The sequence below is a fragment of the Oncorhynchus keta genome, chromosome 9 (assembly GCF_023373465.1).
Source record: "Oncorhynchus keta strain PuntledgeMale-10-30-2019 chromosome 9, Oket_V2, whole genome shotgun sequence".
In the NCBI taxonomy this organism is placed as follows: domain Eukaryota; kingdom Metazoa; phylum Chordata; class Actinopteri; order Salmoniformes; family Salmonidae; genus Oncorhynchus; species Oncorhynchus keta.
The window spans coordinates 43,620,405-43,686,454 of record NC_068429.1 but is presented as its reverse complement, the minus strand read 5'-3'; the positions used below and the strand labels follow the sequence as shown (position 1 = coordinate 43,686,454).

The 66,050-nt window shown below is 42.3% G+C and overlaps 2 protein-coding genes across 3 annotated transcripts in view; one reads left to right on the top strand and one right to left on the bottom strand.

Annotated features, from left to right (window-relative positions):
- Positions 1 to 29,128: 29,128 nt before the first annotated feature.
- On the bottom strand, positions 29,129 to 34,916 carry snx18b (sorting nexin 18b). Its single transcript, XM_035776721.2, has 2 exons — positions 33,013 to 34,916; positions 29,129 to 31,137 (listed from the first exon to the last, which is right to left on the bottom strand). Exons 1-2 carry the CDS (start codon positions 34,490 to 34,492, stop codon positions 30,899 to 30,901), a joined length of 1,719 nt encoding a protein of 572 aa, XP_035632614.1. The 5' UTR covers positions 34,493 to 34,916; the 3' UTR covers positions 29,129 to 30,898.
- Positions 34,917 to 38,041: 3,125 nt separating this feature from the next.
- arl15b (ADP-ribosylation factor-like 15b) overlaps positions 38,042 to 66,050 on the top strand; it is a 72,056-nt gene continuing 44,047 nt past the window's right edge. Inside the window, exons 1-2 of one of the 2 annotated variants that reach the window (XM_035776722.2) lie at positions 38,042 to 38,417; positions 50,990 to 51,244. In XM_035776722.2, coding sequence (XP_035632615.1) covers positions 51,191 to 51,244 — 54 coding nt within the window. In that variant the 5' untranslated portion in view covers positions 38,042 to 38,417; positions 50,990 to 51,190. The remainder of the gene's footprint in view (positions 38,418 to 50,989; positions 51,245 to 66,050) is intronic. The other variant, XM_035776723.2, reaches the window with a different exon arrangement.

Genomic DNA, 66,050 nt, shown 5'->3' with positions numbered 1-66,050 from the left:
GGGGCCTCCGGGGCTTTGATTACTAATCCCTCCTGATCAGAGGTCCACACTCACTCAACGCACTAACTTAACCTGCTCCAGAGCTGCAGGCAGGCAGTTAGGCAGACTGGCAGAAAGAGCAGAAAGGCAGGCAGTCAGAGAGAGCATTGCTGAGAGAACAGGCAGGCAGGCAGTCAGAGAGAGCATTGCTGAGAGAACAGGCAGGCAGACAGTCAGAGAGAGCATTGCTGAGAGAACAGGCAGGCAGGCAGGCAGTCAGAGAGCATTGCTGAGAGAACAGGCAGGCAGGCAGTCAGAGCAGGGTGGGCAAGCAGGCAGGCAGTCAGAGCAGGGTGGGCAAGCAGGCAGGCAGTCAGAGCAGGGTGGGCAAGCAGGGATTTATAGAGCGCCATGCATTTGTGTGATCTGGTCGAGTGAGAGACAACACACAGCGGGGAGAGAATCAGCTCGGCTCATCGGCTCACGCCAGATGAAGCACCAAGCAGCCCCCTCTCTCCACCCACCTTCCATCTCCTAACTCTCTTTATTCTAGTGTAAGACAAAGCAGTTGTGACTCAGACCCATTGCAAACAAAGTTTAAGTTAGTTAGACTAGAGAGATCTAATAACTAGAGACGTCCTCTATAAAGGGTGCCAGCTGGTCTCAGCATCACATAGCGTGAAGGGAGGAGGGTAGACGAAAGGGGAGATCAAATGTCAAAAGAATTCCAATGAGCACCCGGAATCTTCGAGTAGGGCTTCTCGGCTCGCTGTTCCCATTGAGAGATTTCCAGATCTCTACGGGAAGCTCTTACATTACAACAACTCAAGCACTGCATAAAGTACAGACCCAAAAAATTGGTCATTTGAAACTATTTCAACAGAAGAGTACCAGAACTCAAATATAGCATTGCAACAAAGTGCAGGCCAGACGGTCGTCTGTAAAGACAGAAAGATTGCTGTTCTTAAACAACTTTGAGCTGCATTTAAATGTCTTCGTTTTTTCCTCTGCTCCTCCAGAGTTGCGTAATCACAGTCCTTTAAAGGCCTCTCATCCACCACACATTCTTTGTGGTATAAAATGCTGCCTGCAGGCTGGAAAACCCCCAGACTGAGTGATTCTGTGGCACTGTAGCACTTAGCTCTGGCCTCAGCTCAGTGCAACAGCCAGGGGTGTCTTATGCAATCGCTTAGCCTACGCGAACGGCCACAAATAGTGTCTGCTATGCACTCACAGCCGTATGATTTCCCCACATTTACATAGACATTTGCATTGCATCGATCTGGAGAGGCTTTAGTTTCAGTTGATAGATTATGAACTTTCATTCATCCACACACACCCATGAATAGAGCTGTTACTGTATCGGAGGTTGAATGTAGGTCATTGTGTAGGATAACTTTCCTTTTTCATAAAGCCACTTGGCTACATCCGTTCCAATACAATACATCTTAATTAATTTGAATGTAAAGTCTTTATGTTGCGCTGCCACAGTACAGTACCCAACCTGACAGTTGGCTCTCACCCAGCCAAATTACATTAGCTTACTGGCTAACTGCATCCATGTTGATGTTCAACTTCACCAACATTCCTCTCTCTCCTGCCACAACTAAAGGACTAATACGGTGTTGACTGTGGAGGGAACACTTGGTCTATAACGGACACACACCGGGCTCTCTCTCTATCACAGGATACAGCTGAGGCCTGCCTTACGTTGTGTTAAGTTTGAATAAGTCAACGGTCGTGCTGGTCTTAACCTCCTGTGCAGTGGCCTGTTTAAGCTGTTCTCTCCCACGCTCTCGTTTTGAAATGTACCAGGCTACTTTGAGTCAACACAAATTAAAATGCCCCTCTTTTACAAAACACAAACATGTTTAAAACTAGATTATGGGATTAAAATAGATTTTCTCCCCAAATCTACTGTTGTTTTGTATGTCCCTAAATTGTATAATACCTCAAAACATCAAATACCTGTTATATTTTTCAAATATAAAGTGTTTCACCTGCTGTCGAAGACTTAATATTGCATATTACAGTATATCCAGTTGTCTTGTACAGTGTAACATACGTGAATGACCATGGAGTTAATGATTGAACAGCACTCTCTGATGGCCATATGTGGAATTGTCAGAGCAATTGTTATTTCTTGAACTACACAGATGTCGGATCTTAATTTAAACTCTCTCGTCGAAGGAGGAAAATAATCCTGCAGCAAGATGATTTGAATATCGAAACATATTTTTTAAATCTCTGCCAAGGGCCAGCTGGAAGCGGCGTTCGTAGGCTACATTCAGGCTACAGGGCATCTTGTGTGAATTCATATTTGCAGGTGGTAGATGTATTTTTGGGCACAGGCACTATGGCGTTAGGGCGGTATTGTGCTGTTAGTGCTATACTATTAGTCTTAGTCCTGTATTTGATGCGTTGCCTGTTTGATTTTATTTTATTTTATTAGGATCTCTTTTAGTCCCCATTTGGACTAATCTTCCAAGAGTCCTTAACATTAAAATACAATTTATAATACAAACACACTTTCACATATAACACACTATTACAAACATACATAATACACAAGCATAATGTTTGATGGTTCGTCGGAGGGCATAGTGGGATTTCTTATAAGCTTCCGGGTTAGAGTCCCGCTCCTTCAAAGCAGCAGCTCTAGCTTTTAGCTCAGTAGGGATGCTGCCTGTAATGCATGGCTTCTGGTTGGGGTATGTACGTACGGTCACGGTGGGAACGACGTCATTGATGTACTTATTGATGAAGCCAATGACAGATGTGGTGTACTCCTCAATGCCATTGGAATCCCAGAACATATTCCAGTCTGTGCTAGCAAAACAGTCCTGTAGCTTAGCATCTGCTTCATCTGACCACTTTTTTATTGATATAGTCACGGGTGCTTCCTGATTTACTTTTTGCTTGTAAGCAGGAATCAGGAGGATGGAATTATGGGCAGATTTGCCAAATGGAGGGCGAGGGAGAGCTTTGTATGCATCTCTGTGTGAGGAGTATAGGTGGTCCAGAGTTCTTTTCCCTCTGGTTGCAAATTTAACATGCTGATAGAAATTTGGTAAAACTGCATTACAGTCCCCGGCTACGAGGAGCGCCGCCTCTGGGTGAGCGCTTTCTTGTTTGCTTATGGTGGAATACAGCTCATTCAATGCTATCTTGGTGCCAGCCTCTGACTGTGATGGTATGTAAACAGCGACAAAGAGTATAGATGAAAACTCTCTCGGTAGGTAATGTGGTCTACAGCTTATCATGAGAAACCTCAGGCGAGCAATAGCTCGAGACTTCCTTAGATATTGTGCACCGGCATGTTGATATTGTCGTCGTTCAGCCACGACTCTGTGAAGCATAAGATGTTTCAGTTTTGAATGTCTCGTTGGTAGTTTAATCTTCCCAGTAACTCATCCATTTTATTGTCCAAAGATTGCATGTTTGCTAGCAGAATTGAGGGGAGTGGGGTTTTATTCAATTGCCTCAGACTCCTCAGAAGGCAGCCTGTCTCTCTTTCTCCGCCTCCTTTTCACACAGATCACTGGGGGTCGGGGCCTGTTCCCGAGGGAGCCGTATATCCTCCGCCTCGTCAGAGTTGTGAAAGAAGAAAAAGGATTATGTTAGTCCGTGGTGAGTAATCGCAGTCCTGATGTCTAGAAGTTATTTTCCGTCATAAGAGATGGTAGCGGCAACATTATGTACACAAATAAGATTACAAACAACGCAGATAAATGAACACAATCGGTTTGGGGGAATGTAAAACGTCTGCCTTCTGCTTCGGTGCCATCTTACTATTAATGATGACGGTTGTTGATGCCTATCTACTGTACATAAAATGACGGTTGTTGATGTCTATGGCTGCATTTCAGATACATTTTTGTACATTTGAATGTTGCAGTAATAGGACCTAGGCCTAGCTTTTGAGCAAGTGAGCAAGAGAAAATTATTTTGATTGCAAGCCATTATCCCTACGACTCGACTGCCCCCGCTTGGAGAGAAAAATAACTGTTAATGTTCAGGGACTAATAAGGCTTATTTGAATTTCCTGATGCAGCAGGAAAATTCTCAGTGACAAAAGAGCGATCAAGTTAAGATTTGACACCTGTAGTAGGCTGACGTACACCACTGTGTCTTTTACCACAATAATGTTCATGGCTGAGTGATTATGCAGTATATGTCACTGGTGAAAACTGAATAGCAGTAGGCTAATTTGCATGTCTACCGGTATGTAATAACAAAATCAATGTGTTTCAAGGGCGGGATTTTTCAAATGAGGTTTTGGAAGAAAAAATGTATTTAATGCAATAATGTTGTCCATGTATCAGTGGACAGCACTACACCAGTGCCTAGCAATTTATATTTACTGTCTATGGTCTAGCCCTAGGTGAAGCATAGTCTATGTCCCTCCCCCGACGTTGTTTTGCATGATAGACGCACAGGTAAGCTACACAGTGCATTCTTCCATTAAAAGTTGTGAATGAGGGGATGAATTATAGTGCCACTTTGTGAAAACAATGGAGTTTTATCAAGTATCCAGAATCGTCTTTTAACAGAAAATAATGAAAGAATAAACTATTGGGACCTTCCTAATTTTATTGAACAAGCTATTTATTATCAAGCTTTTTATTCTGTTTCTCTCTTTTTTGCCTTATCAAAACGTTATCTCGAATTTTCCATGACTATTATTATGGTATGATAATGTGATTTGAATCTATCTATTTCATTGTTGACTCACTTGTATGTTGCAATGTAGGCCAACTGTAGAAGCAATATAATCTTTGTTTGCATGCGATAGCTTGCATTTAGGAATGTTTAGATCAAACCACATTCATTTGTTAGATTGTAATAATACATTGCATGATCCGTTATTGTTATGCTGCTGTTATAACAGTAGGAGAATATGCTTATAATTCAAGTCAATATGGGGCAGTGTTAAAGTAGACAGATTAGAACTTTTTAGGGATCAGGCCCCTTTTTTCTCAAAGTAAACTGCCTGTTGCTCAGGCCCTGAAGCCAGCATATGCATATAATAATTGTTACCATTGGAAAGAAAACACTTAGAAGTTTGTAGAAATGTTAAAATAATGTAGGAGAATATAACACAATAGATATGGTAGGAGAAAATCCTAAGAAAAACCAACTGGAATTGTCTTTTTCTGAGAGACCATCCAAGAGAATGCTTGCATTTAGTAAAATATGGTGCAATTCCTATGGCTTCCACTGGGTGTCAGCAGTCTATGTTCAAGGATTCAGGTTTGTATCTTCAAAAACGAATAAGAAATAACAGTTTTTGTGAGGACACCGTCTTGGAAATCCGTTTCATGGCGTGCCAGGATGAAGTTGCGCACCAGCTAAAATCGGTTTCCTATTGAACATACTTCTTTCCGAAATAAATATTCTAGTTTGATTAATTTTTAGGGTGTCTGAGGAGTAGATACAAACGTATTTTGACTTGTTGAAACAAAGTTTAGGGGTAGATTTTCGGATTTCTTTCTTTGCAATTTGAATGAGTGGATTACTCAAATCGATGGTGTCAACTAAACTGACTTTTTGGGATATAAAAACATTATTTTATCTAACAAAACGACACTACATGTCATTGCTGGGACCCTCTGGATGACAAATCAGAGGAAGATGTGAATGTATAAAAATTGTGCCGGCGGAAAAATACTTTGATGTGGGGCGCAGTCCTCAAACAATCGCACGACATGTTTTTCTCTCTCGCTGTGATAGCTACTGTAAATCGGACAGTGCAGTTAGATTAACAAGAATTTGCGCTTTCAGCCGATATAAGACTGGATTTAGGTACCTATAAGTATATGTTCCTAAATGTTTAACCGCTATAATAACTATTAGAATTTATTTGAATTATGTGCCCTCCAGTTTCAACAGTCGTTGCCCCGCTTTCGGGACACCGATCCTTATATGAATCCAATTAATTAGGATCAATAGACAAGGTAGGAGGACAACTCTGACACCGACCCTGTCAAGAGCATGTCATATTATTTCTGTATGCATAAGTCTCAAACATTCTCTAAAAACATTGTATGAATTTGATGCCCCAAACTGGACAGATGGTAACTAATAATAAACAGTTTATAAACTAATGTAAAGTGTGATCCTTGTAACGTTCTGCTGTTTCCATAATAACAGATGTAGGCTATAGTGCCAGTGAGTTGCAACTGTCTGATAGTGTTTCCCCAAATAGACCTAGAATAGTCAATAAAATGGGTGCTTTTTTTTGTGATGCTAATGTGATGCCAATGACTAACTGGTGAAAAACATGCAGTTCTGACTTAGACTACATGTTTTAGGTCAGCGTTTGCAAAGTTGTACTGTCTGACCTTATTAAATGGCACATTTCCACTATTCAGTGTGCAATCATCAAATACCAGTTGTCACCATGGGGACTGGGTGGGGAGCATACTGTAGGTCGTCCACAAATGTTCTGTACACACTCTCACTTTGGTTCAATCCCCAGGTGTTATTGTTTATGTCTCAGTTTCCTGTCTGTGCGTTGTTCATGTTTCTTGTTTTGTTCATTTGTTTATTAAATGATACACTCCTTGAACTTGCTTCCTGACTCCCAGCTCACTCGTTACACTTCAATTCTTCCATCCATTGGCCTACTGCTCCAGATATTCAGATTCTGAATGATGTCTGGTCAGCACAAGATGTCAAGTTTTCCAGTTAGGCCCCAGTTAGAATAACACTCAGGGCACGAGAGCTTACATTCATTTAATTCAGATACAGGCGACAAAGGTCACATGCACAACAGTAGCGAGCACTTAGTCCTTCTAGCAAAGAGATCAATACTGTTAAATGCAACCTGGTATCAGAGCATTTCGTATCATTCTGTACGTAAACCAAGACACTCCATTTCGTGTGGTATGTGTAGGCCGTCATTGGAAATAAGAATTTTTCATATCTGACTTGCCTAGTTAAATAAAGGTTAAATAAAAACATGTTACGTTTCATATTAATTTATATTTATATTATACATATTAAAATGTTGGCTCTAGTCTATGAGACCAGGCTGTTAAATGGGATGCTGCAGAAGAGCATAACTAATTTTGCTGTCTGCAGTAAGCTAAATGTTTGTTGTTAGCATTCACATGTGCTTTAACAAAGGGAAAAATAAACGTGGACTAAATTGCTACACTTGCATACAGTGTTTTATGCAAGTTAACTAATTATGAATATCTAGATATGATTTTTTACCCCTTTTTCTCCCCAATTGGTAGTTACAGTCCTGTCCCATTGCTGACACTACTGACTATGATGCCACCTCAGTGATTCCATGTATAAAGGAGCATATTTCATCACTGATGGTATTCTTTAAAAAGTACTTCCCTGAAAACAGTTCCCAATATGACTGGGTGAGAGATCTGTTCAATGCAACTGGTTTCAGCTCTGCAGAGGAGGACCAGTTCATTGATATGACGTCTGACTCCACATTGAGACTGAGGTTCACATCACAGACACTGAATGAATTCTGAGTGCCATGGGCATTCTTCTTCCTTTTGCAACATCTTTGTGAGACTGGCTTCTCTGCTGTTGCTGCACTGAAGACCAAGTACAGGTCCCAGCTAAACATTGAGCAGGAGCTGAGAGTTGCAGTATCATGCTTCAAACCCCGCTTCGAAAAGCTGTGCTCTGCAAAACGTGCTCATTGTAGCCATTAATCATTTTGATTTGAAAAAATCAACACAAATTGTTTTATTCATTTTTGTTTTATAGGTCAAAGTGTTTCATATATTGTGCTCCTGAGTTAATGTTGCTGATCAATTTGAATGTATTATTATTTATTGATGATATTTTATTGCATTTTTCAGTATCAAATGGTCCATTTTTATTTACAGTTTAAATACATTTCAGGCAAATTGATGCACTTTAAGTCTTTTCTGTTACAGACTAAAAAACAATATTAATAAAGTTGTTCTTTGTTGTAAGTTGATCTATTCTTCTTTCTTTTTCTTTTTTTTTGTTTTCTTTAATGTTAATAAGGATACAATGTTATGCAGAGGTGTACATATAACAATTTTATAGACAAATGATACTAATTACAAATCCTATACTATTTACAAGTCTCGTCTGATGGCCATCCTGACAGTAGTGGACCGGTTTTCCAAAGCCGCCCACGTCATTCCTCTCCCCAAGATACCCTCTGCCAAAGAGACGGTGCAGCACGTATTCCGGATCCATGGACTCCCAGTGGACATGTTCTCCGACCGGGGTCCTCAGTTCTCAGTCCAACGGCCAGTTGGAGCGAGTCAACCAAGACCTGGAGACGACTCTTCACTGCCTGGTCTCCGCCAACCCCACCACCTGGAGCCAGCAACTAGTGTGGGTCGAATATGCCCCCAACACCCTTCCATGCTCTGCCACGGGTCTCTCGCCCTTTGAGTGTTTCCTGGGTTATCAGCCCCCACTCTTCCTGGAGCAAGAGGTCGGCATACACTTGACCCAGACCTGGAAGAGAGCTCCGTCGGGTCTTCTCAAGACCACCTACAGGTATCGACGACAAGCAGACCGCCAACGGACCCCGGCTCCCGGGTATCGTCTCAGGCAGAGGATATGGCTGTCCACCCGAGATCTGCCCCTCCGGGTGGAGTCCCGCTGACCTTCCCCCTGGTTTAATCGGCCCTTTCACCATCTCCAAGATCCTTATCCCCTCTGCTGTTCGTCTTCTGTTGCCCCGTACCCTCCGTATACATCCCACTTTTCATGTGTCTAGGATCAAACCCATGTCTCACAGCCCTTTGTCTCCTGTTTACAGTTCATTTTGTTTGTCAAGCCTACCAGCGTTTTCCCCTTGCTCCTGTCTTATTCTAGTTTTAAACATTCTGACTGCCCTGATCCTGAGCCTGCCTGCCGTTCTGTACCATGTCAAACAACCCTGGATTATTGACCTCTGCCTGCCCTGACCCCGAGACTGCCTGCTGTTCTCTAATAAACTTTTTTTACTTCGACACTGTCTGCATTTGAGTCTTCTTCTGAAACGTTATAAACTCTATATCTGACATGGTAGAGGTGTCTTCTTCTTTTTAAGCCCATAACCATGTGTGTGAGGTGTATACTTTTGTTCCAAAGTAGATTTGTTTAATACTACCAAGAATCACTTGGTGTGACCCTGATTTAACCTACTGCAGTAAAAGGAAAACAGGAAAACAGATCATGTCTTGCAGAGGAGAGCTAGTTAGAACTCTTCTGTGTGGAAGATATAGTAGGTGAGAATGGTCAGAGGGCACGCACATTTTTAGTATGAGGGGAGAGGCTCTCTCATTCGCCACTCGACCTGTCTGTCTCCAACAGATGTGTATGATTGGTTCGTAGAGCTATTTAGATAATCTAGTGAATCCCACTGGTGAGATGTCTAAACTAATAACTGAAAGATACTACTTTTTGCTATTGTAAAACGCCAAACTTCCCAAATACCACCAAATAACTGAAGTAATCTCACGTCTTTCATCTCACGTCTTTTTTTCCCCCAGGTAACCCATAAGGACAGCCTCCCGTCTGAGATAGTGTTCACGGTGAAGATGGCTCCATTCCATGGTTTCCTGCATAGAGTTTCTCCCAAGAGCATGTCAACACTGGCCACATCCAGCACCTCCAGGTAATGGATTATATGACCAATGAGGACTACTCTGGAAAGTGTTTTCATGTAACTCTTTATATTCTGTTATTCAAATGAACATCTTGTCATGCAACGTTCTATTTGCAATTCAAAAGGAAATTAAATTCCAATTGATTTTATTTAAATGTCATTAAATTCAGGTGGATCCGGACCAGAGTCACGGCACTTTCCTCCTGGACAAACGCCAACGGCATCACAGAGGTCCATGACATCAGGGTCTCTGTGGATATCATCCCGCTCCATGTCTTTAGAGTGACCCTGGAGGAAGGGTCATCAGAGGCCCTGACCAAGGAGGTCATACAGGTCAACAACAGACACTTATCTCAGCTTGAAGGTCATCTACTGTAAATTCTTATCTTCTTCAGGAGGATATGATTGATGTAGAACCTGTTCTACCAGTAGGGTTTTGAGAGTAGTGTCTCCACTGGGCAGATAGATTTCCTAACTTCTGGGTCATTTCTGTGGTTTCAGGTGGATTCAGGACATATTTATTATGTCCATGATGGAAGTGATACACTGGCAGATAACTTCAACATCATGGCCAAGGACACCGACATCCGGACGCACAGCTAGCCCTACACGATGTTTGTCCATGTGACGCCTGTCAACATTGAGGCCCCAGTCATAACAGCAAACGGGATATTAAGGTTGAGTGTTTTAGTGTGTTTAAAACACATACGTGTAATAACAGAGATGGAAGAACTGAAATACGCATTAGAAGGAACTTGAGAAACTGTCCCAAAACAGAGTGGAGAATGTATTACCTAAAAGTTGCTTTAGTCTCATGGTTTTTGTGGATGCGATTTATGAGGAACATGTGCCATTGGATTATATCTTTAGGTGAGTTGAGGAAACTGTGTCACCGGGTACTTAGCAACATCTTTTACTTTTCTTCTGTCATGGAAAACCATTGTGTAAGTGCAGAGTGTTAGAGTTTAAAGTTTGCCCTAATTGATCAAATACTTCACATTCTCACAGCTACCCAACATCTCTTTAGAGTAGCTTTAGAGTATGATAATAAGAAAATGAATGACCTATGGAGTATAGCGATCTGGGAAAGGAGATAATCCTAGATTTTTTGTTCACATTTCTGAGCCACCATCCAACAGTTCAATCTGTGTTAATGAAGTGCCCAAAATGTCCACCAGGAGGCGCACATGAGCAGCATTTATTTCCACCTACAGATCATTCAAGGGCATGATAGCACGCTACCCACACAGATATAATTGTGTCACCATTACTTCCAGGTGTGTGTTATGTTATGCCATGTTTTGTCAGGGTTTGGGTAATGCTTTAACCCTCTGTCCTTTACTGTATCTTTCACTGGGCACTGAAGAGCTCCCCCTCCAGGCACATCCTGAACTTCACCCAGAAACTCATCCTTTGGGGACAGCTGGTGTTTGCGCACAGTGGTGAGAATGCTACAGTAGATACATATCATTAAGGGTGTAGCTTTTCCCTGAGACATGCCTGTATGGCATGGTATTCTCGGGGTGATGAGAGGTATTGGGTTTGCGCCAGACATAGCATTTTCCTTGATGGCCTAAAAGCTACATTTGAATCTCATCTGACCAGAGTACCTTCTTCCATATGTTTGGGGAGTTGCCCACATGCCTTTTTCTGGACACTCTTCTGTAAAGCCTAGCTCTGTGGAGTACAGCTTAAAGTGGTCCTATGGACAGATACTCCAGTCTCCGATGTGGAGCTTTGCAGCCCCTTCAGGGTTATCTTTTGTCTTTTTGTTGCCTATCTGATTAATTCCCTCCTTGCCTGGTCCATGAGATTTGGTGGGCGGCCTTCTCTTGGCAGGTTTGTTGTGGTGACATATTCTTTCCATTTTTTAATGATAGATTTAACGGTGCTCCGTGGGATGTTCAAAGTTTAGGAATTTTTTTATAACCCAACCCTGATCTGTACTTCTCCACAACTTTGTCCCTGACCTGTTTGGAGAGCTCCTTGGTCTTCATGGTGTCGTTTGCTTGGTGGTGCCCCTTGCTTAGTGGTGTTGCAGATTCTGGGGCCTTTCAGAGCATGTGTAAATGTACTGAGATCATGTGACAGATCATGTGACACTTAGATTGCTCACAGCTGGACTTTATTTAACTAATTATGTGACTACTGAAGTTAATTGGTTGCACCAGATCTTATTTTGGGGCTTCATAGCATGCACCACTTTTCAGTTTTTTATTTTAGATAATATTTTGAAACAAGTTATTTTTTTTCATTTCATTTCACTAATTTGGTCTATTTTGTGTATGTCCATTACATGAAACCCAAAGAAAAATCCATTCAAATTACATAGGAAAAACGCCAAGGGGGATGAATACTTTGCAGGGCACTGTATGTTTGATAGTGAAATATATCACACCTGAGAAGACTTACAATGGTTTGGGATTGTTTCACCATAAATGAATAAAGATTGATTATTAATGAGGTCCCCTGTCAGGAGGATTCCACTTCCAGGTCAATGATAGGGTGAACTTTACCCGCGTCAGATCTTCAGTGGTTCTCAGCCTGGAGAGTAACCACGCCCTCACGGTGTTCCCAGGTAACACAACAGGAAATGGATAAATAGACCTTGAACCAGACACTTACGGTATTCCCAGGTAACATAATAGGAAATAGAACTAAAGCCTCATTCTCTAGCCTGGTCCCAGATCTGTTTGTGCTGTCTTGTCAACTCGTGTGACAGTGACCATAGGTGTTGGCAAGACAGCACGTACAGATCTGGGACCAGGTTAGTAAAGCCTTAGTCTTTCTGCTGCATAATAGAGTCATTCTCAGCCTGTACTGAGTCAAATGATCATAGTGCAAGCGGCCAGCCTGTACCAGCTGGTAATGTGGTAGACTACAAAGTAACTTAATCATAATCATACTTAATGTTTCAGTAACTACGGCTACTGGTCAGAGTCCTAGTTTATTAAGGTAAGACGATAAAGAAGGGGGCATAGTCCGACATTATACAGTAAAGCAGTCCAATCACCCTTGAAACCATTCTAATAGTGACACAGTATGTGATGCTTCCTGTTATCTATGCATACTTCAACAACAAAGCTTATCACATGATATTCTCAGTTTGTCTGCCTCCTGTTTATGTTTTCAATAGTGTAATCTTCCTAGATATCCTGCCTTGCAGATGAGGCTTGTGGGAGGAGCGATACAGTGAGGGAAAAAAGTATTTGATCCCCTGCTGATTTTGTACGTTTGCCCACTGACAAAAATGATCAGTCTGTAATTTTAATGGTGGGTTTATTTGAACAGTGAGAGAAAAGAATAACAACAACAAAAATACAGAAAAACGCATGTCAAAAATGTTAGAAATTGATTAGCATTTTAACGAGGAAAATAAGTATTTGACCCCTCTGCAAAACATGACTTAGTACTTGGTGGCAAAACCCTTGTTGGCAATCACAGAGGTCAGACGATTCTTGTAGTTGGCCACCAGGTTTGCACACATCTCAGGAGGGATTTTGTCCCACTCCTCTTTGCAGATCTTCTCCAAGTCATTAAGGTTTTGAGGCTGATGTTTGGCAACTCAAACCTTCAGCTCCCTCCACAGATTTTCTATGAGATTAAGGTCTGCAGACTGGCTAGGCCACTCCAGGACCTTAATGTGCTTCTTCTTGAGCCACTCCTTTGTTGCCTTGGCCGTGTGTTTTGGGTCATTGTCATGCTGGAATACCCATCCACGACCCATTTTCAATGCCCTGGCTGAGGGAAGGAGGTTCTCACCCAAGATTTGACGATACATGGCCCAGTCCATTGTCCCTTTGATACGGTGAAGTTGTCCTATCCCCTTTGCAGAAAAACACCCCCAAAGAATAATGTTTCCACCTCCGTGTTTGACGGTGGGGATGGTGTTCTTGGGATCATAGGCAGAATTCCTCCTCCAAACACGGTGAGTTGAGTTGATGCCAAAGAGCTCCATTTTGGTCTCATCTGACCACAACACTTTCACCCAGTTGTCCTCTGAATCATTCAGATGTTCATTGGCAAACTTCAGACGGGCATGTATAAGTGCTTTCTTGAGCAGGGCGACCTTGCGGGCGCTGCAGGACTTCAGTCCTTCACGACGTAGTGTGTTACCAATTGTTTTCTTGGTGACTATGGTCCCAGCTGCCTTGAGATCATTGACAAGATCCTCCTGTGTAGTTCTGGGCTGATTCCTCACCGTTCTCATGATCATTGCAACTCCACGAGTTGAGATCTTGCATGGAGCCTCAGGCCGAGGGAGATTGACAGTTATTTTGTGTTTCTTCCATTTGCGAATAATCACACCAACTGTTGTCACCTTCTCACCAAGCTGCTTGGTGATGGTCTTATAGCCCATTCCAGCCTTGTGTAGGTCTACAATCTTGTCCCTGACATCCTTGGAGAGCTCTTGGCCATGGTGGAGAGTTTGGAATCTGATTGATTGCTTCTGTGGATAGGTGTCTTTTATACAGGTAACAAAATGAGATTAGGAGCACTCCCTTTAAGAGTGTGCTCCTAATCTCAGCTCGTTACCTGTATGTAAAGACACCTGGGAGCCAGAAATCTTTCTGATTGAGAGGGGATCAAATACTTATTTCCCTCATTAAAATGCAAATCAATTTCTAACATTTTTGACATGCGTTTTTCTGGATTTTTTTGTTGTTATTCTGTCCCTCACTGTTCAAATAGACCTACCATTAAAATTATTGACTGATCATTTCTTTGTCATTGGGCAAACGTACAAAATCAGCAGGGGATCAAATACTTTTTTCCCTCACTGTAGGTGGACGGGCTCATTGTATGGACTGGAATGGGATAAATGGAACAGTATCAAACATATGTAAACCAAGTTTGACACCTTTCCATTTATTAAATTGCAGCCATTACAATGAGCCTGTCCTCTCATAGCTCCTCCCACCAGCTTCCACTGCTACCTAGATAGCTGTACCTGAAAAAAATAATAACATGAAATTGCTACTTAGACTGCCTGTCTGTGTTCTAATGTTATTCTAGTAACGTTACAACAGACAAAGAATTTTGTACAACGCTGGTCATGTTGTTTATAGTTATAGCAGAATGAACTTCTGGTGGTTACCAATAACAACGGTGAGAAAGGAGGTGACCACTCGATTCTTTACAATGTTACCAGTCCTCCAAAGCTGGGGAGACTGGGTCAGAAAACCGACAGGCAGAGATCTCCTCCTTCACACAAAACATGGTATGTGTATGTATAGTGGAGTTAGTGGTGTCTAAATAAGGGGCAGTGGTGTCTAAATGTGATTTGTCTGTGTTTTACATACAGTACCAGTCAAATGTTTGGACACACCTACTCATTCAAGGGTTTTTCTTGATTTGTACTATTTTCTACATTGTAGAATAATAGTGAAAACATCAAAATGATTAAATAATACATATGGATTCATGTAGTAACCAAAAAAGTGTTAGCATTCTCTCAACCATCTTCACCTGGAATGCTTCTCCAACAGTCTTGAAGGAGTTCCCACATATACTGAGCACTTGTTGGCTGCTTTTCCTTCACTCTGCAGTCCAACTCATGCCAAACCATCTCAGTAGGGTTGAGGTCGGGTGATTGTGGAGGCCAGGTCATCTGATGCCTCACTCCATCACTCTCCTTCTTGGTCAAGTAGCCCTTTCATAGCCCGGAGGTGTGTTGGGTCATTGTCCTGTTGAAAAACAAATTATAGTTCCACTAAGAGCAAACCAGATGGGATGGCGTATCGCTGCAGAATGCTGTGGTAGCCATGCGGGTTAAGTGTGCCTTGAATTCTAAATAAATCACAGACAGTGTCACCAGCAAAACACCCCCACACCTCCTCCTCCATCATCCGTTCACCAACACTGCATCTCACAAAGACATGGTGGTTGGAACCAAAAATCAATTTTGGACTCATCAGACCAAAGGACAGAGTTCCACCGGTCTAATGTCCATTGCTTGTGTTTCTTAGCCCAAACAAGTCTCTTCTTCTTATTGGTGTCCTTTAGTAGTGGTTTCTTTGCAGTGGAGTTTTGGCCTGGCTGGTGACATCAGTTAATAGACCGATAACAAAGAGTTTCAAACCTCTCTGCCAATAACATCACTCTTCTATTTAGGCCCCTCACTCAGACCACTTCTATACAGTCCTTCCAACATTATTGCTTGAGAAATTGCTTTTTGCTAAGATGCTATATGTTTAATTTCAACCATTTTAATTTTAAAAAATCAGACTAAGATACTTAACTGTTACCCAAAATGATTTAATATTGAGATAAAGAAAGCTGCATTGGACCTTTAAGAGAGAGAGAAACCACTGTATTTATGCCTGGAATGGGTATGTTTTCTTTATAATATTTAGTCATGTTGATTACAGTGACTATAATAGCCACTTGGGTGCATCTACAGGTAAAATGTACATGATGCATTTATAGTGTACTTGTAACTGCCCCTTGCATTTTGAAGTTACAATATCCTTCTCTTTCTCTGTTCTATTGTTATTTAAGTGAATGAGGGACTGATTAGTTATGAGCAGACCCATCCTGAATCGGTGGGATGGACTACTACAGACTCCTCCACATTCACAGTGTGGTCACCACCTGCCCCTCTTCAACCCCACATCTTCAGCATCCATGTTTCCTATGAACCCTCTCCAGCAGAGCGCAACACCATCCTCGCTGCTAACACTGGCGAGTTCTGTATTCTGTGCGGTCAGACAGAAGGTTTGTTATAATGGAGAATTCCTGTAGGGGAAACGTCCATATTAAGCTCTTAATAGCAGAATTCCTCCTTTGCGGAATTCTATTGCATGTGCATCCATTGTCCAAATCCATGTAACGCTATTGTTTATTTATTATTGTTTATGTAACCATTTATTTCCCACATTTAAAAAATAAAATCTGATTAGCAATAACAAATCGCATGTTGATGGATGTTCAAATAAAGCTGTGTGTGCTATTCTGTCTCGCCAGGTGCAGTGGTGACTGAGGGTGGATGCGTTGTGATAGACCAGATGAAGCAGCATTCCCCAAGAGAGGATGGCTTTCACTTCAGCAGTGAAGTCATAAACTACTTTGAGGAAAAGCTCATGATCATTGGAAAGCAAATTTTGGACTCTCTCTTTCAATCTGCGTATTCCTCCAAAGCTTAGCTGAGTCTGCACAACTCTGCCAGGACCTAGGATCAAGGCAGACACTCAAGTTTTTTAATACTATAATACTATATCGCTTGACACATTGATGAAAATAGTCATGCCTCTAAACCTTCAAGCTGCATACTGGACCCTATTCCAACTAAGCTACTGAAAGAATTGCTTCCTGTGCTTGGCCCTCTTATGTTGAACATAATAAACGGCTCTCTATCCACCGGATGTGTACCAAACTCACTAAAAGTGGCAGTAATAAAGCCTCTCTTGAAAAAGCCCAGCCTTGACCCAGAAAATATAAACTATCGGCCAATATCGATTCTCCCATTCCTCTCAAAAGTTAGAAAAGGCGTCTGCGTAGCAACTCACTGCCTTCCTGAAGACTAACAATGTATATGAAACGCTTCAGTCTGGCTTTAGACCCCATCATAGCACTGAGACTGCACTTGTGAAGGTGGTAAATTACCCTTTAATGGCGACAGACCGAGGCTCTGCATCTGTCCTTGTGCTCCTAGACCTTAGTGCTGATTTTGATACCATCGATCACCACATTCTTTTGGAGAGATTGGAAAACCAAATTGGTTTTCCAATCGGACAAGTTCTGGATTGCTTTAGATATTATCTGTCGGAAAGATATCAGTTTGTCTCTGTGGATTGTTTGTCCTCTGACAAATCAAATGTACATTTTGGTGTTCCTCAAGGTTCCGTTTTAGGACCACTATTGTTTTCACTATATATTTTAACACTTGGTGATGTCATTCGGAAACATAATGTTAACTTTCCCTGCTATGCGGATGACTCACAGCTGTACAATTCGATGAAACATGGTGAAGCCCCAAAATTGCCCTCCCTGGAAGCCTGTTTCAGACATAAGGAAGTGGATGGCTGCAAATGTTCTACTTTTAAACTCAAACAAAAAAAGAGATGCTTGTTCTAGGTCCCAAGAAACAAAGAGATCTTATGTTGAATCTGACAATTAATCTTGATGATTGTACAGTTGTCTCAAATAAAACTGTGTAGGACCTTGGCGTTACTCTGGACCCTGATCTTTCTATTGTCTAACATATCAAGACTGTTTCAAGGACAGCTTTTTTTCCATCTACATAACATTGCAAAAATCAAAAACTTTCTGTCCAAAAATGATGCAGAAAAATTTGAGGTTAGACTTCTGCAATGCTCTACTTTCTGGCTACCCGGATAAAGCACCAAATAAACTTCAGTTAGTGCTAAACACGGCTGCTAGAATCTTGACTAGAACCAAAAAATGTGTTCATACTACTCCAGTGCTAGCCTCTCTACACTGGCTTCCTGTTAAGGCAAGGGCTGATTTCAAGATTTTACTGCTAACCTACAAAGCATTACATGGGCTTGCTCCTACCTATCTTTCCGATTTGGTCCTGCCATACATACCTACACGTACCCTATGGTCACAAGACGCAGGCCTCCTTACTGTCCCTATAATTTCTAAGCAAACAGCTGGAGGCAGGGCTTTCTCATATAGAGCAACATTTTTAAGGAATGGTCTGCCTACCCATATGAGAGACGCAGACTCGGTCTCAACCTTTAAGTCTTTATTGAATTAAGTCTTTATTGAATCTCTTCAGTAGGTCCTATGATTGAGCGTAGTCTGGCCCAGGAGTGTGAAGGTGAATGGAAAGGCCCCGGAGCAACAACCCACCCTTGTTGTCTTTGCCTGGCCGGTTCCCCTCTCTCCACTGGGATTCTCTGCCTCTAACCCTATTACAGGGGCTGAGTCACTGGCTTACTGGTGCTCTTCCTTGCCGTCCCTAGGAGGGGTGCATCACTTGAGTTGGTTGAGTCACTGATGTGATCTACCTGTCTGGGTTGGTGCCCCCCCTTGGGTAGTGCCGTGGCGGAGATCTTTGTGGGCTATACTCGGCCTTGTCTCAGGATGGTAGGTTGGTGGTTGAAGATATCCCTCTAGTGGTGTGGGGGCGGTGCTTTGGCAAAGTGGGTGGGGTTATATCCTGCCTGTTTGGCCCTGTCCAGGGGTATCGTCGGATGGGGACACAGTGTCTCCCGACCCCTTCTGTCTCAGACTCCAGTATTTATGTTGCAGTAGTTTATGTGTTGGGGGGCTAGGGTCAGTCTGTTATCTGGAGTATTTATCCTGTCTTATCTGGTGTCCTGTGTGAATTTAAGTACAGTGGGGAGAACAAGTATTTGGTACACTGCCGATTTTGCAGGTTTTCCTACTTACAAAGCATGTAGAGGTCTGTAATTTTTATCATAGGTACACTTCAACTGTGAGAGACGAAATTTAAAACAACAATCCAGAAAATCACATTTGCATGATTTTTAAGTAATTCTGAGCCCTAGGGGGGACCTGAGCCCTAGGACCATGCCTCAGGACTACCTGGCCTGATGACTCCTTGCTGTCCCCAGTCCACCTGGCTGTGCTGCTGCTCCATTTTCAACTGTTCTGCCTGCGGCAATGGAACCCTGACCTGTTCACCGGACGTGCTACCTGTCCCAGACCTGCTGTTTTCAACTCTCTGGAGACAGCAGGAGCGGTAGAGATACTCTGAATGATCGGCTATGAAAAGCCAACTTCCATTTACTCCTGAGGTGCTGACCTATTGCACCCTCGACAACCACTGTGATTATTATTATTTGACCCTGCTGGTCATCTATGAACATTTGAACATCTTGGCCATGTTCTGTTATAATTTCCACCCGGCACAGCCAGAAGAGGACTGGCCACCCCAGCCTGGTTCCTCTCTAGGTTTCTTCCTAGGTTCCGGCCTTTCTAGGGAGTTTTTCCTAGCCACTGTGCTTCTAAACCTCACAAACCTAAACCTCACAAATAATATATAAATCTAAACCTGCAAACCTGCATTGCTTGCTGTTTGTGGTTTTAGGCTGGGTTTCTGTACAGCACTTTGAGATATTAGCTGATGTAAGAAGGGCTTTATAAATAAATTTGATTGATTCCTCTAACTTGCTGGATTAGCTATTGGAACCCCAGCGACATTCTTATGAGGTCTGGTCACCTCTCTACCCCAGCACGGAGTCATCATTGTGGGGGTAACAACCTGACCAGCAGTTCGGCATTGCATACCAGCTCCGAGACGATCCAAGACGTGTTCACCTTCGATGCTTGACTGAACCGCATAGGCCGTCCTCCCCAGGGACTCTCAGACCACAGCCTGATAGTGACAGAGTCCTTTGACCTCACGGTGACCCCCGTCAATGACCAGCCACCCCTGCTCGAGACCAAAGCCCCCAGTCTGAGGTTGGTGCAGGGGGACACACGGTGGTCTTCAGCCCGGAGAACCTCCAGGTGGAGGATCTGGATGCCCCTCCAGAGGAGATCCACTTCAAAGGTCTATACTCGTTTTTATTTTCCCTTCTTTCTTTTCCGTCATATGCTTTGTGCCTTGCTTTACACCCGCCCTCGTTGTTTATACCCTACTTATTATTGTTGTCATTATTACAGTGATTTTATTTTCACCTGTGTCGTTTACACTATCAATGTTTCTGATCGAATCAACTGAAGCTAGTTCAGGGTCAGACCATCGCTACCTTGACAGCAGAACATGTGGCTGTAGAGACCAATGGGAGACAGTGTGACCATCCACTACACAGTGACCACACTGCCACACCATGGCTGTCTCCTCATGTCTGACCTGCCAGTCAGTGAGTTTAACCAGGATCTCCACTCAGGCAGATTGTCCTACCATATGACAGACCTCACTTCCTCCTCTGATAGCTTTGAGTTCACGGTCTCAACCCCGGAAAGTAACCTAACTGCTGTGACGGCTGTCACGGTTCGACCGCTCATCCATCTCAGCAAAGCGCCTCCTGATCCCCAGCTGCATCGCCGTAAAGCTGAGGAAAGACGCTATGGACACCACAGAGCTTGCCACACTCAGCGGCAGCGACCCTGTCTTCCACAACTTGCCACCTCCCAAACACGGCAAGCTGGTCAAGGTGACCTTTGACCTCTTGGATGGTTCCAATTTCTCTGTGGAGAGCTTTACCTTCCGGGACATGGTCCAGGGCAGGGTGGCCATGGAGGAGGCCCTGGTACATCAAGGACACAACAACAACACTGCCAATCAATCAACATCTTTACTTTACCAATTGGGATATTTTGCCGACCACAACACAACAGAGGTCCATGTGTCCATGCTCAATGACTCATTCACATACCTTCTGAGGGCAGATAATGTCCAGCCATCTGTGGGAGAGTTTCTGTTTAGCATCGTGCCATTTGACGAGAGTTTAAACCTCACCACACACAATCAAACCACAGGCGACACAGGGACTAAAATGCACTCTGCTACCCACCCTCACAACACGAACCACAAAACCCACAACAAAAATACCCTAGAGAAGCAGTTCAAAGGAAACCAGACAGAGGTTGAACCTCAGCTTGTTCCCAATGTGACTATTGACACATTCCACATTTGTGACCCGTTTCAGGAAACTAGGTGTATGTGTTAAGTCACGACTTCACAGGAGAGCCATTTTAAAATGTTTCTTCTTTTATCAAAATGCGTTTTTTGGCAGAAATACCTTCTGGAACATGTGAACTTTCATGTGCTTTAATAACAAACTTGTATGACATCTGTAAATATGAATAAAATTGTTAAATTACGACAGCAACTTTCCCACTAGCAATGATTGGCTGAGATAATGAGTGGGCTGGACATGTCGACAGAGGAGTTTGGATTGGTCTGCCATATAGAGGGCTTCTGTCTATTTGACCTGGTCAGTCTGTGTTGGTGATCCTGTTGAACACAGCTTTTTTTATGTAGGAAATGTGTCTTGTAGTGGAGCTGCATAAGTGTAGCTCTCCACTTTCTGGAGGATCAAGTCAGTGGACTTAGAGTATGATAGCTAAAGAGGTGGAGAAAACACCTGCCTCCGGATTACATCTTCAAACTAAGGGCTAGTGTTAGCTGGCTGGCTCCCTAGTCGTATCCCAGAGTTGCTTGCTTTGCTAGTTAGAGCTTAATGTTAGCTAGCTAACATTGAACCTGGTTGATTAGCTCCCAGCATATTCATGCAGTGTAGTAACGACATGATGTGGCACTATGTTCATTGTAGTTTAACTAGCTAACATTAGTTGAATGGCTCGTTAGCTAACATTATATGACATGTGTGTGATCTTACATGTTGTTTACCTAGCTATGTTCATTGTTTACCTAGCTAGATAGCTACATGTCTTGAGCTAAAGTGTACTGTTAGCTAGCTAGTTAACGTTAGCTGGCTGTGCTCCCTAGCTGACATTATTATTCATAACCCAGAGCTGTTTGCTTTGAAGGTTAGAGCCTAATGTTAGCTAGCTAACATTGAACCTGGTTGGTTAGCTCCCAGCATATTCATGCAGTGTAGTCCCAAATCATGTTGTTACTATGTTCATCATTGTTTAACTAGCTAACGTTAGCTGGCTGGCTCGTTAGCTAACGTTACATAACATGTGTGATCTTACATATTGTTTACCTAGCTAGGTTAATTGTTAACCACCTAGCTAGCTAGCTAGCTAGCTACATGTCTGAAGCTAAAGTGTACATCACCCATTGAATATGGCCAGTGTCAGTAAACATCAGCAAAAAAGCAGAATCAAGTTGTTGCAGAGCTGGTTAGGCTGTTTTCATGTTATCCACAGGTAAACAATTCATCGGCCAGGGTGTCAAGTGTGGGCTCTGAATGCTCCGAGAGCAAAACGAGATGGGTGGGGGCTAAAGCTTAAGAGGGTGTCAACGATGTTGAATGGGTGTAGACTAGATACCAAAACATTCAAAGGCCATTTTCTCAGTTTATCAACTTAAAGTTGATCAACATTCAAAGCAGAATTACTTTCCCATTGTTCCTCAAAAATGCAGTGTATGATATACCATTTTGTATTTCTGAGTCTTCACTTATATCCAATGTAAAAAACACAATTTCAGATGTTGCTACATAAGACCTAATCCAGGTGGTGAGTCACATTTTGACATTTTCAATGTTGCTGCTGCCTGCTGTTAGCTGGCAGCAGGGCTCTTGTTCCCAAGGTGTTGTTGTTAAACCTGCTTCAATGACCTATTTTGTGTGAATAGGGCAATTTCTTATATGGAAAGTTCTAAGTTGGTTCTACTATTCGCCCTTTGTTACAATGTTTTACTTATGGTCGGACTTAGGCTAGATTGCCAACAATAACGAGACGGCCTACAGGGAGGAGGTAAGGGCTCTGGGAGTGTGGTGCCAGAAAAATGACCTCTCACTCAACGTCAACAAAACAAAGGAGCTGATCGTGGACATCAGCAAACAGCAGAGGGAGCACCTCCCTATCCACATCGACATGACCGCAGTGGAGAAGGTGGAAAGCTTCAAGTTTCTCTGCGTACACATCACTGACAAACTGAAATGGTCCACCCACACAGAGGAAGGCGCAACAGTGCCTCTTCAACCACAGGATGCTCAAGAAATTTGGTTGTCACCAAAAACACAACATTTTATAGATGCACAATCGAGAGCATCCTGGCGGTATCACCCCCTGGTACGGCAACTGCTCCGCCCACAAACGTACGGCTCTCCAGAAGGTAGTGATGTCTGCACAATGCATCACCGGGGGAAAACTACCTGCCCTCCAGGACACCTACACCACGCAAAGTCACAGGAAAGCCAAAAAGATCATCAAGGACAACAACCACCCGAGCCACTGCCTGTTCACCCCGCTATCATCCAGAAGGCGAGCTCAGTACAGGCGCATCAAAGCAGGGACCGAGAGACTGAAAAACAGCTTCTATCTCAAGGCCATCACACTGTTAAACAACCATCACTAACATTGAGTGGCTGCTGCCAACATACTGACTCATCTCTAGCCACTTTAATAGTGGAAAAATTGATGTAATAAATCTATCACTAGCCCCTTTAAACAATGTCACTTTATATCATGTTTACATGTTTTATTTTTTATTTCACCTTTATTTAACCAGGTAGGCTAGTTGAGAACAAAGTTCTCATTTGCAACTGCGACCTGGCCAAGATAAAGCATAACAGTGTGAACAGACAACACAGAGTTACACATGGAGTAAACAATTAACAAGTCAATAACACAGTAGAAAAAAAGGGGAGTCTATATACATTGTGTGCAAAAGGCATGAGGAGGCAGGCGAATAATTACAATTTTGCAGATTAACACTGGAGTGATAAATGATCAGATGGTCATGTACAGGTAAGAGATATTGGTGTGCAAAAGAGCAGAAAAGTAAATAAATAAAAACAGTATGGGGATGAGGTAGGTAAAAATGACTCATCTCATATGTATATACTGTACTCTATACCATCTACTGCGTCTTGCCTACGCCGTTCGGCCATCACTCATCCACATATTTACGTGTATAAGGTAGATGTTGTGAAATTGTTAGATTACTTGTTAGATATTACTGCATGGTCGGAACTAGAAGCACAAGCATTTCCCTACACTCGCATTAACATCTGCTAACCATGTGTATGTGACCAGTAAAATTTGATTTGCTCAATTCAACCTGTCAGTGGTTAGAATGACAGACCACAGGAATAGTTGTATCAAGAGCCATATACAGTAATATATATATATATATATATATATGGCTCTGTTTTTAGCCAGAAAAGTGAACTGAGACTACAGTAGATCTGCCTTCAAGGTGTCTTTAGTTTAAATGCAGTCAGCCAGCCATCATGTGTTAATGATACACGTCTTCTCGTCTTGTTAGGAACCATAGACTTGACTAACACACTCTTTTGTTTGTAAATAGTAATACTTCATCCAGTATTTTTTGCAACCAAATGATAACTGTACCAGGCCTGTGATTCGGGCTTGTCATACCCGAATCAGTGTTTTAAATGACTGAATGCATAGTAGCCTACTGTACATACAAGTAAATACAGTCTGCGGTCCACTATTCCAATGGAAATTAATATACAGCATTTGATTAGTATTACTGTGTAAATCTGTTATCACTTTTCTGTTTGACTCAGTAGCATATTGTTCATGATTCTGGTGAAATTCAAATGAAGTGACTTGGCAGATGTCTCTGGCCCTGATATGTTGTTACCATGGCAAGTCTGTACTTAGATCAGATCTACACCCTCGAGGATAGCTAGGATGAGAACACCCAGTGTCTTTTCACACGCACTCCACCCCCGTCGATGAGCATTCTGTGCTGCAGCTTGCAGACATCACATTGTCATTTCAGAAGTTCTGCATGTATTGCAAAAGACACAGATATCCTATACATTATATATGTAATTATATGGCAAAAGATCTGTGTATTTTTTCAAATTAAATATACATGATATATACAAAGGTATAGTGCCTTGCGAAAGTTTTGGGCCCCCTTGAACTTTGCGATCTTTTGCCACATTTCAGGCTTCAAACATAAAGATATAAAACTGTATTTTTTTGTGAAGAATCAACAAGTGGGACACAATCATGACGTGGAACGATGGAATGGTTCAAAAATAAACATATCCAGGTGTTAGAATGGCCAAGTCAAAGTCCAGACCTGAATCCAATTGAGAATCTGTGGAAAGGACTGAAAACTGCTGTTCACAAATGCTCTCCATCCAACCTCACTGAGCTCGAGCTGTTTTGCAAGGAGGAATGGGAAAAAATTTCAGTCTCTCGATGTGCAAAACTGATAGAGACATACCCCAAGCGACTTACAGCTGTAACCGCAGCAAAAGGTGGCGCTACAAAGTATTAACTTAAGGGGGCTGAATAATTTTGCACGCCCAATTTTTCAGTTTTTGATTTGTTAAAAAAGTTTGAAATATCCAATAAATGTCGTTCCACTTCATGATTGTGTCCCACTTGTTGTTGATTCTTCACAAAAAAATACAGTTTTATATCTTTATGTTTGAAGCCTGAAATGTGGCAAAAGGTCGCAAAGTTCAAGGGGGCCGAATACTTTCGCAAGGCACTGTATGTGGACACCCCTTCAAATGAGTGGATCTGTCTATTTCAGCCACACCCGTTGCTGACAGGTGTATAAAATCGAGCATACAGCCAATCAATCTCCGTAGACAAACATTGGCAGTAGAATGGCCTTACTGAAAAGCTTAGTCATAGGATGCCATCTTTCCAACAGGTCAGTTTGTCAAATGTCTGCCTTGCTAGGGCTGCCCCGGTTAACTGTAAGTGTTGTTATTGTGAAGTGGATATGTCTGGGAGCAACAACAGCTCAACCACGAAGTGTTAAGCCACACAAGCTTACAGAACTGGACTGCTGAAGTGCGTAGCGCATAGAAATCACCTGTCCTCGGTTGCAACACTCACTACCGAGTTCCAAACTGCCTCTGGAAGCAATGTCAGCACAATAACAGTTTTTGGGAGCTTTATGAAATTGGTTTCCATGGCCGTGCAGCCGCACACAAGCCTAAGATCACCTTGTGCAATGGTTGGTAGTAGTGTAAAGCTCACCGCCATTGGGCTCTGGAGCAGTGGAAACATGTTCTGTGAAACACCTGGCAGTACGAGGGACAAATCTGGGTTTGGCGGATGCCAGGAGAAAGCTACCTGCCCGAATGCATAGTGCCAACTGTAAAGTTTGGTGGAGGAGGAATAATGGTCTGGAGCTGTTTTTCATGGTTCGGGCCCCTTAGTTCCAGTGAAGGTAAATCTTACGCTACAGCATACAATGACATTCTAGACGATTATGTGCTTCCAACTGTGGGGGAGGCCCTGTCCTGTTTCAGTATGATAATGAGATACTGTCATATTGAAATGGTTTGTTGAGATTGGTGTAGAAGAACTTGACTGGCCTGCACAAAGCCCTGACCTCAACTCCATAAAACACCTTTGGGATGAATTGGAATACTGACTGCCAGCCAGGCCTAATCGCCCAACATCAGCGCCCGACCTCACTAATGCTCTTGTGTTTGAATGGAAGCAAGTCCCCGCAGCATTGTTCCAACATGTAGTGGAAAGCCTTCCCAGAAGAGTGGAGGCTGTTATAGCAGCAAAGGTTGGGACCAACTCCGTATTAAGTCCCATGATTTTGGAACGAGATGGTCAATGAGGTCATGTAGTGTAGGTTGTGTTGATGTGTTATCCTTTGCATGTTGTTTATTTTGTAAACGTGTGCCAGCCCAGTATTGTATACCTTTAAACATCATCTTAAATGAGTAGCCTATGTTGGTCTTGACTGACCTTTTTAGTTTCCTGAAAGACTATAGTACAGCTTTTGTTTCTTTATATCCTTCCATTAAGCACTACACTTTTCCACCAGACCAGTTCATGGGGGCGATGTGGGCTGGACTGCGGAAGAGTGAGGTACACACGAGGGGGAGGATATGATTTCACATACACAAACTCTGTTTAAAGGGAACTCAACAAGGTTTAAGGAAGATTCAAAAGTAACATTCCACAAACATTGCAATGTGCTTCTGATTACTATCAGAAAGGACATCGGGCCCATTTTTTTTTTTTTTTTTACAGTTAGGAATATTATTTAATTTAAGTTCTAACAGGCTTAGTCTGTTTCCACAGAGAGGGACAACCCAAGAGCCCCAGCCAGTGGAAATAAAATGTCTTCCTTTGTTCTGGGTAATGAATGGACTTTGTGAGCATAAACTTTAACTTCAAAAAGGTGTCGCCACAAAACAGTCTTCAATGATTGTGGACTGTGGACATTACATAAACTGTAAGTTCGGATCACATTAATAATTAAACGGATATGATGGTAGCGGAAATCCCTCCAACTGTATAGAGAGACCGTGTGTTTGACATTGATGCCATTGCAGTTTGGCTGCACGGTTCAGAAGACTGCTATAATAGTCTGAATTTCACATTTAGAAACACCCTTCACAGCCGGACTGCAATGTAGTCGATCTCAAACATGCAGTCCTTCTGAGAGAGAGGAACAACCAGCCTGTGTAGCAATGAGTCATGACTGAATCAGCTGGTTGTGCTGTGCTTTGAACTTTGCTCTGAGAGAGAGAGCGTATGACCAAAAGCTGTTTGGTTGCTGCTTTTCCTGACAAACTTAACCCACCCAGGCAATGTTTGTGAACGTGAACTTCCGTGAGGACAGACTTGAATAGGGATCTAATATATAATAATATAATAATATACACACAAAGGATCTGGAGGATTACTGTTTCCCTCTTACTTTAAAAACGTAATGTGTATGTCCAACGATTATCAGGACATGGGCAGTGCTTGATTTGGGCTGGAGCTGTCCGGAGAGCCATACCAGCGCCTCTATAAAACAAAGTAGCCCATCACCGGCCCAGAGCCCGGACTTGAACCAATTTTTCTCTGCAGATCCTCTCATGCTCTGTCAGGTTGGAAGGCGAGCGTTGCTGCTATTTTCAGGTCTCTCCAGAGATATTCGATCGGGTTCAAGTCCGGGCTCTGTCAGGGCCACTCAAGGACATTCAGAGATTTGTCCCAAAGCCACTCCTGCATTGTCTTGACTTGGTGTTTATGGTTATTGTCCTTTTGAAGGTGAACCTTCGCCCCAGTCTGAGGTCCTGAGCGCTCTCCAGCGGGTTTTCATCAAGGATCTCTCTGTACTTTGCTCCGTTCATCTTTGCCTCGATCCTGACTAGTCTCCCAGTCCCTGCCACTGAAAAACATCACCACAGCATGATGCAACCACCCCCATGCTTCACCGTAGAGATGGTGTCAGGTTTCCTCCAGAAGTGACGCTTGGCATTCAGACCAAGTTCAATCTTGGTTTCATCAGAACAGAGAATATTGTTTCTCATAGTCTGAGAGTTTAGGTGCCTTTTGGCAAACTCCAAGCGGGCTGTCATGTGCCTTTTACTGAGGAGTGGCTTCCATCTGGCCCCTCTACCTTAAAGGCCTGATTGGTGGAGTGCTGCAGAGATGGTTGTCCTTCTGGAAGGTTCTCCCATCTCCACAGAGGAACTCTAGAGCTCTGTCAAAGTGACCATCGGGTTCTTGGTCACCTCCTTGACCAAGACCCTTCTCCCCCGATTGCTCAGTTTGGCCGGGCCCACAGCTCTAGGGAGAGGCTTGGTGATGGAGGCCACCGTGTTCTTGGGGACCTTCAATGCTGCAGAAATGTTTTGGTACCCTTCCCCAGATCTGTGCCTCAACATAATCCTGTCTCGGAGCTCTACGGACAATTCCTTCAACCTCATGGCTTGGTTTTTGCTCTGACTGTCAACTGTGGAACCTTATATACTGTAGGGAAAGGAAAAGGGGGATACCTAGTCAGTTGTACAACTGAATGCCTTCAACTGAAATGTATCTTCCGCATTTAACCCAACCCCTCTGAATCAGAGGTGCGGGGGGCTGTCTTAATCGACATCCACGTCTTTGGCGCCCGGGGAACAGTGGGTTAACTGCCTTGTTCATGGGCAGAACAACATATTTTTACCTTGTCAGTATTTATTATAGATCCACTCTTCCTGGGGTCCGGTAAAATGAAGGCAGTTATACAATTATTATTATTTATTTTTTTACATTACAATACATTCATTACAGAATACTTTACTATTTACATTTTTGACAACTTTTACTTCAACTACATTCCTCAAGAAAATAATGTACTTTTTAATGTACATTTTTTTCTTTAGGAATGTAATGGAGTACAATTTGTCAAAAATATAAATAGTAAAGTACAGATACCCCAAAAAACAACTTAAGTAGTACTTAAAAGTATTTTCACTTAAGTACTTTACACCACTGAACTTCGGTAAACATAATCTAATGGATGGACTTGGGAAAAGACAGCTCCTGCACTTTTTTCATCCCGAGTCAAGCACTGGACATGGGTGAGCAAACCCAGTTCAGCAAGCTGTATGTTAACAAGAACAACAAACTGTTTAAATTCCCTTCAAGTGTTTCAGATGTAACTTGACCCAGAGCTAGTGGAAAATGAATCTGGTCTAAATAATGGACGCAATGGAGGTGGAGTAACTTGACCTATTGGGAGAGGAGAAGAGATGGTGTCCTATATCAATAACAGTGGGCCTGGTAGTAGTACCTGAATTGCAGCCATGCTGTCGGCAAACATGAGAAAAAGGACTACACAGTGTTCCTTGTGTGATCAAGTGAATATACTGTGATAAACGTCCCTTCTACATGTATTAGGCTGTTCAGGGGCGATGTGTGTCAAGTCATCTAGCACTACCCTAATCAACCTGGTAAAATAACTTACATACATTAGACTTTTGGCTGTCATCCGACAAATGTGTTTTGGGAGGATACCAATCAATGGTACTTCAATGTCAAATTCACATGGAGTACATGTGTAGGAGGAAGGATTTCATTTCAACAATGTCCTTCGACACGAGGGAATCCCACAGAGACATCATTTGCAGTATTATTCTGGCTGAGTTATTTGTGCCTGCCTCCTGCCTCTCCATTGGGAACAATAAGAAGGAATGGAAAATCAGGTGTTCTGTTCTCCTCCAGTGTTCTACAATCTTAAAGCTTGTTCCTGGCACAGAGCTCTCTGGGAGGTCTCAAATAATGAGGTTCAGAAACTACAACAGAATATTGAAATACCAAACCCCCCTTGGTTGCCCCCTCTATGATAAGACACACGTTTGTAAAGACACACAGACACGCACATACAGACACACACACGCACAGACACGCACATATAGACACACACACGCACAGACACGCACAGACAGACAGACAGACACACACACACACACACACACACACACAAAGGGACATGTCATTCATATTTGCCATGGAACTGAAATTGTTATATTTGTTCAGAGAAAAAGGCAAATAAGGGGGATTCAATACAACAGGTTAAACATGTATTTTAAGAGATATCTTTGCAATTCTATACAGTTCCTTATGGAAGACATCCCACTCATTTCAGGAAGTGACACGTCTTGTATGTGATGACTTAACATATCCCGTCAAGCTAGACTACGCGATCAGGTTTTGCGGACAACAACGTCAACGAAGGAGTGTCTTCAGTATCTTTCTACCCCATTTTCCCCCATCCGTCACTGCATCACCTGCATAGATCCACTCACTTCCCACTGTAGAATGGATGAATAATCTGGTCACGGAGAACTGAACAAGTCATTCAAGTGCCCCATCTCCTCCGGGGCACTTTATTTATCATCTCTAGCCATCTTTCTTTCTCTCCCTCTCTAAGTCCCCCTCCTCTCTCTCCCTCTGTCCCCGCCATCCTCTCTCCATCCCTCTGTAGCCACCCTCCTTTCCTCAGGTCCCTTATATTATGTATTCGTCGTACTTCTGCAGTGCCTCCTCTAACTTCCCAGTGATCTTCTGGAAGAAGCTGATCTGCTGCTGGAGGTGGTGTTGCATCTGGCTCTTGAAGTCACGTACGCGCGTACGGTGGAAGTGCTGGATCTCAGCCAGCGTGGCACAGGAAATGATGTTACAACGCTCGTTGATGGTTGATCCCTCCCCTTCCTGCTTCTGGCACTCCTTCACTTTGGTAAGGGCACCTGAGGAGAGAGGTGGCGGAGAGGGAGAGGGGGAAAAACGTGGGTGGGAAAGGGGGCATGGAAAGGGTTTCGAGAGAAGGGGTGTCAAAACTATTCCTTAAAGTGGGGGAAAGGAAAAAATAATATCTTTTGTCATGCAAACTCTAGTTGAATCCTAAATCTGTCTCTGAAAATTTTAACATGACTCAGGGAAAAGAGTTGACTGTGGTTTCATGCCCTTTCTGGCCAATAGAGTAGTAGACTGAAGCCAATGCTCTACTGTCTCACTCACACAGAGTTATAATCTTCTAACTAAAAGCAGTCTGTCTAATTTACAACTTATTGCACTGTGGAGTATTCAGGCTAAGAGGTTCTCCAAGGCCGCAAACACCGAGCAACCTTTTTCTAGGTGAATAGCTAAGAAGAGGGATAGTTTTACAAGTTGTAAATGAGATATGAACCGTACAAATGTTGCAGTGAAGGACACATGCTTGAGCTCTGAATGTGTAAGTGGAAGATCTGACTTAAGACTTGGTCGCTGCCTTACTGAAATAACCTTCTCTACAGCCATTAGAATAGACCCTTATCTGGGGAATACAAAATACCACACACACACGTCACAGTCTCTCACACAAACGTGGATGAATAGACATACAAGTGATGTGAAATGAACTTGGTTATTTTCAGCGCTCGCATGCGATTACAGTACCAAAGCACCAATAAGTTGAACTGTTTCACCGGTGCCAGTGGGAAGAGATTTGCCCAGGCATATTGTGGAGCAGCTCCCCAGATCCCCACCCTTGGAGAGGAAAATAATTTAATCCTGAGGCTGCTTCCATTCCGACATTCCGACATTCCCAGGGCAACGTCGGACAAGGGGCCCCGGAATCTCCTCCTTCTCATTCTATTCAGATGTAGGATAACCTAACCTTCGACGTCTCAATTGAACTTGGACTGCATAGCGTGTAACAAACAGTTCCCCGTATTTATGTATCTCCTGTGTGATAAATCAAAGTGACAAATCAGAGAATGTTGTCTTACTTGGTAAAAAACGAGAACGAGAGAGTTCCGTTGAACCGTGTGTCCTTCCATGAGGACTAGGCCTATCTGCAGTATCTTCAAGCCCTGCGCTCTGATTGTAGGCTCATTTATCAGAGTTATATTCAGAAAGTTACATACTTCAGCATTTGGCAGATATCCGTGGTTTATGTGCCAAAGCCCCAACTTCTGATCTCACTCTCTAGACTGGGTGTGAGACAACATTTCTGCAAGGACAGGTAATTACATATCATGCCTTCCAGTCATGTTCGAGTGCATTACTCAACAGCATAAACTGTAACAGCAAACTTTTGCCAGCAAGCACAAAAGTTTAACATAATACAAAACATATGTGCATCAAGCTCCCGAGTGGTGCAGCGGTCTAAAGGCACTGCATCGCAGTGGTAGACATGTCACTACAGACCCTGGTTCGATCCCGGGCTGTATCACAACTGGCCGTGATCAGGAGTCCCATAGGGCGGCGCACAATTGGCCCAGTGTCGTCCGGGTTAGGGGAGGGTTTGGCCGGGGCAGGCCGTCATTGTAAATAACAATTTGTTCTTCACTGACTTGCCTAGTTAAAGAAAGGTTAAATAGATAAATGTTACATGAACTGACGTAACATTAAAAACATAAAGGATCTCGATGCAAGGGACTTCACGGAATGCCAGGGCAACATTTGTTTTTGCTCATCATCAACATAACATCCGCGTGACATGAACCCCTATGAGAGTAGTGACCAAAGAAATCAAATACCTATGAGGTTACACTGGCCATGGTCAGAGGGGCTTCGACTGGTCTATGGACTATGGCATTTCTATGGCATAGACCAGAGACAGCTGTGACACCGTACTGTACCTTTCTGAACATGGATGATATCGGGGTAGTTGGCCAGGTGTCCCTTGTACAGGTCCAGCAGGTCCGATATGGGGTCCAAATCCTGTCTGGGCTGCTCGGCAAAGTAGTCTCCTATAACCTCGTAGGCCTCTCCTGTGAATGCTATGGCATGGTTCAGTCCTACGGAATAGGCCTGTTGGTCCATCTCAAAGGCTTGGCCCAGCAGTTTGAAGGACTGGCCCACTTTCTGATACTCTTTCTTGAAGCCGGTGATCTGCTTCCTGGCAAACTCGTTGATGGTAGCGTTGACTAACAGACAATTCTCATCCATCTTCTTGGCGAAGGCTTTGAAACCGTCTATTTTGCTCTCCACCTCCTGGAGGTCCAGTGGAACGGCCGGGGTGGAGATGGTCAGGAAGAAATTAGCGCCAGTCAACTCATCCTTCTCCGCTTTTCGCTTGCCCATCTTCCACGTCTTCTCGTCTGTGCTGGGGCAGGTGAGGAAATGCTGGAAGACGTCACACCTGGCCAGGACAGGATGGCTCGTCATGTGGTTCATCCACCATATTAAACCTTTTCTGCGCTTGGAGACAAAGTCCTGTTCGAAGCGCCCCGTGGCCTGTTTCTCGGGCAGATGGGGGACTGATATGACAGGGAATCGTTCCACTAGGCGGGCATAGAGCCAGTCAAAGTGCTTGTATCTTCTATTCACCTGGCTCTGGGTATGAGAGGGAGTTAGTCTGTATGACATGTAACTCTTCATGCCTTTGAATTTAGTCTGTTTGGTGGGGTCATCGATAGAGCAGGCGAATGGATATGGGTCTTCTTGCCACTCTGGCCCATACTGGCCCATGACAACACAGATCTTGTCCCCGTCCTTGACAAAGGCAGCCGCCTCGCCCAACACAAAAGCCTCTCCGCCTGATTTCACAAAGGTTGAAAACCTGTTGAGGTTTTTACCCACTGTGGCTGAACTTTTGGCTTGGGCACTGCTACGTCTCTCAGGTAAACTGGTAGTGACCGTGTATGCTGTGGAACTAGTTCCATCATTGTCATGTATCGTTCCAGGTTCATCCGCCACAGTCGAGCTGTCATCCCAGTCATCATCCCAGTCGTCATCGCTACCTTGACTGGTCGGGTAACTGTGGTGCTGTGAAGTTTGCACAGGATAAGCAGAGTGGGAAGGGGTCGGGACTGTAATGCTCTCAGCACGAGAGTGGGACTGGGAATGGTATGATGAATCATATCCACTCGATGGCAACTCGGCTTGACCATGATCTGCCGACATGCCATTGTTGTTGGAGATGTCAGATGAATCATTTGTGAGAATCTCCACATATGAGGCTGGAAAAAGACCAGTCTCCCCTCTGCTGTTAGTCCCCTCTAACCACCCCTCGACATCTTGTTCGCTGTACAAAGTAACAACTTCGTTCTCAGTAATCGATATCTCTCCTGGATTTTCGGAACTAAAGTCGTACAACGCTCTCGCTCTAAACGCCATAGTTTATATTAAAAAAATAGGAGCGCGCGAGACTGAGTACTGATATTAATTAGTCATGCGAGCGAAACATGGGATCACCGTATCACTTTGTATTCAGCACCAACCTCTTTAGTTTTTAGTTTTAGTCCTTTGCAAACAATGCGGCTGTAGAATCTCGTCCGAAAATAAGTTTCGAGTTGTAAAGCATGCGACTGTAGTTTGTAAATTCATGCGTAAAAAGCAAAGAACAATGTCTTGTTTTTCTTCATGAATAGGTAGGAGGGAGAAAGTCTTATTCCAGATGCTTCAGGCTCGTAACAGGACTAGTCCTCACACGTAATAAGCCTGAATAGTCGAGGGTGGAGCTAGTTCTAGGTTACATTCAACCTGGTTTTAATGTCTATGCATCCAACAGGCAACACAGCAGCAGTCACCAACGGATTTGGTCAAGTTGCCGTATTGTTACAATGTTGCCATATTATTATGACGTCGTTATAATTATTACTATTGCACTATGCATGCAGTGTGCATTGGGATTTTGGCAAAATAAACGTAACCATTTCATGCAACTGGAGTCTGTCTGTTTTACTATTCTAGTTTTAGGCATTTGCAACATCTAGGTAGCCTCTACTGCGAGATTTTCACTGTCCCCGTATTGGTTATATCATTCAAATTAACCAAGAATAATCGAAACCTAAAATTATACCACGGCTGTGTGATAATGTAACATAGGTCTGTGAAGTGTGGCCTAACATTGATTGTTTCTCTGTTATCTATGTTATCCCATAAGGTACACCTCATATTCATTGTTTATATATTGTACATTTTCATTAGGATACAATGCAGGAGTGTAAAGTACTTAAGTAAAAATATGCCAAATCAAATGTATTTATAATTAAGCAATAACGCCGAGGGGATGTGGTATGTGGCCAATATAGCACAGCTAAGTGCTGTTCTAATGTATGACGCAACGTGGAGTGCCTGGATACAGACAGCCCTTAGCGGCGATATATTGGCCATATACCACAAACCCCCATGGGTCTCCAGATCCTCAAAAAGTTCTACAAGCTGTACCATCGAGAGCATCCTGACCGCTTGCATCACCGCCATGTATGGCAACGGCTTGGCATCTGATGGCTATACAGAGGGTAGTGTGTACGGCCCAGTACATATATACTAAGCGGTGTCAGAGGAAGGCCCAATTTTTTTTCAAAAACTCCAGTCACCCAAGTCATAGACTGTTGTCTCTGCTACCGCACGACAAGCGGTACCGGGGCGCCAAGTCTAGGTCCAAAAGGCTCCTTAACAGCTTCTACTCCCAAGCCATAAGACTGCTGAACAATTAATCAAATAGCCACCCCAGGACATTGACTCGGTACTGGTACCCCCTGGATATAGTCTCGTAATTGTTATTTTATTACTTTTTACTTTAGTTTATTTAGTAAATATTTTATTAACTCTATTTCTCGAACTGCATTGTTGGTTAAGGGCTTGTAATTAAGCATTTTGCGGTAAGGCCTTTAAAATATTTTTTAACCTTTATTTACTAGGCAAGTCAGTTAAGAACAAATTCTTATTTACAATTACAGCCTAGGAACAGTGGGCTAACTGCCTTGTTCAGGGGCAGAATGACAGATTTTTACCTTGTCAGCTCAGGGATTCGATCTAGAAACCTTTAGCTTACTGGCCCAACGCTGTAACCACTGTTGGTCTACACCTGTTTTATTTGGCTCATGTGACAAACACAATTTGATTTGATTTATTGCTATTAAAAACTGGTTACCAATGTAATTAGAGAAGTAAAAAATACATGTTTTGTAATACCCGTGGTATACCATGGCTGTCAGCCAATCAGAATTCAGGGCTCGAACCACCCAGTTAATGGAGCAATTTTTATATCAGCAGATGTCACAAAGTGCTTACACAGAAACCCAGCCTAAAACCCCAAACAGAAAGCAATGCAGATGTAGAAGCATGGTGGCTAGGAAAAACTCCATAGAAAGGAAGGAACCTAGGAACAAACCTAGAGAGGAACCAGGCTCTGAGGGGTATCAATTAAGTCGATTTTGAGGGTATCTGTACTTTACTATTTATATGTTTGACAACTTTTACTCCACTACATTCCAAAAGAAAATAATGTACTTTTTACTCCATACATTTTCCCTGACACCCAAAAGTACTCATTACATTTTGAATGGTAAGCAGGACAGGAAAATGGCCCAATTCGTGCACTTATCAAGATAACATCCCTGGTCATCAATCTGCTGCCTCGGATATGGCAGACTCACTAATCAAAATTGCTTCATTTGTAAATTATACTGAACAAAAATATATACGCAACATGTAAAGTGTTGGTCCCAAGTTTCATGAGCTGAAATAAAAGATCCCAGAAATGTTCCATAAGCACAAAAAGCTTAATTCTCTAAAATGTTGCACACACATTTGTTTACATCTGTTATTGAGCATTTCTTCTTTATCGAGATAATCCATCCACCTGACAGGTGTGGCATATCAAGAAGTGTGCAATGGGTGTGCTGACTGCAGGAATGTCCATCAGAGCTGTTGCCAGAGAATGTAATGTTCATTTCTCTAGAGAATTTGGCTGTACATCCAACCTGCCTCACAACCGCAAACCACCTGTATCACATCATGTGGTCGAGTGGTTTGCTGATATTAACATTGTGAAGAGAGTGCCCCATGAACAGAGTGCCCCAAGCACAACTTGTATCGTCACGTATAAACCACTAGAGGTCAAGACACGCACATTATTGGAGGGAGGAATTATCTTACTTTGAAGATACAGTTAATTGTCATGTTTTTCAAATAATAAAACCCAGATGTAACGATGGTGACTGGTTTAGTGTAGCAAATGGGACAGCCTTACAAAAATGTTTAATCGTTCAAGTAAATGAAGCAAATACTGTACAAAGGTCACGCGACGTCCAATAACGAGTGGGAGAGGTCATAAAATTCAAGAAAACCAACTTAAGTACGTTTCCGGGTTTCGACCAAGTTCCAAAACGGTGGTTGAGGTTTTGATTTGAACACATCCAACTTTAATCGATAGTATAGCATCAACAACATTTATTTTGATGCATAGGTTTTCAAATGTCTGCGATATATCATATAGTCAGGTGCTTTATCTTGGCCAGGTCGCAGTTGCAAATAAGAACTTGTTCTCAACTAGCCTACCTGGTTAAATAAAGGTGAAATAAAAATAATTTTTTAAAATTAAAAAAGTATCCAAATTAAGACTATAGCCGGATATCACCGTTTTGCTCGAATATCTTTCATAATGCTACGCCTGATAAAGGGCTATCACTAGTTACCACAGCCACAAAATTGCTATATAAAATGGCTATATAAAATGGCTATATCGTAAAAATCCATGAAAACACAAACGTGATTTTTGGTCTTAATATAAGGGTAGTGTTAGCAATAAGATTAGCAGTGTGGTTAATGTTAGGTTTAAAATAGGATTTTACGAAAATAAATTATAGAAATGGGCGGGTTTAGCCATAATTATGACTTTGTCTCTGTGGTAACTAGTGAAAACCCTGAAAAAAACTATCCATACTTCCTGCAACATATCCTGTACAGCCCAAAATCGGATTCTTGCTAGGGAATAAAGAGCAAAACAAAGCCAGGTGAAAAGAAGGCCGTGCATAGAATATCATGTTTAGATTTATGTTAGCTAGTCTATAAGAAAATAGCAATTGCATAACCCACAGAGCTTCAACGCGTCGAAACCAACACGCTCTGCACACATTGATTATATTGCTGTTTTTGGCCAAGGTGGGGAATACAAAGGCTAAATAGTTTACACCAAAACAAGATTTGAATGCATCCATTTTACCTGGAATACGCCGACCCCAACCAACTTCGTAGTTGAAATCTCTCTTTTTTTGAAGAGCACGTCAAACTGAAGAATTTCATGGATTATCTGGTATGGTATATTCCTCTGCTTTTCGTGCTGCCATGTGTGACTTTAGTTTACCTTAACTTCAGACAATTAGCCAGTTTTGGTGTTTTATAATTGATTAATTGAACACCGTATAAAGGCTTTTGGGGTCAGTCTATCGATCTGATCTGCTTGGAGGAGCGCTAGTTTATTGACCATTTTACACCAACAAAAATTGCAACCATTAAAACTGGGCCAACAAACAATCTTGGACTGCCTGTAGTTTTATCCATAATAGTCTAGTAGCCTAGTCATAATGGCTATTAGACCAGCTGTTTAAAGCTTGAGATCATTCTAATATTTTTTTAAATCACATTATATGGTCTTCATCGTACGTATGTATGTATGTATGTATTGTATGTACACTACCATTCAAAAGTTTGGTGTCACTTAGAGATGTCCTTGTTTTTGAAAGAAAGCACTTTTTTGGTCCATTAAAAGAACATACAAATGATCAGAAGTACAGTGTAGACATTGTTAATGTTGTAAATGACTATTGTAGCTGGAAACAGCATAAAAAAAGTAATATATACATAGGCATACAGAGGCCCATTATCAGCAACCATCACTCCTGTGTTCCAATGGCACGTTGTGTTCGCTAATCGAAGTTTATCATTTTAAAAGGCTACTTGATCATTAGATAACCATTTTGCAATTATGTTAGCACAGCTGAAAACTGTTGTTCTGATTTTAAAGAAGCAATTAAACTTGCCTTTCGACTAGTTAAGAATCTGGAACATCAGCGTTTGTGGGTTCAATTACAGGCTCAAAATGGCCAGAAACAAAGAACTTTCTTCTGAAACTCGTCAGTCTATTCTTGTTCTGAGAAATGAAGGCTATTCCATGCAATAAATTGCAGAGAAACTGAAGATCTCGTACACATAACAGCGCAAACTGGCTCTAACCAGAATAGAAAGAGGAGTGGGAGGCCGCGGTGCACAACTGAGCAAGAGGACAAGTACATTAGTGTCTAGTTTGAGACAGACGCCTCACAAGTCCTCAACTGGCAGCTTCATTAAATAGTACCCGCAAAACACCAGTCTCAACGTCAACAGTGAAGAATAGGCGACTCTGGGATGCTAGCCTTCTATGCACACCTGGAATTTTGCAACATTTGCCCATTTATTCTTTTCAAAATTCTTCAAGCTCTGTCAAATTGATTGTTTATCATTGCTAGAAAACCATTTTCAGGTCTTGCCATATATTTTCTAGTAAATTTAATTTCTCATTTCTCTCAACTTGGCCACTTGCACTTCTTGGTAAGCAACTCCAATGTCAAATCTACCTTTTTTTGTCACATTCACTGAATACAAAACGTGTAGACCTTACTGTGAAATGCCAAATGTGCATTTGGCCATGTGTTTTAGGACATTGTCGTGCTGAAAGGTGTATCCATATCCCAGTGTCTGGTGGAAAGCAGACTGAACCAAGTTTTCCTCTAAGAGTTTCCCTGTGCTTAGCTCCATTCTGTTTCTTTTTTATCCTAAAAAAACTCCCCAGTTCTTAACGATTACAAGAATACCCATAACATGATGCAGTCATTACTTGGCTTGACAATATGGAGAGTGGTACTCAGTAATGGGTTTTATTGGATTTGCGTCAAACCAAGCACTTTCTATTCAGGACCAAAGCTTAATTGCTTTGCCACATTTTTGTAGTATCACTTTAGTGCCTTGTTGCAAACAGGATCCATGTTGTACAATTTAAAAAAATTATTAATTATATATATATATTCAATGTCAGCTTTTTAATTTTAATTTTTTCATCTACCAATAGGTGCCTGCCTTTGTGAGGCATTGTAAAACCTCTGGTGTTTGCTGTGTTTTTGAAATGCACTACTTGACTGAGGGACCTTACAGACAGTTGTGTGTACAGAGATGAGTTAGTCGTTCAAAAATAATATTAAACACTATTATTGCAACTTAATATGTGAGTTGTTAAGCACATTTTTATTCCTGAACTAATGTAGAGTTGTCATAACAAAGGGGTTGAATACTTATTGGCTCAATACATTTAAACTCTTCATTTTTTAATTAGTTCGTGACGTTTTTGAAAAACATAATTCCACTTTGACATTCTGGAGTATTGTGTGTAGGCCAGTGACAAATCTAATTGTAATCTATTTTAAATTCAGTCTGTAACCCAACAAAATGTGGAACAAGTCCAGGGGTATGAATACTTAATGAAGGCACTATTTCCAAATATGTATGAAAGTTAGCTGGCTGACTCATTGATTCTGCTTTGTCGAAGGAGATGGCCACTATATGGCTAATGCTTTTGACCTCTCTGTCGGTATGACTGTCTTTTTCTTAGTTTACAGCTATAGCCACAAAGTTCAGTACTCCTGCATGAATGCAGAATCATTCCATTCATTAGCTCGTTGTCCCTTGAACTGTAAAGGTCCTTGTGTTTTCCCCCAATGGGAAGTACTGATAAGACGTTGTCGTAGGATGGAGCTCTTCCTGAAGAAGTAACTAGGCTGAAAATATCACTGCAAATGTTGGCTGCAAACCAACCATGGGAGGGAGAAAGATAATGAGCTTGCAGTGAAATCAAATCCATTAAACAACAGGTGTGGACAACAGGGGCCCTTCCCAACAATGCAGGGATTTTTGGGGGGGGAGAAATAATAGAAAAGCAAAAATGTAATAATAGATACACAATGAGTAACAATAACTTTGCTATATACACAAGGCGTAACAGTACCATGTCGATGTGCAGGGGAACCAGGTAATTGTGCAGGGGAACCAGGTAATTGAGGTAGATGTATATATTTTTATTGAACCTTTATTTAACTTGGCAAGTCAGTTGAGAACAAATTCGTATTTACAATGACTGACGACGCTGGGCCAATTGTGCGCCGCCCTATGGGACTCCCAATCATGGCCAGTTGTGATACAGCCTGGAATCGAACCAGGGTCTGTAGTGACGCCTCTAGCGCTGAGATGTGTTACCTTAGACCGCTGCGCCACTCCGGAGCCATACATATAACTACGAATAATGTGACCGATAGTAAACTGTAGCAGTAGTAAACTGTAGCAGTAGTGTATGTGATGAGGCAAATAAGTTAGTGCAAAATGGGTAAATGCAGATAGTCCGGGTAGCTATTTAACTAACTATTTAGCAATTTTATGGCTTGGGTAGAAGCTGCTCAGGGTCCTGTTGCGGCAGCAGAGATAACAGTCTATGACTAGGGTGGCTGGAGTCTTTGATTATTTTTAGGGCCTTCATCTGACACCGCCTGGTATAGAGGTCCTGGATGGCAGGGAGCTCGGCCCCAGTGATGAACTGAGCCGTCTGCAGTACCCTCTGTAGTGCCTCACTGTTGGATGCCATGTGGGTGAAAATGGAGTAGAGGAGGGGACTAGGCACGCACCGCTGATGGGCCCCCCATGTTGAAGCGTGTTGGATGTGTTGTTGCCTATCTTGTCAGGAAGTCTAGGATCCAGTTTCATAGGGAGGTGTTCAGTCCCAGGGTCCTTAGCTTAGTGATGAGATCGGAGGGCACTATGGTGTTGAACACTGAGCTGTAGTCAATGAACAGCATTCTCGCATAGGAGTTGCTTTGTCCAAGTGTGAAAGGACAGTGTGGAGTGCAAGAGAGATTGCGTCATCTGTGGATCTGTTGGGGTGGTATGCGAATTGGAGTGGGTCCAGGGTGTCTGGGGTGATGGTATTGATGTGAGCCATGACCAGCCTTTCAAAGCATTTCATGGCTACAGAAGTAAGTGCGACGGGGCAATAGTAATTTAGACAGGTTACCTTTGTGTTCTTGGGCACACGGACTATGGTGGTCAGCTTGAATCGTAGGTATTACAGACTGGGTCAGGGAGAGGTTGAAAATGTCAGTGAAAACAGTTGCCAGCTGGTCAGCACATGCTCTTGAGTACACATCCTGTTAATCTGTATGGTCCTGCGGCCTTGTGAATGTTAACCTGTTTAATGGTCTTACTCAAATCATCTACGGAAAGAGTGATCACACAGTTGTCCGGAACAACTGGTGATCTCACGCATGGTTCAGTGTTGATTGCCTCGAAGCTAGCATTGAAGGTATTTCACTCGTCTGGTAGGCTCATGTCACTGGCATCTCGCGGCTGAGTTTTCCTTTGTAATCCATGGTAGTTTGCAAGCCCTGTAACATCCTATGTGCTTCAGAGCCGGTGTAGTAGGATTTGATCTTAGCCCTGTATTAACGCTTTGCCTGTTTGATGTTTTTTTGGAGGGCATAGCAGGATTTCTTATAAGCGTTCGGGTTAGTGTCCTGCTTCCTGAAACCTTAAGCTTTTCGCCTTTAGCTCAGTGCGGATGTTGCCTGTAATCTATGGCTTCTGGTTTGGATATGTACGTACAGTCACTGTGGGGACAACGTCGTTGATAGACTTATTAATGAAGCCTGTGACTGATTGGTAAACTCCTTTAATGCCATCGGATGAGTCCCGGAACATATTCCAGTCTGTGCTAGCAAAATCGTCCTGTAGCTTAGCTACTGCTTCATCAGGCCACTTTCATATTGAACGCGTCAATGTTACTTCCTGTTTTAAGTTTTTACTTGTAAGCAGTAATCGGGAGGATAGAGTTATTGTCAGATTTGCCAAATGGAGGGTGAGAGAGAGCTTTGTATGCGTCACTGTGTGTGGCGTAAAGATGATCTAGTTGCACAGGTGACATGCTGGTAGAAATGACATAAGACTGATTTCAGTTTTCTGCGTTAAACTCATCGGTCACTATGAGCGCCGCCTCTGGATGAGAATTTTTGGTTTTGTCTATGACCCTATACAGCTCGTTGATTGCGGTCTTAGTGCCAGCATTGGTTTGTGGTGGTAAATAGACAGCTACAAAAAATCTAGATGAAAACTCTCTTGGTAAATGCATGATATATCGGTGAACATATTGGAATCTGCCAATATTAACTAAAAATGCCAACATCGGTATCGGCCCGATGTCTAGTTTAACACCAATGTGAAAAACCGATGTCAAAGCTGAAGTGAATACCTATAGAATGTAGGTACATGACGTAATGACGAGCACTACACGTGCAACACAGCATTCCTAACCTAGCACACAATTTCTGCTGTGTGGCTCGAGCAGTCAAAAAGTCGAGCAGTCATTTGAAAGAGTAAGAAAATTTCAGCGAGACAATTCAAAGATGAAATCCATTAACGTCAAGATAATGGGATTCATTGCCCTTGACAATCAATCGGTCTCTGTTGTGGGTGATGTTGACTTTCGCTGACTGGCCGAGCACCGGTACACACTACCAAGTGCGCTATTTTTCAGATGTTATCCTACCGGAGTTACACAGTACTAGCATCACTGATATTAACTTCACAAAATACATACAATGGTACGCCGAGCTTTGCTTGTGTCAAAAAAGATACAGTAGCACTGTCAAAGCTGTACAAAAGTCTACAAACACCTGCCACGAACGATGTGTTTACAATACCGTGTTGGTAGTAAAGCATAATTTGCTCGACCTAAACTTCTGGGGTAGCTAGCTTTAGCTTGGTAACGTTACCTAGCTAGCACCAATACAACCAGCCTGAAAACAATGACCAGTAGAAACTGTAGTCATTTTCATTATTCTTAGCAATGATTTAGGAATCCTTGTGAGTAAGTATTAGCTAGGTTGTCGCTTGTTATTCGCCTATTGAAATTGAACTTCAGTTCAATAAATAAATAGCTAGCCAGCTACTTAACCCTGTTTCCAAAAGCTAATGTTATAAGCAGCCAGCTAGCTTCATCTGTCTAGTGAGGCTCAACCGGAGTTTGCCTTCAAAATAAGTGTGTCATTGACAGTGATTCAAATGAATACAAATGGTAGAATTGTGCCATACTTTTATTTTGAAGGCTAACCGCAAAGTCCACTATTTTGGCTAATCCTTATTGTGGCTAGCTTCACATCGATGGGTCCGACCACCATTAATCAAATAAGAACTGTGTTATAGATTAGGGTTATTTTAAATGTTGACACCAAGCTATATAGTTAGCTAGCTAACTATAGCTACTGGAACAGATTTTTGATTTTGGGGAGGAACATTGTTTGCATCTGTAACAGTATAACTTTAGACCGTCCCCTCGCCCATACCCGGGCGCGAACCAGGGACCCTCTGCACACATCAACAACAGTCACCCACGAAGCATCGTTACCCATCGCTCCACAAAAGCCATGGCCCTTGCTAAGCAAGGGGAACCACTACTTCAAGGTCTCAGAGCAAGTGACGTCACCGATTGAAACGCTATTTAGCGTGCACCGCTAACTAAGCTAGCCGTTACACATCCGTTACACATCCATCAGCTAGCTAGCTTTTTTAATGACCAGCACTGTAGGTTCGCGAGACAACTTTACCAGCATCATAGCATACGTATCGATGAATCCTTGTGAGATATGAAATACGAGTGATAGCGTAATCAATGTGTAATAACTACGTAAAAGATGTTTGAACGCGTTAAATTATTATGTGACGTGCAGTCATATTCAGGTCCTGATTGGTCAACAAGCTTATTTCACACGTCAAATAGTGTTATTTGACGTGTATCTTTTTTGACACGCAAAGACCCAAACGGTGTTCCATAGGAATCCTGTTTGACAATGAAACGACTGAACAAATGAACAACGAAACAGCACAGCAAGTAAGTAAAATAAATAGGTTTTGATTATGTTTTACTGGTAATGGGGACATATGTAAATGCCAACAAAACGTTTTGGTCAGTGTGGTGTGCGTGTAACCTTTATTTAACTAGGCAAGTCAGTTAAGAACATATATTTATTTACATTGACGGCCTACCCCGGCCAAACCCGGATGACGCTGGGCCAATTGTGCGCCGTCTTATGGGACTCCCAATCACGGCCGGATGTGATACAGCATGGATTCGAACCAGGGACTGAAGTGACGCCTCTTGCACTGAGATGCAGTGCCTTAGACCACTGCGTCCGTGTGTGTGTGTTAACTATTCAACTGTGCTAGAATGCTTAAAAGGCCGCAAACATTTTAAATATCGGTATCAGGTTTATTTGGCAAGGAAAATATCGGATATCGGTGTATCACTAGTAAGTAGTATGGTCTACAGCACATGCCAAACTCGCTCCACGGATGGCAGAGTGTCTGCGAGTTTTCGATCCTCCCTTTTACTTGATTGATTAATTTTAAGGTCACTGATTAGTAAGGAACTAGGGCTGAGCGATATATCAAATTAATTTGATGAATCCTAATATGTGTTTTTGCGCGATATTCCAAGAGCGTTTATGTCCGCTTGTTCTCATGTTGTATTTTTTGGTCTCGTCTCTCTCGCTCCTTTTTGTCCTGTGTGCACCTCCCCAATGGGAGTCATTGTCCCAAAGGCGGGAAGGCAGGTGACAAGCTTAGAAAAAAAGGGATTGTCTGGGTAGGCCTGACGACTAAACAGAATAGGTATCTTAGGTGTTCTCCTTTGTCATTTGATTGTGTAACTTGCAGGGCCATTGGCAGAAGTCCTTCTCTTATTACTGTTACAGATGATGAGGTTTTGTCTTTGGTGTTGTGGTATGGGCAATTCCACGTTCACTTAAAATGTATGCCAAACAAAAAACATTGATTTCACAGTTTAACAAACCATACAGCTCTATGCACAATGACTACTTTTAACAATTTACACTGGACATTTGACAAAAACACCATTTACTGGAAGAACTGTTCAGATGCCAACAGAGTTTTTGTAAAATCTCCTTCAGTTTTTTTATTTGTATTGTTTCCAAGTTTTCAAGAACCCTGTTAAATATCTGAAACGAATGAAGATTCAACGATGTCGGCAGAAAGAATGGGGTGTCAGCTATGACATAACACTGACAAAATGTATTGAGATTATTGAACTACAGTAAGTGTAGTGGATTTACACCCTGTAACTCCTGATCTGTGCAACACAGAAATGCATAATTATGGATATGGTGATGAATCCTAAATAGGAACACAAATGTATAAATATGCAATATCCACTTTTGCATATTTGAGGTATTATTTTACGCACTGTCTATTATTTGCCCCCAAGCATGACGACATTTGGTTGCGCCGGACCAAATCTGAACGTAGACGTCTGTTTCACAAGTTTGGACATCAAAGCACAGCTAAGTTGAGTACAGCACATAACAGTAAAGTTGAGTTCAGTAGAGTATACTAGTGTACAGTAGAGTAGGGCTGGGCGATATGGCCTAAAACTCATATCTCTATTTTTTTTCTAACCTTTGGGCGATATGCATCTCGATTTAAAACAAATGAGAATTATCTAAATAAACTTTGTACAAATTTCAAAGTCAAATATACTGCATTTTAAACAGCAATAATCGAATGAATTCAGAGTTTGAAATTATACCTAGGCTGAAATATATGCCTTCCACAACCGTAAGACCCCACTAATCATTTCATTATTTTGTCAGTAATCACTGATCTGGCTTTCAGGTCTGTGTATAAAAACCACGCATAATGCACATTCAGTAATAATCTAGCAGGCATTATAGAAAATGAACACTGGCCTCATTAACAATCTTTCAAGCACAAGCCCACGTGCTAGTGAGTAGCCAGCTAATATTTATTAATGAAGTTTAGCCAAGTTGGATCTAGGTATAATTTCACAAGCTCTGAATTCAGCTAACAAGGTAAAACAGTTGAATGGTTATGAACACACCCTTCTGTCCGTCTCCAACTGTTTGAACAGCATGCTAGCCTGTCCACTTTGTTCAGATGTTGAAATAAAGTGGCTTACCTTATTTCTCGGAATGAGAAGGAGTTGCCAATTCCTTATATAATTGTTTTATGCTTATTGCACATTTATAAAACACAGACTAAACCGCTAGTATAACAATCTTTATTTGATTCAAATGTTGCTAACGATACGTGGTACCGTAATTGTGCACGAAACAAACTGAGTGTTAATTTCCCAGAATGAATGTTCATTGGTACATGCGTTTTATTATTGTCTTTTATGATTGAAATTTGAGGAGTTGAAGCATATACAAGGAAAGGTTAACTTCTCCTCTATTACAGTAAAAATGATTGCGAGTTGAAGCTGTTTGTCAGAGAGGAAGAAGTGATCTCTCATCTTTGTTGTTGTGAGTGGTAGAGGGAGAGGCTTGGGAGAAAGAGGCGAAAGAGAGAAGTTTCACTCTCCTAAAAAATTGTCCTAAAATAAGCCCCGTGCGCTTATTTTGAACCTAAGCTTGTCGCCTGCCTTCCTGCCTTTGGGACAACGACTCCCATTGTTAGGGTGGAGACCATGACAATCTCGTCATTATATATAGATCTCGGGGTGTAAATGGGAAGGTGCCCAGCACAGAAGGAGCAGACGAGACTGAAAAGACAACATGAGAACAAGTGGAAATGAACGCTCATAAAAACTACATTTACAAACAACCTCGATTCTGCGATACAGGCATTTGGAATATCGCACGAAAACATACATAGGAATTAATCAGCTTCATTCAAAATATCTCTCAGCCCTACAGTAGAGTTCAGTGCAGTAGAGTATAGTGCAGTACTCTACTCTAATGTATAGTACTGTACCGAACTATACTTACTTACTTTTCTCTACTGCGCTCTACTGTGCTGTACTGTATAGTATTGTGCTGTCCAAACTTATGAACCCAACTGTGGTTTGTAACTACTTTAATTTCCCATTGTAGCCAATGAATTTGCAGAAGAATTGATAAACAAAATTGATATCAGTAAAAACACTACAACTAACTGATAACTTTACTTTTACCTGTTATTTCTGTGAACTTTCATTATCCTCCTTCCTTATGATGGAGAGAAATGAGAAAATATCTTAAAGATACAGTCAGTGCCTTGAGAAAGTATTCACGCCCTTTGACATTTTCCACATTTTGTTGTTTTACAAAGTGGGGTTAAAATGGATTGAATTGTAAAATTGTTTTTGTCAACAATTGTACACAAAATACTCTTAATGTCAAAGTGGACGAAAAAATGAAAACTCCCCAAGTGTACAGAGGAGTTGGCAAGACGGCACACGCAGATCTGGCATCAGGATAGTGATATTACTGTGCATGGAGAGGGACTGAACCCCACTAGACTGGATCACAGGCAATAAACAGTTAAATGAAAGATTAGCTACTCGCTCTCCACTCTCCAGTCCACTCTCTACTTAACCTCAAGGATTACAATTTTCCATAGAATTTGTTAAGGGAAAACATTATTGGAGCCCTGCAGTGCATCACAGCTGTTTTGATGGAGAAAAAAAACATCCACGGGAGATTTTCAGCTTACATGGAATGGGTGGACCTGTTGCCCTTAACGGTTGGCACGGAGACGAGTGTTCTTTCAACTGCCAGTTGTGTTTTTTCAGAGAGCTAGGCTTCCTCCACCGTGTGAGGTGGAGGAGAGGGAGGGCGCTTCTTTTATTGTTATTTTATTCACATTTTTACAACTTCTGTCTTTTCCCATCACCACAGTCCCAGACACAATTCATTTTTTTTGTGTTTTTTCGGAGAGAGTGTTCTTTCAACTGCCAGTTGTGTTTTTTCAGAGAGCTAGGCTTCCTCCACCGTGTGAGGTGGAGGAGAGGGAGGGCGCTTCTTTTATTGTTATTTTATTCACATTTTTACAACTTCTGTCTTTTCCCATCACCACAGTCCTTTCATTTGTTGTATTATGGACACAATTCATTTTTTTTGAATGGCACAAAGTTATCTGCCCTTAACTCACAGAAGGAACAGGTCACCTCCATGAAAGAGGCTGTTGATTCGGGTCAAGAAATGTATATAGTGCACTACTTTTGACCAGAGCCCTTTGAGCTCTGGTCAAAAGTAGTGCACTTTATAGGGAATAGCATGCTATTTGGGATGCGGCACCACCTGTTTAATGCAGATGATCAGATGGTGACCTTTGATCACTGAAGATATTTGAATGTCCACAATGCCTGAATGACTGGGCAGGGCAATAGGACGAAGTATCCACACACTTCATGCTTGCAGCCAGGCCTAGTTTTGTTACCCGGATCTTGGGGAAGATCAGCGATATCACAAAGGCTGCGTTCACACCAGCAGCCCAATACTGATCTTTTTTTCCCCACTAATTGGTATTTTGACCAGTTACCTCAGATCTTTTCACAGCAGATCTTTTTCTGAGCTGATTGGTCTATGGGCGATTTCCACGCCAGCAAAAGCTATTCTCACTTTGAAACTTCATTGGGAGGAAGGATGTTGTATCACATATCATTTTATATTTTTCTAAGCAATATGTAAAAACATATATATATTTTTTTGAAATATCAAAAAGGGTACGTTGAGCTATTAATAATAATATATTTAATCTTAAATAAATGAATGGAAGTTATATTTCACAATCTAAACAGTCCTTATTTTAAAGCATGCTATGAGGTGTATAACGACACCAAGATGTCGTCTGTACCATGTAGCGTTCACAGATCATTACATTTTTTTGCTTACGCTGGCGGGGAATCGCCCATATGGCCTATTTAAATATAATTTAGATTACATTTATGTAGGCTATTATCTGAATATACTGTATGGGTCTGATAGTGCTAGCATGTGGGGAATTAGTCACCCAGTATCATGATTATTATCCTCGTTATTATATAAAAATATGTTTGTGTACAGAAGGCTACATTATCTCGAGCTGCCTACTCATCGGATAAACTAGGCCTACATCCTCTTAAGGAAGTGAGGTCATTTTGGATCTAGAAGTCTTAATTTCAACTCTCTTTCTTTGGATGGGATTTAGAACCACAGGTGGAAAACAGTTCAGTTCTAGAGTCTCAAACATTCCACTCTCGCCTTCTGTCCTCTCAATGATTTTCTAGGCCTATTACAAAAATAAGTAACTTTTCTTGACTAGTGAGTTTTGAGTCAAGTATCTGTCCTGTTTTTTTTTATGTCTTCTGTTTTTCACAAGTCAGTCTTAGTAAGACGTCCATATAATAATGACGCGTGGACTTTTCCAAGAGCCTCTGCCTCCTTTCATCCAACAGTGTAGCTTGCAGTCCAAGAGTCCCTGAATAACTCTGAGAAATTGGTTATTGGTGAGCGGTGTGGAAACCAGTTTGTAAAACATTACCAAGACAGGAGTGGAAGACTAGCCTATTGGTTCACATTCGTAGGGAAAGGTTTTGAGGATAGGAGTGTGACACAGACCGTGAGAGAACAGACTGTAAACAGAGGTACCTTTTCCAGATCTGCTTCTAATAAACAACCTCTGCAGGGCCTTTACAGACTTGACCAGCTTACTGTAGCTCAGTGGAATCAGGGTTTGGAAGGTCGGAGGACAGTAGATGTTTTTTTGCATGTTGACTGTATTATAAGATTTTTTTTTTAAAAACTGGACATGCTGACTGTGTGGTGAAGACCTGTTAATCTTCAAACTGGACATCGAGTTGTCGGGACCGGTTATGTGGGATCCGCTAGTCTAACCCTTTGTAGATCAGACATAGCCTAGCAGCCATAGGCCTCATATAGTCTGCTGAATCACCAGTGTCATAACTGTCGTTTAATCGAAATTAGTGTGAACAGATTTCCTGTCTCTCTCTCCTCTCTCTCTCTCCCTCTCTCTCTCTAGCCTCTACTTCCCAGATGAAGTTGCTGAGAGCTGGCGATGGGCTTCGTTGGATCATAACTCTGACTAGAGTCCTGTCGCTTTCCTCCTGCTGCTGCTCTGTCTCACTCTGTTCTGTCTTCCTCTCTGACTGTGTCCTCTTGTCTGTTGCTGTCGGTGGCTCGTTAAGTTGTTGAGGAAAGCGCTTGCCTTTAGCCGTGGACAATGTCTGAGTGCATGCATCTCACCCTATGCATTTGCAGGATTGGCGCCTATACGGTAAGGACAACAGCATGTGTCTTCAGCATAATAGCTTTGAGTGCACCTTCCTCCGTCTCCTCTGTCCTGTCTGTTGATACGTTGGTGATAAGTCTCATGTCGGTTGATAAGACTGTGTGATCTTCAAAGACCCCCATGAAATGTATATGAACTATTTCCTTCTGCTCCTCCCTTGAAATGTGTGTTGATTGTATACTTGGCCTATTTTGCGCTTGTACTGTAGCTAGAGAGAGCAGCTAGTGCTGTGGGCTGTGGGCTGTGGGCTGTGGGCAGAGAACCACCTCTGCTCCAAGGCCTCCTCTCACCCTCTAGGCAGGATTCCAGAAGAGAACTCTGATCAGGCATGTCCAGTCGTGCCTTCCTTCAGGAATGCTCTGCTCTGGTCTGTCTGGCACAGAGTGATCAGCTGGAACCCACCTGATCTCTGACATTCCAGCTGTGCTGGGAACAAATCTTTTGATCTCAGAAGTCGGATGGCAACGCTTCCCCTGCTGCTGGACTGAAGTACATCAGATGTGTGTTAAAGGAGCTAGAGTAATATGAGTGTGGTGGTTTGCTGGGCTTGTCTGTTTATGTTCAGTACAAGGTTGCAGTATGACATGGAATCCAACCAGTGCCAGAGTGTGGAAATGTCTTAGATGTTGTGCTTGGACTGGAGTCAGTTGTTTATCACGTGTGTTTTATCAGATGTTCCTGGGCCATTTGACCTTTTGAAAGATGATGACCTATCAGCAAGCCATCCGATGGAAAAAATGTTATGACGCTGTTATTACAGTACACTGGCTGCTTCGTTTAACACTTTTCAGCAGTTATGTTTGAGTGGTTTTGAGCGATTTTTCTTTAGGGGTGGGGGGCTCTGGTTAGGCCTAGGCCGTGTGATAATAGGTAGGTTTGGTTGAGTGGCCAGCGCTCGTGGCTGTGGGTGTTAATGTCTGTCATTAGAGCTCACTGGTCTTTAGTGGAAGTGGTAATTGTGTTTTAAAATCGCTTTTATCTGCCTGATCTCTCCCTAAAGGGGGAAACGGGGTAACCGGAACCTTGTTCTAGAAGTTCACAGATATCATCATTATTCAACAGCCTCGGGGAACTGTGCTCAATGAACTGTGAAAAAACAGACATATTAGGCTACTCGAAGACGTGTCACATGCAGTAGGCAACTAGGCCTATTATTATTATTATTATTATTATTTGACCCTGCTTGTCATCTATGAACACTTGAACATCTTGGCCATGTTCTGTTATGATCTCCACCCGGCACAGCCAGAAGAGGACTGGCCACCCCTTATAGCCTGGTTCCCCTCTAGGTTTCTTCCTAGCTTCCGGCCTTTCTAGGGAGTTTTTCCTAGCCACCGTGCTAGCACTTTGTGACATCAGCTGCACATCTCAAGTTTCCTACGATAGGGAATTCGTAAAGGCCTGAAAGCTGTCAGTTCAAGCTTGAATGGTGAGACTTAAGCCTATGGTGATTATGAAATATTTATGTGGTCTCAAATCCCAACCCCTGTTATGTGTTGGTATACAGTTGATGGGTCATAGAGTGGAGTGGAGATAGGTGATGTCTGGACTCTGGAGGGAGGGGGGTGCTGAATATAGGCTACTGGGCTCCACCCAGCTCACTGCACTTCCTCACTTTGATAAAGCAGGATGTGGCAGGCCGGCCTGTCGGTCGTTCCACCCCACCAAGGGGAATATCCCACGGTTCAGTTATTCAGCTGAGATTGACCCTGCCGTTATGCGGCCAAGGCAACCACCCCTATGGCCTTCTGGGAAATGAGGGCCTTAACAAGCCCAAACAGGAAGCTATTGGAGAAAAACATCCACTGAATGGGCTGTTTGAGTTAGGGGAAACAAAGATTGACGTCTGCTTTGTGCTTCTCACGGGTCTGGAACATTAACCCATAGGCCATGATGGAGGCAGCCTTGTTTGCCAGATGTGAGACAGGGTGGCTGCGGGAAGAGACTTTGGTGGAGGAGGTAGACTGACCAGTCAGTTACCCAACGTACTCACTGGCCATTCTACACTTAATCAAATGTTTATCCAACCCCTCTCGTGAACAGACTCTGATTTACTCAGCTGATGATTTACAGATTTAGCTCATGATTTACCCTCTCAACAGCTTTTTCTGTTTTGCTCAGAATTTGAGTTACGATCATGCACTGTGTGTACAAAACAGTAAGGACACCTGCTCTTTCCATGACAGACTGACCAGGTGAACGCTATGATCTCTTATTGATGCCACTTGTTAAATACACTTCAATCAGTGTAGATTAAGGGGAGGAGGCAGGCTAAGAAGGATTTTTAAGCGTTGAGACAATTGAGACATGGATTATGTATGTGTACCATTCAGAGGGTGAATGGACAAGACATCATATTGAAGTGCCTTTGAACGGGGCATAGTAGTAGGTGCCAGGTACACCGGTTTGTGTCAAGAACTGCGCCGCTGCGGCGTTTCTTCACACTCAACAGTTTCCCGTTTTGTATCGAGAATGGTCCACCACCCAAAGGACATCTAGACAACTTGGCACAACTGTGGGAAGCATTGGAGTGCAACTCAATTAGGACGGTGTCCTTAATGTTTTGTACACTCAGTGTAGATTAGCCAGAGCTCTGAGCCTTAGCAAGACTGTCTGAATGCAGGGCCAGCCAGGGAGGAAAAATGCATTGCTTCCCAAATGGCACCCTATTTGCTCTAGTCAAAAATAGTGCAGTATATAGGGAATAGGTTGCCATTTGGGATTCACACTAGCTTTCTCTGCCAAACCGAACGGACGGATGGCATGTGAATGATACTGGGCTATAGACAGCAGGGGACCACCTCACAGTTGAGCCCTTAGCAGGAGCTTTGCGGAGTTTGACGCTAGTCGTAACATCCTGAAATATGAATACAGAAACATCCCTCTGTTGCATCATGTAGCACTCTACTTCACCACTGAGTGGAGAGAGAGTACGTACTGGAGAGGGCTAATGTCCTCATGTACAATTCTCCAGGTCTATTGGATGATATGGCATCTATGCTGTACAGATTTCCTGATTTCCTTGGGGTAGGGTATCTCAAAGACATATAATCTCTTTCAGACATGTCGTGTGAAAAGAAAGGGATCCAACTTCTTTCTCGTAAAGGTGCGTCTATAGATCAGCATTGATGATATGTCCATTCACAGCGGACAGGGATTTAAAGACCAAATATAGTTTGAAGTGATTTAAGCATCTCTGCTATGTGTTTGTGTGCTGTTAATGTGTATTTCTGTAGCCGTTTGAATGTTTTCAATTCCAATTATGCACTTCCTCAGTTCAGTTGAGTCCCAGTCTTTATAACCTCCAATTCAAAGTCCCTTTCCTGTTTCCTGTTGTTCCCTGGGTCCGATTCTCTGGCCTTGGCCTGGCACTGCCCACGGTTACCATGGTGACCAGAGTAGGAAACCTCACTTCACGCTGCGGGCTACTTCCTGTTGTGATTCTGTACCTGTGGTTTTGCATTAGGTCTAGCCTCGTGGTCCAGCCTGTTTGTGCTTTAGTGGCCAGCCAACGTTCGTTCATTGCAGTCTATGGTTCATTGTCATGCCAAACAACAACAATCATCATGATGTATCATAAATAGCTGTATGTTACTGCAAAGAGCCAGGCTAGTTTTGCATTAGCGAAGTTCTTCCCCCATGTGCAATACAGGATGTTTGTTCAGTCTGAATAATTTAGTGTGTTTGTAACCAGGGTTCCATCCAACCTTTTTATGCAAGTGAATTACATGTCGGATAAATAGAAAATGTCACTGCAGGCATGATGGAAACAGCTAATTTTGTCGGTAAGCTTTCCAAATGTCTTTCTTATTTTATTTGAAATATGCTAGACAAGGTCTGATCTTTTTGTCTCAGCAATATTAATTATGCGAGAAATGGCAGTGGAAACGACATGTCGTGTGGACCTCCCACTTACGCCTCAGGAAAGCATGCAGTTTATTAGGCTACAGATGAAATGATTATGATGCAAGTGCTAGGGGGTGAGCTTGATGCTCCTTTCCAATAAATATTAAGGGTCTTATTCTGGTGGCGTGATGATCAATGCCTGGCTGCCGTTTGACAAGTCAAAAAGAAAGTCTTGCTATTTTGTCCATGATAGTCATGTAGGCTATACCCGCGCTGTATCTGCGAGTTGTTGGGTAGAGTGCAGGTGTCAATACCACAGTGGGCACATTCGCTATATAACGTGACAAAACCGTCAGTGGAGTTTAAAATACGACGATAAACTCATTTAACTTGTAGTTTTTATTCGGTAAATGGGAATTTGAACGCAAAAGTTATTTTTTTATGTGCACTATGTCATCACGCACAGCCTTTTATTCGCAACAAGTCCACCTTTTGAATATTCACATGAAAATCTGTCGCCAATTGGATGGAAACTTAGCTATTGATGACGAGGCAAACCTGAAACTGCCAGATCTTTGAACTTTTACACTGTCTCTCTGATTTAGGATCCTAAGCATTTCCGTGTAAAAAGCCCCATGAGCACTAAGATGTGAAGTTCATAAGAGCATGTCAAATGATGTCTTGAATGAAAGGTAAGAGTCTATTTTTGAGAAATTAAGGCATACAGTGCTTTCAGAAAGTATTCACACCTCTTGACTTTTTTTTACAAAATGGGTGAAAATGTATTTAAAAAAAATAATCAAAGATCTTCACAAAATACTCTGTCAAACATTTGAACTTAATTAGATAAGTATTCATCCCCCCTGAGTTAATACATGTTACAATCACCTTTTGGCAGTGATTACAGCTGAGTCTTTCTGGGTAGGTGTCTAAGAGCTTTCCACACCTGTAACATTTTCCCATTTATTATTTTCAAAGTTCTTCAAGTTCCGTCAAATTGGTTGTCCATCATTCCTTGACAACCATTTTCAGGTCTTGCCATAGGTATTTAAACAGATTAAGTCAAAACTGTAACTCGGCCACTCAGGAACATTCACTGTCTTCTTGGTAAGTGACTCCAGTGTAGATTTGGCCCTATGTTTTAGGTTATTGTCCTGCTGAAAGGTGAGTTTATCTCCCAGTGGCTGGTGGAAAGCAGAAGTGAACCATGTTTTACTCTGGGATTTTGCCCGTGCTTCGCTCCATTCCGTTTATTTTTTATCCTGGAAAAACTCCCTAGTCCTTAACAATTACAAGCATACCAATAACATGGTGCTGTCAATTAGGTTAGTATTGTGGAGTAGCTACAATGTTTTTGATCCGTCCTCAGTTTTCTCCTATCGTAGACATTAAACACTGTAACTGTTTTATAGTCAACATTGGCCTCACAGTGAATTCCCTGAGCGGTTTCCTTCCTCTCCGGCAACTGAGTTAGTCTGCTTTTTAAAATGTTTTACCCATACGGCACACCCAGTTAAACATCTGTCTCCTTGTTCTGTCTGTGGCTATACAACTACGGTTGCAACACATATTGCTGTTGTGTTATCAATAGACATTGTTTGACATGACAATGGTGAATATTGATTCTTGGTTTTGTATAGCTCTGTAGCTAATGAGTGTATGCATTCACAGGGGAAAGCTACAGAAGCCTGTCCTACCTGTTCTGTGCTGTTTTTTAAAATTACATTCTTATTTAACTAGGTTTGTAATGGCTATCATTCAAGTAATTGTCCTTGAAACCGGTTTATTTGTATTTTTATAGTTGGACTTAAAAGACTGTCAAAATACCAGCAAATCAGCTACAAATGATTTAATTTAGTAATTCTGTTCCAAAGTATTCCCACGCATAATAAAGAGATGTTATCATATACAAATGTAAGCAAGGCTTGAAATGATTGTGTTTTAGTCAAATAGTATAACTGTTTGAGCTTCTTGCAGGCCAATTTGCAGTCTACAAATGATTTGTAATTATGTTCCAGTCCCCAGACCATCTGCTCAAGAAAAAGTCAGCCCTGTTTTACTCGGTGCCTACAGAAAGTCTACACCCTTTTGAACTTTTTTCACACTTTTTTCACAATTATATATTTCTTCCAACAGATCTACACAACCTACTTCACATTTTTTTTTCGAAGTGAAAGAAAGTTATTGAACGTATTTGGTTGGAAGCACCTTTGGAAGCCATTAAAGCTGTGAATCATGTTGAATAAAACTCTTATCAACTTTGCACAACTCACTTCTATCATCATGAAGTGCTTTCCGAGGCTAGTCAAAGACCACATCACCTCCTCCCTCACAGACATACTCAACCCGCTCCAATTCGTCTACCGCTCGACAAATCCACGGACAACGCAGTCGCCATTGCACTGTACACTGCTCTTACCCACCCGGACAAGGAATGCATATGTGAGGATGCTGTTCATTGACTACAGCTTGGCCTTCAATACCATAGTGCCCTTTAAACTCACAACAAAGCTCACAGCCTGGGTTTAATTGCACAAGCCCTGAATTCATTAGATTATTATTGACTGTTTGAAATGCAGTGTATTGTACCTTTAACCTCTACGGGATCGGTGTTGCCCCTCGCGGGACGGTTGAGCTAACGTAGGCTAATGTGATTAGCATGAGGTTGTAATCAACAAGAACATTTCCCAGGACATAGACATATCTGATATGGGCTGAAAGCTTACATTCTTGTTAATCTAACTGCACTGTCCAATTTACAGTAGCTATTACAGTGAAATAATACCATGATATTGTTTGAAGAGAGTGCACAATTATGAACTTGTATGTATTAATAAACCAATTAGTCACATTTGGGCAGTCTTGATACAACATTTTGAACAGATATGCAATGGTTCATTGGATAAGTCTAAAACTTTGCACATACATTGCTGTCATCTAGTGGCCAAAATATAATTTGTGCCTGGGCTGGAATAATACATTATGGCCTTCTCTTGCATCTCAAAGATCAGATCTAATGTGTTATATTCTCCTACATTCATTTCACATTTCCATAAACTTCAAAGTGCTTCCTTTCAACTGGTATCAAGAATATGCATATCCTTTCTTCAGGTCCTGAGCTACAGGCAGTTCGATTTGGGTATGTCATTTGTAGGCGGGAAAAAAGTGTCCGATCCTTAGGGGATTTTTGTTGTTGTTGAGATATATATATCGTTTTTTGTCCATACGCTTTTGAAAAAATTGAGATATGAGTTTTAGGCTATATTGCCCAGCGACTGAACTTCTCCCTATGCAACTGGGTCCTGAACTTCCTGACCGGCTGTCTTCAGGTGGTGAAGGTAGGCAACATTACCTACTCCACAATGATCCTCAACATGGGGGGCCCCACAAGGGTGCATCCTAGGGCTGTTACGTTGTCAGTATTACCGCCACACCGGCGGTCACGAGTCATGATGTCAGTCAAATTCCACGTAACCGTTTAGTCACAAAATTAGGCTCCTCCAAGCTCTGATGCCGCTGATGATCATTAGTAGCCTACCAAACTTGCTAACTCCCTGGTAATCAGCACTATATTGTCCCTCTAATCACTCTGACTTTCCTTGCTTTGTCTAACAACTTCCTTGCTTTGTCTAACAACAAATAAGTTGTGTGGGTCAGAGTGCAGTATTTCTTTAGTTTAATAGAAAAACTTTGTTGTTGCCTATCAACTTGACTCGGAGGGAGAACTTCTTCATGTCTCGACAAATTCCCATGATTTGTGAATCTGTTTTCGAACCGAACAGCTAGCGCAAAGATTTCTAATGCTTCCCCTGTCTGGACGACCTGGAATGATAAAGAGTCGATTTCTAATGCTCACTAGCTTCGTCGTCCTCCTCAGAATCACGTTCATTGCGCTAAATAGCTCAACTGGCTAGTTTGCCTTTCTGTAAAGAGGAATGGTGAGCTGTATGCCTCTGATTGGATAGAGCAAATTTAGGAATAAAAAGTTTGGAGTGACAACATGGCTAGATAACGTCAGCTAACAGCTCTCTGTGTCATCATTGAGCAGCCCAAACGGAGCTGTTGCTATGTATACTCAGACGCAGAGGGCAAAAATGATGACCAGGGTGAAGAGTGACTACAATTACTTAACACAACTACTGACCGCAATTACTGACCACAACCACACAACTACTTACCACACAACTCTTCACTTCAACCACTGACCTCAACTATTGACCACAACCACACAAATATTGATATTGACCACACAATTACTGACCACAACTACTGACGACAAACACAACTACTGTCCAAAAATACTGACCACAACCACATAATTACTGACCACACAACTACTGACCACACATTAAATCACTATAACTACTGACCACATGCCTAGTGACCACACAACCACTGACCTAACCTTCTGACCACAACCAAACTACTGACTACAAATGACATCTACTAACCACAACCACTGACCACTACTACTGATAAACTAAAGACCACTGCTGACTAGGGATGGGCATATGAAATGATTTTACTATTCTAGTAATATAATTATTAGTACAACTTTTTGTTTTACTTCTTCCACTACCACAAAATGTATTTTAAAGAGCTTTAGCAAGCCCCACAACTTTACTTGTAAAATTACCATCTAGTTCAGAGTAGATATTTAAGAGTTTTTGGAAAACTGAGGGAGCTTTTACTGTCATTATGTTACCAAACTTTACATCTGCACTGTTCTTTGAAATAATATGTTTTTTTGTGTGTTTTTTTTAAACTTTCAGTCTTAATTCTTAAAAGTAGTCCTTGTTCATAGAATTGTATGATTTGTTTAACTTGCAATCAATGGTTTTTGTTTGGCGTACTTTTATAGTGAAAAATGAGTCCGCCTCATTCTGTTACCGGAATTGCCCTCCTTGATCATCTTCTTTACCTATTATCTTTACTATCAACACAAAGCAAACACAAATCTTTACATGCTCAGATGAGGCATTACAGTTATTGTGTATATCTGACAAAGGTATTTTCCACATTCAGAGAATGTGACCCACAGCCGCTTATATTCAGTCAGGTTGATGCTGACTAACAAGGTGTCAATATTTTAATAACAGAAGAATAAAGTCCATTCTTCACATTGTTTGTGTTGCCATGGCACTGATTTTCTTAAGTTTACAGCAATTTGGGGGCATGGGATAGGATGGGTAGTTTTTAACCCCCGTTTTGAAAAGCCTGCCTTCGAGGGTGGGAACATGAATGTATGGCTCCCTTCAGGCTGTAGTCTTTACAAAGCCAGGGAAAATGAGTCAACCTAGATATCCTGCAATGTCCTGGCAGATAGGAACATCAATTGTGAAAAATCCAATTGCTCTATTGAACAAGGACAGCCATATCTACTCGCGTGATCGGCGAGACAACAAAGGCCACAAAAATGTATACAAAACATGACTCCATTCATTTTTAGATCAGACAGCAATCTCAATCAACCGATGACATCATTGGTTGAACTCTCCCGGGACGAACATTCTAAAATACAGCTATTGTGCATATTAATGTCTGAAACGTCCTCTCATCATTCCTCTCATCGTTCATAATTATGTAGGGAGACTGGAACAACACCCCAGCTTGTGTCTAGCTGTGAAGTTTCCCTTTAAAAAATGCAATGTCATTGTTTGAAAAGATTTTATGACCTATTTTGATGTTGATTGTAAAGGGTTGGAGAGTGAGCTCGGCCCAGTCCCTACCTACAGTTGATTGTGCTTCAGTCTATGGAACATACAGGATATATATAAAAAAAAATTGTTAAAAAGATTTTAAGCACTTGGCCTATTTTGATGTTAAGTTTTGAAGAGGGCTTTGCCCCTACCTACACTTTACTAAGTTTGTCATGGACCAGGCTTTTCCCACAGCCATTATGCCTTTGACACTTAGTGGGTAGGCGTGCCATGAGTCTGGCAAGTGAGTCTTTCCTGGACCCTGTGTGTCCTCAAGGCAGCAGTTTTCTGTCAGTGAGGAGGTAAAAATGCTTCCTCAACAAAGCCTGGTGTCATCCGCTCCGATGACATGGAAGCAATCTCACACGCCTCAATTTCCTTCTTTCTGGGATATTTTCAGAGTCGGCTAAAGAATAGGCCAGAGAAATCTCTCCGGTCACAGCAAGCAGCCTCCACAACGTCTATTATTACACGATTAAGGCAGTCTTTGTTGTTGTGTAGTACAGTGGACTCAATGCATGTGGTTCATTACCTAGGTAACCACATTGGCTGGATGTCCTTTTCGGTGTTTGACCATTCTTAACACACACAGGAGCGTGTTGAGTGTGAAAAACCCAGCAGCGTTGCAGTTCTTGACACACTCAAACCGGTACGCCTGGCACCTACTACCGTACACCATTCAAAGGCACTTAAATATTTTGTCTTGCACATTCACCTTCTGAATGGCACACATACACAATCAATGACTCAATTGTCTAATATCTTTCACCTGGATTACCTTGGTCAGTCTGTCATGGAAAAAGCATGTTCCTAATGTTTTGTACACTCAGTTTATGTTAGTGTGGGTGTGTCTTGTTGCTCCTGACCACCTCTTATAGAAAGACTCATTGGCTATTGATCAGCTGGTTAAACCTGTTGTTCATGCTCCTAAAACCCCCACAACCCACGGGAGCCCAACTACAAACACACTAGTCAAGTTTTTAGGACTGCTAGAGCTCTGTCATCTGATCTTGAAATTCTCAGGAATGGAATAACTTGCTGGCACATGCCACCTGGTGTTGGAGTTGAAATAATAAACTACACTGAACTAAAATATAAACACAACATGTAAAATGTTGGTCCCATGTTTCATGAGCTGAAATAAAACATCCCTGAAATGTTCAATACACACAAAAAGCTTATTTGTGCCGGGGACAACAAAAGGATGTGCAGTTTTGTCACAAAACTCAATGCCACAGATGTCTCAAGTTTTGAGGGACTGACTGCAGTAATGTCCACCAGAGGAGCTGTTGCCGGAAAATTGACTGTTAAATTCTCTACCATAAGCCGCCCCCCATCGTTTTAGAGAATTTGACAGTACGTCCAACCAGCCTCACATTCGCAGACCACATGTAACTACGCCAGCCCATGACCGGCTTATTCACCTGCGGGATGTTCTGAGACCGGCCAACCAGACAGCTCATGAAATTGTGGGTTTGCACAACTGAATAATTTCAGCTGAAACTGTCAGAAACGGTCTCAGGGAAGCCCGTCTGCGTGCTCGCCATCCTCACCAGGGTCTTAAACCTGACTGCAGTTTGGCATCGTAACCTACTTCAGTGGGCAAATGCTCACCTTCAATGGCCAATGGCACGCTGGAGAATTGTCCTCTTCACAGCTAAATCCCGGTTTCAACTGTACTGGGTAGATGGCAGACAGCCATCGTGTGCGCGAGCAGTTTGCTGATGTCAACGTTGCGAACAGAGTGCCCCATGGTGGCGGTGTGGTTCTGGTATGGGCGAGCATAAGCTACAGACAAAGAACACAATTTGCATTTTATCGATGGGGAATTTGAATGGACAGAGATATCGTGATGAGGTCCTGAGGCCCATTGTCGTGCCATTCATTCACCGCCATCACCTCATGTTTCAGCATGATAATGCATTGCTCTGCAACGTATATGACAGCGTATTCCATTTCCCACCAATATCCAGCAACTTGGCACAGCCATTGAAGAGGACTGGGGACAACATTCCACAGGCCACAATCAACAGTATCTGGTCACACCAAAACTATAGTTTTGGCAAGTCAGTTAGGACATCTACTTTTTGCATGACTCAAGTAATTTTTCCAACAATTATTTACAGACAGATTATTTCATTTATAATTCACTGTATCACAATTCCAGTGGGTCAGAGGTTTACAATTCCAGTGGGTCAGAGGTTTACATACCAAGTTGACTGTGCCTTTAAACAGCTTGGAAAATTCCAGAAAATGATGTCATGGCTTTAGAAGCTTCTGATAGGCTAATTGATGTCATTTGAGTCATTTGGAGGTGTACCTGTGGATGTATTTCAAGGCCTACCTTCAAACTCAGTGCCTCTTTGCTTGACATCATGGGAAAATCTAAAGAAATCAGCCAAGACCTCAGGAAAAAAATGGTAAACCTCCACAAGTCTGGTTCTTCCTTGGGAGCAATTTCCAAACGCCTGAAGGTACCATGTTCATCTGTACAAACAATAGTATGCAAGTATAAACACCATGGGACCACACAGCCGTCATACCGCTCAGGAAGGAGACTCTTTCCTTGATGCGAAAAGAGCAAATCAATCCCAGAACAATAGCAAAGGACCTTGTGAAGATGCTGGAGGAAACAGGGACAAAAGTATCTATGTCCACAGTTTAAACGAGTCCTATATCGACATAACATGAAAGTCCACTCAGCAAGGAAGAAGCCACTGCTCCAAAACCGCCATTAAAAAAAAGCCAGACTATGGTTTACAACTGCACATGGGGACAAAGATCGCACTTTTTGGAGAAATGTCCTCTGGTCTGATGAAACAAAAATAGAACTGTTTGGCCATTATGACCATTATGTTTGAAGGAAAAAGGGGGAGATTTGCAAGCCAAAGAACACCATCCTTACTTCATATAACTCAGTAAAATATTTTAATTTGTTGCATTTACGCTGTCTTCGGAAAGTATTCAGACCCCTTGACTTTTTCCACATTTTGTTACGTTACAGCCTTATTCTAAAATCTATTAAATTGTTTTATTAGAAAAAAACTAAATACACAATACCCCATAATGATGAAGCAAAAACAGGTTTTTAGAAATGTTTGCAAATGTATTAAAAAAACGATTACATTTACATAAGTATTCAGACCCTTTACTCAGTACTTTGGCAGCGATTACAGCATTGAGTGTTCTTGTGTATTTCGGGAGTTCCGTCCATTTTTCTCTGCAGATACTCTTAAGCTCTGTCAGGTTGAATGGGGAGCGTTGCTGCAAAGCTATTTTCTTCAGATCTCTCCGGAGATTTTCGGATTCAAGTCTGGGCTCTGGCTGGTCCACTCAAGGACATTCAGAGACTTGTCCCGAAGCCACTCCTGTGTTGTCCTTGCTGTGTGCTTAGGGTCATTATCCTGTTACGCTCTGGAGCAGGTTTTCATCAAGGATCTTTCTGTACTTTACTCTGTTCATCTTTGCCTCGATCCTGACTAGTCTCCCAGTCCCTGCCGCTGAAAAACATCACCACAGCATGATTCTTCCACCACCATGCTTCACCGTAGGGATGATGCCAGGTTTCCTCCAGACCTGACTCTTGGCATTCAGGCCAAAGAGTTCAATCTTGATTTCATCAGACCAGAGAATCTGGTTTCTCATGGTCTGGGAGTCTTTCGGTGCCTTTTGGCAAACTCCAAGCGGGCTGTCATGTGCGTTTTTACTGAGGAGTGGCTTCTGTCTGGCCACTCTACCACAAAGGCCTGATTGGTGGAGTGCTGCAGAGATGGTTGTCCTGGAAGGTTCTCCCATCTCCACAGAGGAACTCTAGGGCTCTGTCAGAATGACCATCAGGTTCTTGGTCACCACCCTGACCTAGGACATTCTCTCCCGATTGCTCAGTTTGGTCGGGCGCCTAGCTCTAGGAAGAGACTTGGTGGTTCCAAACATCTTCCATTTAAGAATGAAGGAGGCCTTTGTGTTCTTGGGGACCTTCAATGCTGCAGACATGTTTTGGTACCCTTCCCCAGATCTGTGCCTTGACACAATCCTGTCTCAGAGCTCTACGGACAGTTTCGACCTCATGCCTTTGTTTTTGCTCTGACATGCACTGTCAACTGCGGGACCTTATATAGACAGGTGTGTGTGCCTTTCCAAATCATGTCCAATCAATTGAATTGACCACAGGTGGACTCCAAGCACATTGTAGAAACATCTCAAGGATGATCAATGGAAACAGGATGCACCTGAGCTCAATTTCGACTCTCATAGCAAAGGGTCTGAATACTTATGTAAATAAATACCTGTTTTCGCTTTGTCATTATCGGGTGTTGTGTGTAGATTGTTGAGGAAAAACATGAATTTAATCCATGGTATAATAAACCTGCGTAACCAAAATGTGGGAAAAGTCAAGGGGTCTGAATACTTTCCGAAAGCACTGTACGTTTTTGTTCAGTGTAATTCACAAGCGGAACATTTTATTTGGGGTAGTTGAGGATCATCATTCTTTAGTATTTCTGAAAATTGTATTATTTTCAACCTTTTGATTAGGTATATTTATGTATACTACATGAGCCTGCTATCTCTTTCAGATTTTTCTTTTTTTTCTTTTAGATATTCTGTTCCAGACTGGTCCTGCCATAACCATATTTACATTTACATTTAAGTCATTTAGCAGACGCTCTTATCCAGAGCGACTTACAAATTGGACCATATCTCATAATAGTGATGTGAGAGAATGAGCTTTTGGCCTTTCATCAATTAGATTTGCTCACCTCCTTCGCCCTCTCTCCTCCACTCTGACCTCCCTCGCCTCCTGAAAAAGCTCAAAGATAATCGCGGAGAGTTGATGTGAATGGAAACGCACTTGAAATGAAACGGTCGTTCTCCATTTGCCAAATTTTACGTTTGCAAGTGCTCATAATGGGGACGACTCTCTTCCATAAGCCTACTAACGAATTGACACACTCCTCAACCACTTATAGGGTTCCGGGTTATGGAGGAGAGAGGATGGAGGAGACCAGACAGAGAACGGTCCTTTACCCAAAACAGAATCTCCCATATATTCAGTGAAGGTTGGAGCAGTTCCTATAATCACCACCAGAGCGCAGTCTCGTCCCTTGTAATGGTAGCCAACAGTTACGGAGCATTGATTACACTGTCCCTGTGTTGTTATCAATCATATACTGATGTAGACTTTCAAAATTTCAACCTGACCTACCTTTTAATCCTTTCCTGTATATGTTATGTTATGATACATTTTA

Excerpts from the sequence above, each read along its gene's own strand:
- snx18b (XM_035776721.2), bottom strand. The coding sequence starts at position 34,492 with ATGGCGTTTAGAGCGAGAGCGTTGTACGACTTTAGTTCCGAAAATCCA. Across the intron at positions 31,138-33,012 it reads TATCATCCATGTTCAGAAAG|GTGCCCTTACCAAAGTGAAG; the intron begins GTACAGTACGGT and ends CTCTCTCCTCAG.